This window comes from Camelus dromedarius, unplaced genomic scaffold (genome assembly GCF_036321535.1).
Source record: "Camelus dromedarius isolate mCamDro1 unplaced genomic scaffold, mCamDro1.pat HAP1_SCAFFOLD_140, whole genome shotgun sequence".
NCBI lineage: Eukaryota > Metazoa > Chordata > Mammalia > Artiodactyla > Camelidae > Camelus > Camelus dromedarius.
In genome coordinates this window covers 2,452,581-2,524,669 of record NW_026989773.1, presented here as the reverse complement: position 1 = coordinate 2,524,669, position 72,089 = coordinate 2,452,581, and positions in this window count along the sequence as shown.

Below are 72,089 nucleotides of genomic sequence, written 5' to 3'. Positions count from 1 at the left end.
TGTGTGTGAAAGCCGTCCTTCAAATAGCTTGTTGGGAAAACAAAGTTTCTTTTCACTTGCAACTCCACTCCATACATACATATGGGGAGGTACAAGCTCCAACTCGGTTTTACAGTGAAAACTGCAGGAACTTCAAACCGGCACTAGGAAACAGACTGATAAACCAGAGTAAAATTTCTCCTGCAACCCGTTCCCTTTGTGCTAGATGAACGAACGTCTCTCCACATGCTCAGTTCTGAGAGAGAAGTGTGTGTGAAAGCCGTCCTTCACCTAGTTTCTTGGGAACACAAAGTTTATTTCACTTGCAAACTCCACTTAATATATATATACGGGTGGTACTAGCTCCAACTCGGTTTTACAGTGAAAACTGCAGGAACTTCAAACCGGCACTAGGAAACAGACTGAGAAACCAGAGTAAAAGTTTCCCCTGCAAACCATTCCCTTTGTGCTAGATGAAAGAACGTCTCTCCACATGCTCTGTTCTGAGAGATAAGTGTGTGTGAAAGATTTCATTCACCTAGCTTGTTGGGAACACAAAGTTTCTTTTCAGTTGCAAACTCCACTCCATACATATATATTGGGAGGTACTAGCTCCAACTCTTTTTTACAGTGAAAACTGCAGGAACTTCAAACCGGCACTAGGAAACAGACTGAGAAACCATAGTAAAAGTTTCTCCTGCAACCCGTTACCTTTGTGCTAGATGAGCGAACGTCTCTCCGCATGCTCAGTTCTGAGAGATATGAGTGTGTGAAAGCCGTCCTTCACCTAGCTTGTTGGGAACACAAAGTTTCTTTTAACTTGCAACTACACTCCATACATACATATGGGGAAGTACAAGCTCCAACTCGGTTTTACAGTGAAAACTGCAGGAACTTAAAACCGGCACTAAGAAACAGACTGAGAAAGCAGAGTAAAAGTTGCCCTGAACCCCTTCCCATTGTTCCAGATGAACGAAAGTTTCTCCACATGCTCTGTTCTGAGAGATAAGTGTGTGTGAAAGCCTTCATTCACCTAGCTTGTTGGGAACACAAAGTTTCTTTTCAGTTGCAAACTCCACTCCATACATATATATTGGGAGGTACTAGCTCCAACTCGTTTTTACCGTGAAAACTGCAGGAACTTCAAACCGGCACTAGGAAACAGACTGAGAAACCAGAGTAAAAGTTTCTCCTGCAACCCGTTACCTTTGTGCTAGATGAGCGAACGTCTCTCCGCATGCTCAGTTCTGAGAGATATGAGTGTGTGAAAGCCGTCCTTCACCTAGCTTGTTGGGAACACAAAGTTTCTTTTAACTTGCAACTACACTCCATACATACATATGGGGAAGTACAAGCTCCAACTCGGTTTTACAGTGAAAACTGCAGGAACTTAAAACCGGCACTAAGAAACAGACTGAGAAAGCAGAGTAAAAGTTGCCCTGAACCCCTTCCCATTGTTCTAGATGAACGAAGGTTTCTCCACATGCTCTGTTCTGAGAGATGAGTGTGTGTGAAAGCCTTCATTCACCTAGCTTGTTGGGAACACAAAGTTTCTTTTCAGTTGCAAACTCCACTCCATACATATATATTGGGAGGTACTAGCTCCAACTCGTTTTTACCGTGAAAACTGCAGGAACTTCAAACCGGCACTAGGAAACAGACTGAGAAACCAGAGTAAAAGTTTCTCCTGCAACCCGTTACCTTTGTGCTAGATGAGCGAACGTCTCTCCACATGCTCAGTTCTGAGAGATAAGTGTGTGTGAAAGCCGTCCTTCACCTAGCTTGTTTGGAACACAAAGTTTATTTCTCTTGCAAACTCCACTCCATACATATATATGGGTGGTACTGGCTCCAACTCGGTTTTACAGTGAAAACTGCAGGAACTTCAAACCGGCACTAGGAAACAGACTGAGAAACCAGAGTAAAAGTTTCTCCTGCAAACCGTTCCCATTGTGCTAGATGAACGAACGTCTCTCCACATGCTCAGTTCTCAGAGATAAATGTGTGTGAAAGCTGCACTTCACCTAACTTGTTGGGAACACAAAGTATCTTATAACTTGCAAACTCCACTCCATACATATATATGGGTAGGTACAAGCTCCAACTCTGTTTTACAGTGAAAACTGAAGGAACTTCAAACCGGCACTAGGAAACAGACTGAGAAACCAGAGTAAAAGTTGCCCTGAACCCCTTCCCATTGTTCTAGACGAACGAACATTTCTCCACATGCTCTGTTTTGAGAGATACATGTGTGTGAAAGCCTTAATTCACCTAGCTTGTTGGGAACACAAAGTTTCTTTTCAGTTGCAAACTCCACTCCATACATATATATTGGGAGGTACTAGCTCCAACTCGTTTTTACAGTGAAAAATGCAGGAACTTCAAACCGGCACTAGGAAACAGACTGATAAACCAGAAAAATAGTTCCTCCTGCAACCCGTTCCAATTGTGCTAGATGAAAGAAAGTCTCTCCAAATGCTCAGTTCTGAGAGATAAGTGTGTGTGACAGCCGTCCTTCAAATAGCTTGTGGCGAACACAAAGTTTATTTTCAATTGCAAACTCCACTCCATATATATACATGGGGAGGTACTAGCTCCAACTCGGTTTTACAGTTAAAAATGCAGGAACTTCAAAACGGCACTAGGAAACAGACTGAGAAACCATAGTAAAAGTTTCTCCTGCAACCCGTTACCTTTGTGCTAGATGAGCGAAAGTCTCTCCGCATGCTCAGTTCTGAGAGATATGAGTGTGTGAAAGCCGTCCTTCACCTAGCTTGTTGGGAACACAAAGTTTCTTTTAACTTGCAACTACACTCCATACATACATATGGGGAAGTACAAGCTCCAACTCGGTTTTACAGTGAAAACTGCAGGAACTTAAAACCGGCACTAAGAAACAGACTGAGAAACCAGAGTAAAAGTTGCCATGAACCCCTTCCCATTGTTCTAGATGAACGACGTTTCTCCACATGCTCATTTCTGAGAGATAAGTGTGTGTGAAAGCCGTCCTTCACCTAGCTTGTTGGGAACACAAAGTTTATTTCCACTTGCAAACTCTACTCCATATATACACATGGGGAGGTACTAGCTCCAACTCGATTTTACAGTGAAAACTGCAGGAAATTCAAACCGGCACTAGGAAACAGACTGAGAAACCAGAGTAAAAGTTGCCCTGCCAACCGTTCCCATTGTTCTAGATGAACGAACGTCTCTCCACATGCTCGGTTCTGAGAGATAAGTGTGTGTGAAAGCCGTCCTTCAAATAGCTTGTTGGGAAAACAAAGTTTCTTTTCACTTGCAACTCCACTCCATACATACATATGGGGAGGTACAAGCTCCAACTCGGTTTTACAGTGAAAACTGCAGGAACTTCAAACCGGCACTAGGAAACAGACTGATAAACCAGAGTAAAATTTCTCCTGCAACCCGTTCCCTTTGTGCTAGATGAACGAACGTCTCTCCACATGCTCAGTTCTGAGAGAGAAGTGTGTGTGAAAGCCGTCCTTCACCTAGTTTCTTGGGAACACAAAGTTTATTTCACTTGCAAACTCCACTTAATATATATATATGGGTGGTACTAGCTCCAACTCGGTTTTACAGTGAAAACTGCAGGAACTTCAAACCGGCACTAGGAAACAGACTGAGAAACCAGAGTAAAAGTTTCTCCTGCAAACCATTCCCTTTGTGCTAGATGAAAGAACGTCTCTCCACATGCTCTGTTCTGAGAGATAAGTGTGTGTGAAAGATTTCATTCACCTAGCTTGTTGGGAACACAAAGTTTCTTTTCAGTTGCAAACTCCACTCCATACATATATATTGGGAGGTACTAGCTCCAACTCTTTTTTACAGTGAAAACTGCAGGAACTTCAAACCGGCACTAGGAAACAGACTGAGAAACCATAGTAAAAGTTTCTCCTGCAACCCGTTACCTTTGTGCTAGATGAGCGAACGTCTCTCCGCATGCTCAGTTCTGAGAGATATGAGTGTGTGAAAGCCGTCCTTCACCTAGCTTGTTGGGAACACAAAGTTTCTTTTAACTTGCAACTACACTCCATACATACATATGGGGAAGTACAAGCTCCAACTCGGTTTTACAGTGAAAACTGCAGGAACTTAAAACCGGCACTAAGAAACAGACTGAGAAAGCAGAGTAAAAGTTGCCCTGAACCCCTTCCCATTGTTCTAGATGAACGAACGTTTCTCCACATGCTCTGTTCTGAGAGATAAGTGTGTGTGAAAGCCTTCATTCACCTAGCTTGTTGGGAACACAAAGTTTCTTTTCAGTTGCAAACTCCACTCCATACATATATATTGGGAGGTACTAGCTCCAACTCGTTTTTACCGTGAAAACTGCAGGAACTTCAAACCGGCACTAGGAAACAGACTGAGAAACCAGAGTAAAAGTTTCTCCTGCAACCCGTTACCTTTGTGCTAGATGAGCGAACGTCTCTCCACATGCTCAGTTCTGAGAGATAAGTGTGTGTGAAAGCCGTCCTTCACCTAGCTTGTTTGGAACACAAAGTTTATTTCTCTTGCAAACTCCACTCCATACATATATATGGGTGGTACTGGCTCCAACTCGGTTTTACAGTGAAAACTGCAGGAACTTCATACCGGCACTAGGAAACAGACTGAGAAAGCAGAGTAAAAGTTTCTCCTGCAAACCGTTCCCATTGTGCTAGATGAACGAACGTCTCTCCACATGCTCAGTTCTCAGAGATAAATGTGTGTGGAAGCTGCACTTCACCTAACTTGTTGGGAACACAAAGTATCTTATAACTTGCAAACTCCACTCCATAAATATATATGGGTAGGTACAAGCTCCAACTCTGTTTTACAGTGAAAACTGAAGGAACTTCAAACCGGCACTAGGAATCAGACTGAGAAACCAGAGTAAAAGTTGCCCTGAACCCCTTCCCATTGTTCTACATGAACGAACATTTCTCCACATGCTCTGTTTTGAGAGATAAATGTGTGTGAAAGCCTTCATTCACCTAGCTTGTTGGGAACACAAAGTTTCTTTTCAGTTGCAAACTCCACTCCATACATATATATTGGGAGGTACTAGCTCCAACTCGTTTTTACAGTGAAAACTGCAGGAACTTCAAACCGGCACTAGGAAACAGACTGATAAACCAGATAAATAGTTCCTCCTGCAACCCGTTCCAATTGTGCTAGATGAAAGAAAGTCTCTCCAAATGCTCAGTTCTGAGAGATAAGTGTGTGTGAAAGCCGTCCTTCAAATAGCTTGTGGCGAACACAAAGTTTATTTTCAATTGCAAACTCCACTCCATATATATACATGGGGAGGTACTAGCTCCAACTCGGTTTTACAGTTAAAAATGCAGGAACTTCAAAACGGCACTAGGAAACAGACTGAGAAACCATAGTAAAAGTTTCTCCTGCAACCCGTTACATTTGTGCTAGATGAACGAACGTCTCTCCGCATGCTCAGTTCTGAGAGATATGAGTGTGTGAAAGCCGTCCTTCACCTAGCTTGTTGGGAACACAAAGTTTCTTTTAACTTGCAACTACACTCCATACATACATATGGGGAAGTACAAGCTCCAACTCGGTTTTACAGTGAAAACTGCAGGAACTTAAAACCGGCACTAGGAAACAGACTGAGAAACCAGAGTAAAAGTTGCCATGAACCCCTACCCATTGTTCTAGATGAACGAACGTTTCTCCACATGCTCTGTTCTGAGAGATAAGTGTGTGTGAAAGCCTTCATTCACCTAGCTTGTTGGGAACACAAAGTTTCTTTTCAGTTGCAAACTCCACTCCATACATATATATTGGGAGGTACTAGCTCCAACTCGTTTTTACAGTGAAAACTGCAGGAACTTCAAACCGGCACTAGGAAACAGACTGAGAAACCAGAGTAAAAGTTTCTCCTGCAACCCGTTACCTTTGTGCTAGATGAGCGAACGTCTCTCCACATGCTCAGTTCTGAGAGATAAGTGTGTTGAAAGCCGTCCTTCACCTAGCTTGTTTGGAACACAAAGTTTATTTCTCTTGCAAACTCCACTCCATACATATATATGGGTGGTACTGGCTCCAACTCGGTTTTACAGTGAAAACTGCAGGAACTTCAAACCGGCACTAGGAAACAGACTGAGAAACCAGAGTAAAAGTTTCTCCTGCAAACCGTTCCCATTGTGCTAGATGAACGAACGTCTCTCCACATGCTCAGTTCTCAGAGATAAATGTGTGTGAAAGCCGCACTTCACCTAACTTGTTGGGAACACAAAGTATCTTATAACTTGCAAACTCCACTCCATACATATATATGGGTAGGTACAAGCTCCAACTCTGTTTTACAGTGAAAACTGAAGGAACTTCAAACCGGCACCAGGAAACAGACTGAGAAACCAGAGTAAAAGTTGCCCTGAACCCCTTCCCATTGTTCTAGATGAACGAACATTTCTCCACATGCTCTGTTTTGAGAGATAAATGTGTGTGAAAGCCTTCATTCACCTAGCTTGTTGGGAACACAAAGTTTCTTTTCAGTTGCAAACTCCACTCCATACATATATATTGGGAGGTACTAGCTCCAACTCTTTTTTACAGTGAAAACTGCAGGAACTTCAAACCGGCACTAGGAAACAGACTGATAAACCAGATAAATAGTTCCTCCAGCAACCCGTTCCAATTGTGCTAGATGAAAGAAAGTCTCTCCAAATGCTCAGTTCTGAGAGATAAGTGTGTGTGAAAGCCGTCCTTCAAATAGCTTGTGGCGAACACAAAGTTTATTTTCAATTGCAAACTCCACTCCATATATATACATGGGGAGGTACTAGCTCCAACTCGGTTTTACAGTTAAAAATGCAGGAACTTCAAAACGGCACTAGGAAACAGACTGAGAAACCAGAGTAAATGTTTCTCCTGCAACCCGTTCCCTTCGTGCTAGATGAACGAACGTCTCTCCACATGCTCATTTCTGAGAGATAAGTGTGTGTGAAAGCCGTCCTTCACCTAGCTTGTTGGGAACACAAAGTTTATTTTCACTTGCAAACTCTACTCCATATATATACATGGGGAGGTACTAGCTCCAACTCGATTTTACAGTGAAAACTGCAGGAAATTCAAACCGGCACTAGGAAACAGACTGAGAAACCAGAGTAAAAGTTGCCCTGCCAACCGTTCCCATTTTTCTACATGAACGAACGTCTCTCCACATACTCAGTTCTTTGAGATAAGTGTGTGTGAAAGCCGTCTTTCAAATAGCTTGTTGGGAACACAAAGTTTCTTTTCAGTTGCAAACTCCACTCCATACATATATAAGGGGAGGTAGTAGCTTCAACTCGATTTTACAGTGAAAACTGCAGGAACTTCTACCCGGCACTAGGAAACAGACAGAGAAACCAGAGTAAAAGTTTCTCCTGCAACCCGTTCCCTTTGTGCTAGATGAGCGAACGTCTCTCCACATGCTCAGTTCTGAGAGATAAGTGTGTGTGAAAGCCGTCCTTCACCAAGCTTGTTAGGAATACAAAGTTTCTTTTCACTTGCAACTCCACTCCATACATACATATGGGGATGTACATGCTCCAACTCGGTTTTACAGTGAAAACTGCAGGATCTTCTAACCGGCACTAGGAATCAGACTGAGAAACCAGAGTAAAAGTTTCTACTGCAACCCGTTCCCTTTGTGCTAGATGAACGAACGTCTCTCCACATGCTCAGTTATGAGAGATAAATGTCTGTGAAAGACGTCCTTCACCTAGCTTGTTGTGAACACAAAGTTTCTTTTCACTTGCAATCTCCACTCCATACATATATATGGGGAGGTACTAGCTCCAACTCGGTTTTACAGTGAAAACTGCAGGAACTTCAAACCGGCACTAGGAAACAGACTGAGAAACCAGAGTAAAAGTTTCTCCTGCAACCCGTTCCCTTTGTGCTAGATGAGCGAACGTCTCTCCACATGCTCAGTTCAGAGAGATAATTGTGTGTGAAATCCGTCCTTCACCTAGCTTGTTGGGAACACAAAGTTTCTTTTCAGTTGCAAACTCCACTCCATACATGTATATGGGGGGTCACTAGCTCCAACTCGGTTTTACATTGAAAACTGCAGGAACTTCAAACCGGCACTAGGAAACAGACTGAGAATCCAGAGTAAAAGTTTCTCCTGCAACCCGTTCACTTTGTGCTAGATGAACGAACGTCTCTCCACATGCTCAGTTCTCAGAGATAAGTGTGTGTGAAAGCCGTCCTTCACCTAGCTTGTTGGGAACACAAAGTTTCTTTTCACTTGCTAACTCCACTCCATAAATATATATGGGGAGGTACTAGCTCCAACTCGTTTTTACAGAGAAAACTGCAGGAACATCTAACCGGCACTAGGAAACAGACTGAGAAACCAGAGTAAAAGTTTCTCCTGCAACCCGTTCCATTTGTGCTAGATGAACGAACGTCTCTCCACATGCTCAGTTCAGAGAGATATGTGAGTGTGAAAGCCGTCCTTCACCTAGCTTGTTGGGAACACAAAGTTTCTTTTCACTTGCAAATTCCAATCCATGTATATACACGGGGAGGTACTAGCTCCAACTCGGTTTTACAGTGAAAACTGCAGGAACTTCAAACCGGCACTAGGAAACAGACTGAGAAACCAGAGTAAAAGTTTCTCCGGCAACCCGTTCCCTTTGTGTTAGATGAACGAACGTCTCTCCACATGCTCAGTTCTCAGAGATAAGTGTGTGTGAAAGCCGTCCTTCACCTAGCTTGTTGGGAACACAAAGTTTTTTTCACTTGCAAACTCCACTCGATACATATATATGGGGAGGTACTAGCTCCAACTCGTTTTTACAGAGAAAACTGCAGGAACATCAAACCGGCACTAGGAAACTGACTGAGAAACCAGAGTCAAAGTTTCTCCTGCAACAAGTTACCTTTGTGCTCGATGAATTAACGTCTCTCCACATGCTCATTTCTGAGAGATAATTGTGTGTGAAAGCCGTCCTTCACCTAGCTTGTTGGGAACACAAAGTTTCTTTTCACTTGCAACTTACTCCATACATACATATGGGGAGGTACAAGCTCCAACTCGGTTTTACGGTGAAAAATGCAGGAACTTCAAACCGGCACTAGGAAACAGACTGAGAGACCAGAGTAAAAGTTTCTCCTGCAACCCGTTCCTTTTGTGCTAGATGAACGAACGTCTCTCCACATGCTCAGTTCTGAGAGATAAGTGTGTGTGAAATCCGTCCTTCACCTAGCTTGTTGGGAACACAAAGTTTCTTTTTAGTAGCAAACTCCACTCCATACATATATATGGGGAGTTACTAGCTTCAACTCGGTTTTACATTGAAAACTGCAGGAACTTCAAACAGGCCCTAGGAAACAGACTGAGAAACCAGAGTAAAAGTTTCTCCTGCAACCCTTTCCCTTTGTGCTAGATGAACGAACGTCTCTCCACATGCTCAGTTCTCAGAGATAAGTGTGTGTGAAAGCCGTCCTTCACCTAGCTTGTTGGGAACACAAAGTTTCTTTTCACTTGCAAACTCCACTCCATACATATATATGGGGAGGTACTAGCTCCAACTCGTTTTTACAGAGAAAACTGCAGGAACATCAAACCGGCACTAGGAAACAGACTGAGAAACCAGAGTCAAAGTTTCCCCTGCAACCCGTTACATTTGTGCTAGATGAACGAACGTCTCTCCACATGCTCATTTCTGAGACATAAGTGTGTGTGAAAGCCGTCCTTCAACTAGCTTGTTGGGAACACAAAGTTTCTTTTCACTTGCAACTTACTCCATACATACATATGGGGAGGTACAAGCTCCAACTCGGTTTTACAGTGAAAACTGCAGGAAATTCAAACCGGCACTAGGAAACAGACTGAGAAACCAGAGTAAAAGTTTCTCCTGCAACCCGTTCCCTTTGTGCTAGATGAACGATCGTCTCTCCACATGTTAAGTTATGAGAGATAAGTGTGTGTGAAAGCCGTCCTTCACATAGCTTGTTGGGAAAACAAAGATTCTTTTCAGTTGCAAACTCCACTCCTTACATATATATGGGGAGATACTAGCTCCAACTCCGTTTTACAGTGAAAACTGCAGGAACTTAAAACCGGCACTAGGAAACAGACTGAGAATCCAGAGTAAATGTTTATCCTGCAACCCGTTCCCTTTGTGCTAGATGAACGAACGTCTCTCCACATGCTCAGTTCTGAGAGATAAGTGTGTGTGAAATCCGTCCTTCACCTAGCTTGTTGGGAACACAAAGTTTCTTTTTAGTTGCAAACCCCACTTCATACATATATATGGGGAGTTACTAGCTCCAACTCGGTTTTACATTGAAACTGCAGGAACTTCAATCCGGCACTAGGAAACAGACTGAGAAACCAGAGTAAAAGTTTCTCCTGCAACCCGTTCCCTTTGTGCTAGATGAACGAACGTCTCTCCACATGCTCAGTTCTTAGAGATAAGTGTGTGTGAAAGCCGTCCTTCACCTAGCTTGTTGGGAACACAAAGTTTCTTTTCACTTGCAAACTCCACTCCATACATATATATGGGGAGGTACTAGCTCCAACTCGTTTTTACAGAGAAAACTGCAGGAACATCTAACCGGCACTAGGAAACAGACTGAGAAACCAGAGTCAAAGTTTCTCCTGCAACCCGTTCCCTTTGTGCTAGATGAACGAACGTCTCTCCACATGCTCAGTTCTGAGAGATATGTGTGTGTGAAAGCCGTCCTTCACCTAGCTTGTTGGGTACACAAAGTTACTTTTCACTTGCAAACTCCACTCCATATATATACATGGGGAGGTACTATCTCCAACTCGGTTTTACAGTGAAAACTGCAAGAACTTCAAACCAGCACTAGGAAACAGACTGAGAAACCAGAGTAAAAGTTGCCTTGCAAACCGTTCCCATTGTTCTAGATGAACGAACGTCTCTCCACATGCTCGGTTCTGAGAGATAAGTGTGTTTGAAAGCCGTCCTTCAAATAGCTTGTTGGGAACACAAAGTTTCTTTTCACTTGCAACTCCACTCCATACATACATATGGGGAGGTACAACCTCCAACTCGGTTTTACAGTGAAAACTGCAGGAACTTCAAACCGGCACTAGGAAACAGACTGATAAACCAGAGTAAAATTTCTCCTGCAACCCGTTCCCTTTGTGCTAGATGAACGAACGTCTCTCCACATGCTCAGTTCTGAGAGAGAAGTGTGTGTGAAAGCCGTCCTTCACCTAGCTTGTTGGGAACACAAAGTTTCTTTTCAGTTGCAAACTCCACTCCATACATATATATGGGGAGGTACAAGCTCCAACTCGGTTTTACAGTGAAAACTGCAGGAACTTCAAACCGGCACTAGGAAACAGACTGATAAACCAGAGTAAATGTTTCTCCTGCAACCCGTTCTTTGTGCTAGATGAACGAACGTCTCTCCACATGCTCAGTTCTCAGAGTTAAGTGTGTGTGAAAGCCGTCCTTCACCTAGTTTCTTGGGAACACAAAGTTTATTTCACTTGCAAACTCCAGTCCATATATATATATGGGGAGGTACTAGATCCAACTCGGTTTTACAGGGAAACTGCAGGAAATTCAAACCGGCACTAGGAAACAGACTGAGAAACGAAAGTAAAAGTTTCTACTGAAACCCGTTCCATTTGTGCTAGATGAACGAACGTCTCTCCACATGCTCAGTTCTGAGAGATATGTGTGTGTGAAAGCCGTCCTTCACCTAGCTTGTTGGGAACACAAAGTTTCTTTTCACTTGCAAACTCCAATCCATGTATATACATGGGGATGTAATAGCTCCAACTCGGTTTTACAGTGAAATCTACAGGAAATTCAAACCGGCACTAGGAAACAGACTGAAAATCTTGAGTAAAAGTTTCTACTGCAAACCGTTCAATTTTTGCTAGATGAACGAACGTCTCTCCACATGCTCAGTTCTGAGAGATATGTGTGTGTGAAAGAAGTACTTCACCTAGCTTGTTGGGAACACAAAGTTTCTTTTCAGTTGCAAACTCCACTCCATACATATATATGGGGATGTTCTAGCTCCAACTCGGTTTTACAGTGAAATATGCAGGAAGTTAAACCGGCACTAGGAAACAGACTGAGAAACCAGAGTAAAAGTTTCACCTGCATACCGTTCTCTTTGTGCTAGATGAACGAACGTCTCTCCACATGCTCAGTTCTGAGAGAGAAGTGTGTGTGAAAGCCGTCCTTCACCTAGCTTGTTGGGAACACAAAGTTTCTTTTCAGTTGCAAACTCCTCTCCATACATATATATGGGGAGGTACTAGCTCCAACTCGGTTTTACAGTGAAAACTGCAGGAACTTCAAACCGGCACTAGGAAACAGACTGAAAATCTTGAGTAAAAGTTTCTACTGCAAACCGTTCAATTTTTGCTAGATGAACGAACGTCTCTCCACATGCTCAGTTCTGAGAGATATCTGTGTGTTAAAGCCGTCCTTCACCTAGCTTGTTGGGAACACAAAGTTTCTTTTCAGTTGCAAACTCCACTCCATACATATATTTGGGGAGGTTCTAGCTCCAACTCGGTTTTACAGTGAAAACTGCAGGAAGATAAACCGGCACTAGGAAACAGACTGAGAAACCAGAGTAAAAGTTTCACCTGCACACCGTTCTCTTTGTGCTAGATGAACGAACGTCTCTCCACATGCTCAGTTCTGAGAGAGAAGTGTGTGTGAAAGCCGTCCTTCACCTAGCTTGTTGGGAACACAAAGTTTCTTTTCAGTTGCAAACTCCTCTCCATACATATATATGGGGAGGTACTAGCTCCAACTCGGTTTTACAGTGAAAACTGCAGGAACATCAAACCGGCACTAGGAAACAGACTGAGAAACCAGAGTAAATGTTTCTCCTGCAACCCGTTCCCTTTGTGCTAAATGAACGAACGTCTCTCCACATGCTCATTTCTGAGAGATAAGTGTGTGTGAAAGCCGTCCTTCACCTAGCTTGTTGGGAACACAAAGTTTCTTTTCAGTTGCAAACTCCACTCCATACATATATATGGGGAGATACTAGCTCCAACTCGGTTTTACAGTGAAAACTGCAGGAACTTCAAATCGGCACTAGGAAACAGACTGAGAAACCAGAGTAAAAGTTGCCCTGCAACCCGTTCCCATTGTTCTAGATGAACGAACGTTTCTCCACATGCTCAGTTCTGAGAGATAAGTGTGTGTGAATGCCGTCATTCACCTAGCTTGTTGGGAACAAAAGTTTCTTTTCAGTTGCAATCTCCACTCCATACATATATATGGGGAGGTACTAGCTCCAAATCGGTTTTACAGTGAAAACTGCAGGAACTTCAAACCGGCACTAGGAATCAGACTGAGAAACCAGAGAAAAAGTTTCCCCTGCAACCCGTTCCCTTTGTGCTAGATGAACGAACGTCTCTCCACATGCTCAGTTCTGAGAGATAAGTGTGTGTGAAAGCCGTCCTTCACCTAGCTTGTGGGAACACAAAGTTTCTTTTCACTTGCAACTCCACTCCATACATACATATGGGGTGGTACAAGCTCCAGCTCGGTTTTTAAGTGAAAACTACAGGAACTTCAAACCGGCACTAGGAAACAGACTGAGAAACCAGAGTAAAGTTTTTCCTGCAAACCGTTCCCTTTGTGCTATATGAACGAACGTCTCTCCACATGCTCATTTATGAGAGATAATTGTGTGTGAAAGCCGTACTTCACCTAGCTTCTTGGGAAATCAAAGTTTCTTTTCAGTTGCAAACTCCACTCCATACATATATATGGGGAGGTACTAGCTCCAACACGGTTTTACAGTGAAAACTGCAGGAACTTCAAACCGGCACTAGGAAACAGACTGAAAATCTTGAGTAAAAGTTTCTACTGCAAACCGTTCAATTTTTGCTAGATGAACGAACGTCTCTCCACATGCTCAATTCTGAGAGATATCTGTGTGTTAAAGCCGTCCTTCACCTAGCTTGTTGGGAACACAAAGTTTCTTTTCAGTTGCAAACTCCACTCCATACATATATATGGGGAGGTTCTAGCTCCAACTCGGTTTTACAGTGAAAACTGCAGGAAGATAAACCGGCACTAGGAAACAGACTGAGAAACCAGAGTAAAAGTTTCACCTGCACACCGTTCTCTTTGTGCTAGATGAACGAACGTCTCTCCACATGCTCAGTTCTGAGAGAGAAGTGTGTGTGAAAGCCGTCCTTCACCTAGCTTGTTGGGAACACAAAGTTTCTTTTCAGTTGCAAACTCCTCTCCATACATATATATGGGGAGGTACTATTTCCAACTCGGTTTTACAGTGAAAACTGCAGGAACATCAAACCAGCACTAGGAAACAGACTGAGAAACCAGAGTAAATGTTTCTCCTGCAACCCGTTCCCTTTGTGCAAGATGAACGAACGTCTCTCTACAAGCTCAGTTCTGAGAGATAAGTGTGTGTGAAAGCCGTCCTTCACCTAGCTTGTTGGGAACACAAAGTTCCTTTTCAGTTGCAAACTCCACTCCATACATATATATGGGGAGGAACTAGCTCCAACTCGGTTTTACAGTGAAAACTGCAGGAATTTAAACCGGCACTAGGAAACAGATTGAGAAACCAGAGTAAAAGTTTCGCCTGCAAACCGTTCCCTTTGTGCTAGATGAACGAACGTCTCTCCACATGATCAGTTCTGAGAGATAAGTGTGTGTGAAAGCCGTCCTTCACCTAGCTTGTTGGGAACACAAAGTTTATTTTCTCTTGCAAACTCCACTCCATATATATACATGGGGAGGTACTAGCTCCAACTCGGTTTTACAGTGAAAACTGCAGGAACTTCAAACCGGCACTAGGAAACAGACTGAGAAACCAGAGTAAAAGTTGCCCTGCAAACCGTTCCCATTGTTCTAGATGAACGAACGTCTCTCCACATACTCAGTTCTGAGAGATAAGTGTGTCTGAAAGCCGTCTTTCAAATAGATTGTTGGGAACACAAAGTTTCTTTTCAGTTGCAAACTCCACTCCATACATATATATGGGGAGGTACTAGCTCCAACTCGTTTTTACAGAGAAAACTGCAGGAACATCAAACCGGCACTAGGAAACAGACTGAGAAACCAGAGTCAAAGTTTCTCCTGCAACCCGTTACCTTTGTGCTAGATGAACGAACGTCTCTCCACATGCTCAGTTCTTAGAGATAAGTGTGTGTGAAAGCCGTCCTTCACCTAGCTTGTTGGGAACACAAAGTTTCTTTTCACTTGCAAACTCCACTCCATACATATATATGGGGAGGTACTAGCTCCAACTCGTTTTTACAGAGAAAACTGCAGGAACATCTAACCGGCACTAGGAAACAGACTGAGAAACCAGAGTCAAAGTTTCTCCTGCAACTCATTCCCTTTGTGCTAGATGAACGAACGTCTCTCCACATGCTCATTTCTGAGAGATATGTGTGTGTGAAAGCCGTCCTTCACCTAGCTTGTTGGGTACACAAAGTTACTTTTCACTTGCAAACTCCAATCCATGTATATACATGGGGAGGTACTAGCTCCAACTCGGTTTTACAGTGAAATCTGCAGGAAATTCAAACCGGCACTAGGAAACAGACTGAAAATCTTGAGTAAAAGTTTCTACTGCAAACCGTTCAATTTTTGCTAGATGAACGAACGTCTCTCCACATGCTCAGTTCTGAGAGATATGTGTGTGTGAAAGAAGTACTTCACCTAGCTTGTTGGGAACACAAAGTTTCTTTTCAGTTGCAAACTCCACTCCATACATATATATGGGGATGTTCTAGCTCCAACTCGGTTTTACAGTGAAATATGCAGGAAGTTAAACCGGCACTAGGAAACAGACTGAGAAACCAGAGTAAAAGTTTCACCTGCAAACCGTTCTCTTTGTGCTAGATGAACGAACGTCTCTCCACATGCTCAGTTCTGAGAGAGAAGTGTGTGTGAAAGCCGTCCTTCACCTAGCTTGTTGGGAACACAAAGTTTCTTTTCAGTTGCAAACTCCTCTCCATACATATATATGGGGAGGTACTAGCTCCAACACGGTTTTACAGTGAAAACTGCAGGAACTTCAAACCGGCACTAGGAAACAGACTGAAAATCTTGAGTAAAAGTTTCTACTGCAAACCGTTCAATTTTTGCTAGATGAACGAACGTCTCTCCACATGCTCAATTCTGAGAGATATCTGTGTGTTAAAGCCGTCCTTCACCTAGCTTGTTGGGAACACAAAGTTTCTTTTCAGTTGCAAACTCCACTCCATACATATATATGGGGAGGTTCTAGCTCCAACTCGGTTTTACAGTGAAAACTGCAGGAAGATAAACCGGCACTAGGAAACAGACTGAGAAACCAGAGTAAAAGTTTCACCTGCACACCGTTCTCTTTGTGCTAGATGAACGAACGTCTCTCCACATGCTCAGTTCTGAGAGAGAAGTGTGTGTGAAAGCCGTCCTTCACCTAGCTTGTTGGGAACACAAAGTTTCTTTTCAGTTGCAAACTCCTCTCCATACATATATATGGGGAGGTACTAGTTCCAACTCGGTTTTACAGTGAAAACTGCAGGAACATCAAACCAGCACTAGGAAACAGACTGAGAAACCAGAGTAAATGTTTCTCCTGCAACCCGTTCCCTTTGTGCAAGATGAACGAACGTCTCTCTACAAGCTCAGTTCTGAGAGATAAGTGTGTGTGAAAGCCGTCCTTCACCTAGCTTGTTGGGAACACAAAGTTCCTTTTCAGTTGCAAACTCCACTCCATACATATATATGGGGAGGAACTAGCTCCAACTCGGTTTTACAGTGAAAACTGCAGGAATTTAAACCGGCACTAGGAAACAGATTGAGAAACCAGAGTAAAAGTTTCGCCTGCAAACCGTTCCCTTTGTGCTAGATGAACGAACGTCTCTCCACATGATCAGTTCTGAGAGATAAGTGTGTGTGAAAGCCGTCCTTCACCTAGCTTGTTGGGAACACAAAGTTTATTTTCTCTTGCAAACTCCACTCCATATATATACATGGGGAGGTACTAGCTCCAACTCGGTTTTACAGTGAAAACTGCAGGAACTTCAAACCGGCACTAGGAAACAGACTGAGAAACCAGAGTAAAAGTTGCCCTGCAAACCGTTCCCATTGTTCTAGATGAACGAACGTCTCTCCACATACTCAGTTCTGAGAGATAAGTGTGTCTGAAAGCCGTCTTTCAAATAGATTGTTGGGAACACAAAGTTTCTTTTCAGTTGCAAACTCCACTCCATACATATATATGGGGAGGTACTAGCTCCAACTCGTTTTTACAGAGAAAACTGCAGGAACATCAAACCGGCACTAGGAAACAGACTGAGAAACCAGAGTCAAAGTTTCTCCTGCAACCCGTTACCTTTGTGCTAGATGAACGAACGTCTCTCCACATGCTCAGTTCTTAGAGATAAGTGTGTGTGAAAGCCGTCCTTCACCTAGCTTGTTGGGAACACAAAGTTTCTTTTCACTTGCAAACTCCACTCCATACATATATATGGGGAGGTACTAGCTCCAACTCGTTTTTACAGAGAAAACTGCAGGAACATCTAACCGGCACTAGGAAACAGACTGAGAAACCAGAGTCAAAGTTTCTCCTGCAACTCATTCCCTTTGTGCTAGATGAACGAACGTCTCTCCACATGCTCATTTCTGAGAGATATGTGTGTGTGAAAGCCGTCCTTCACCTAGCTTGTTGGGTACACAAAGTTACTTTTCACTTGCAAACTCCAATCCATGTATATACATGGGGAGGTACTAGCTCCAACTCGGTTTTACAGTGAAATCTGCAGGAAATTCAAACCGGCACTAGGAAACAGACTGAAAATCTTGAGTAAAAGTTTCTACTGCAAACCGTTCAATTTTTGCTAGATGAACGAACGTCTCTCCACATGCTCAGTTCTGAGAGATATGTGTGTGTGAAAGAAGTACTTCACCTAGCTTGTTGGGAACACAAAGTTTCTTTTCAGTTGCAAACTCCACTCCATACATATATATGGGGATGTTCTAGCTCCAACTCGGTTTTACAGTGAAATATGCAGGAAGTTAAACCGGCACTAGGAAACAGACTGAGAAACCAGAGTAAAAGTTTCACCTGCAAACCGTTCTCTTTGTGCTAGATGAACGAACGTCTCTCCACATGCTCAGTTCTGAGAGAGAAGTGTGTGTGAAAGCCGTCCTTCACCTAGCTTGTTGGGAACACAAAGTTTCTTTTCAGTTGCAAACTCCTCTCCATACATATATATGGGGAGGTACTAGCTCCAACACGGTTTTACAGTGAAAACTGCAGGAACTTCAAACCGGCACTAGGAAACAGACTGAAAATCTTGAGTAAAAGTTTCTACTGCAAACCGTTCAATTTTTGCTAGATGAACGAACGTCTCTCCACATGCTCAATTCTGAGAGATATCTGTGTGTTAAAGCCGTCCTTCACCTAGCTTGTTGGGAACACAAAGTTTCTTTTCAGTTGCAAACTCCACTCCATACATATATATGGGGAGGTTCTAGCTCCAACTCGGTTTTACAGTGAAAACTGCAGGAAGATAAACCGGCACTAGGAAACAGACTGAGAAACCAGAGTAAAAGTTTCACCTGCACACCGTTCTCTTTGTGCTAGATGAACGAACGTCTCTCCACATGCTCAGTTCTGAGAGAGAAGTGTGTGTGAAAGCCGTCTTTCACCTAGCTTGTTGGGAACACAAAGTTTCTTTTCAGTTGCAAACTCCTCTCCATACATATATATGGGGAGGTACAAGCTCCAACTCGGTTTTACAGTGAAAACTGCAGGAACATCAAACCGGCACTAGGAAACAGACTGAGAAACCAGAGTAAATGTTTCTCCTGCAACCCGTTCCCTTTGTGCTAAATGAACGAACGTCTCTCCACATGCTCAGTTCTGAGAGAGAAGTGTGTGTGAAAGCCGTCCTTCACCTAGCTTGTTGGGAACACAAAGTTTCTTTTCAGTTGCAAACTCCACTCCATACATATATATGGGGAGATACTAGCTCCAACTCGGTTTTACAGTGAAAACTGCAGGAACTTCAAATCGGCACTAGGAAACAGACTGAGAAACCAGAGTAAATGTTTCTCCTGCAACCCGTTCCCTTTGTGCTAAATGAACGAACGTCTCTCCACATGCTCAGTTCTGAGAGATAAGTGTGTGTGAATGCCGTCCTTCACCTAGCTTGTGGGAACACAAAGTTTCTTTTCACTTGCAACTCCACTCCATACATACATATGGGGAGGTACAAGCTCCAGCTCGGTTTTAAAGTGAAAACTGCAGGAACTTCAAACCGGCACTAGGAAACAGACTGAGAAACCAGAGTAAAAGTTTTTCCTGCAAACCGTTCCCTTTGTGCTATATGAACGAACGTCTCTCCACATGCTCATTTATGAGAGATAATTGTGTGTGAAAGCCGTACTTCACCTAGCTTCTTGGGAAATCAAAGTTTCTTTTCAGTTGCAAACTCCACTCCATACATATATATGGGGAGATACTAGCTCCAACTCGGTTTTACAGTGAAAAATGCAGGAACTTAAAACCGGCAATAGGAAAGAGACTGAGAAACCAGAGTAAAAGTTTCTCCTGCAACCCGTTCCCTTTGTGCTAGATGAACGAACGTCTTTCCACATGCTCAGTTCTGAGGGATAAGTGTGTGTGAAAGCCGTCCTTCACCTATCTTGTTGGGAACACAAAGTTTCTTTTCACTTGCAAACTCCACTCCATACATATATATGGGGTGGTACTAGCTCCAACTCGTTTTTACAGAGAAAACTGCAGGAACATCAAACCGGCACTAGGAAACAGACTGAGAAAACAGAGTCAAAGTTTCCCTGCTACCCGTTCCCTTTGTGCTAGATGGATAAACGTCTCTCCACATGCTCATTTCTGAGAAATAAGTGTGTGTGAAAGCCGTCCTTCACCTAGCTTGTTGGGAACACAAAGTTTCTTTTCAGTTGCAAACTCCACTCCATACATATATATGGGGAGGTACTAGCTCCAACTCGGTATTACAGTGAAAACTGCAGGAAATTCAAACAGGCACTAGGAAACAGACTGAGAAACCAGAGTAAATATTTCTCCTGCAACCCGTTCCCTTTGAGCTAGATGAACGAACGTCTCTCCAAATGCTCAGTTCTGAGAGATAAGTGTGTATGAAAGCCGTCATTCACCTAGCTTGTTGGGAACACAAAGTTTCTTTTCACTTGCAAACTCCCCTCCATATATATACATGGGGAAGTAGTAGCTCCAACTCGGTTTTACAGTGAAAACTGCAGGAACTTCAAACCGGCACTAGGAAACAGACTGAGAATCCAGAGTAAAAGTTTCTCCTGTAAACCGTTCCCTTTGTGCTAGTTGAGCGAACGTCTCTCCACATGCTCATTTCTGAGAAATAAGTGTGTGTGAAAGACGTCATTCACCTAGCTTGTTGGGAACACAAAGTTTCTTTTCACATGCAACTCCACTCCATACATACTTATGGGGAGGTACAAGCTTCAACTCAGTTTTACAGTGAAAACTGCAGGAACTTCTATCCGGCACTAGGAAACAGACTGAGAAACCAGAGTAAAAGTTTCTCCTGAAACCCGTTCCTTTTGTGCAAGATGAACGAACGTCTCTCTACAAGCTCAGTTCTGAGAGAAAAGTGTGTGTGAAAGCCGTCCTTCACCTAGCTTGTTGGGAACACAAAGTTCCTTTTCAGTTGCAAACTCCACTCCATACATATATATGGGGAGGAACTAGCTCCAACTCGGATTTACAGTGAAAACTGCAGGAATTTAAACCGGCACTAGGAAACAGATTGAGAAACCAGAGTAAAAGTTTCTCCTGCAAACCGTTCCCTTTGTGCTAGATGAACGAACGTCTCTCCACATGATCAGTTCTGAGAGATAAGTGTGTGTGAAAGCCGTCCTTCACCTAGCTTGTTGGGAACACAAAGTTTATTTTCTCTTGCAAACTCCACTCCATATATATACATGGGGAGGTACTAGCTCCAACTCGGTTTTACAGTGAAAACTGCAGGAACTTCAAACCGGCACTAGGAAACAGACTGAGAAACCAGAGTAAAAGTTGCCCTGCAAACCGTTCCCATTGTTCTAGATGAACGAACGTCTCTCCACATACTCAGTTCTGAGAGATAAGTGTGTCTGAAAGCCGTCTTTCAAATAGATTGTTGGGAACACAAAGTTTCTTTTCAGTTGCAAACTCCACTCCATACATATATATGGGGAGGTACTAGCTCCAACTCGTTTTTACAGAGAAAACTGCAGGAACATCAAACCGGCACTAGGAAACAGACTGAGAAACCAGAGTCAAAGTTTCTCCTGCAACCCGTTACCTTTGTGCTAGATGAACGAACGTCTCTCCACATGCTCAGTTCTTAGAGATAAGTGTGTGTGAAAGCCGTCCTTCACCTAGCTTGTTGGGAACACAATGTTTCTTTTCACTTGCAAACTCCACTCCATACATATATATGGGGAGGTACTAGCTCCAACTCGTTTTTACAGAGAAAACTGCAGGAACATCTAACCGGCACTAGGAAACAGACTGAGAAACCAGAGTCAAAGTTTCTCCTGCAACCCATTCCCTTTGTGCTAGATGAACGAACGTCTCTCCACATGCTCATTTCTGAGAGATATGTGTGTGTGAAAGCCGTCTTTCACCTAGCTTGTTGGGTACACAAAGTTACTTTTCACTTGCAAACTCCACTCCATATATATACATGGGGAGGTACTATCTCCAACTCGGTTTTACAGTGAAAACTGCAAGAACTTCAAACCAGCACTAGGAAACAGACTGAGAAACCAGAGTAAAAGTTGACTTGCAAACCGTTCCCATTGTTCTAGATGAAAGAACGTCTCTCCACATGCTCGGTTCTGAGAGATAAGTGTGTGTGAAAGCCGTCCTTCAAATAGCTTGTTGGGAACACAAAGTTTCTTTTCACTTGCAACTCCACTCCATACATACATATGGGGAGGTACAAGCTCCAACTCGGTTTTACAGTGAAAACTGCAGGAACTTCAAACCGGCACTAGGAAACAGACTGATTAACCAGAGTAAAATTTCTCCTGCAACCCGTTCCCTTTGTGCTAGATGAACGAACGTCTCTCCACATGCTCAGTTCTGAGAGAGAAGTGTGTGTGAAAGCCGTCCTTCACCTAGCTTGTTGGGAACACAAAGTTTCTTTTCAGTTGCAAACTCCACTCCATACATATATATGGGGAGGTACAAGCTCCAACTCGGTTTTACAGTGAAAACTGCAGGAACTTCAAACCGGCACTAGGAAACAGACTGAGAAACCAGAGTAAATGTTTCTCCTGCAACCCGTTCTTTGTGCTAGATGAACGAACGTCTCTCCACATGCTCAGTTCTCAGAGTTAAGTGTGTGTGAAAGCCGTCCTTCACCTAGCTTGTTGGGAACACAAAGTTTCTTTTCAGTTGCAAACTCCTCTCCATACATATATATGGGGAGGTACTAGCTCCAACTCGGATTTACAGTGAAAACTGCAGGAACTTCAAACCGGCACTAGGAAACAGACTGAAAATCTTGAGTAAAAGTTTCTACTGCAAACCGTTCAATTTTTGCTAGATGAACGAACGTCTCTCCACATGCTCAGTTCTGAGAGATATCTGTGTGTTAAAGCCGTCCTTCACCTAGCTTGTTGGGAACACAAAGTTTCTTTTCAGTTGCAAACTCCACTCCATACATATATATGGGGAGGTTCTAGCTCCAACTCGGTTTTACAGTGAAAACTGCAGGAAGATAAACCGGCACTAGGAAACAGACTGAGAAACCAGAGTAAAAGTTTCACCTGCACACCGTTCTCTTTGTGCTAGATGAACGAACGTCTCTCCACATGCTCAGTTCTGAGAGAGAATTGTGTGTGAAAGCCGTCCTTCACCTAGCTTGTTGGGAACACAAAGTTTCTTTTCAGTTGCAAACTCCTCTCCATACATATATATGGGGAGGTACTAGCTCCAACTCGGTTTTACAGTGAAAACTGCAGGAACTTCAAATCGGCACTAGGAAACAGACTGAGAAACCAGAGTAAAAGTTGCCCTGCAACCCGTTCCCATTGTTCTAGATGAACGAACGTTTCTCCACATGCTCAATTCTGAGAGATAAGTGTGTGTGAATGCCGTCATTCACCTAGCTTGTTGGGAACACAAAGTTTCTTTTCAGTTGCAATCTCCACTCCATACATATATATGGGGAGGTACTAGCTCCAACTCGGTTTTACAGTGAAAACTGCAGGAACTTCAAACCGGCACTAGGAATCAGACTGAGAAACCAGAGAATAAGTTTCTCCTGCAACCCGTTCCCTTTGTGCTAGATTAACGAACGTCTCTCCACATGTTCAGTTCTGAGAGATAAGTGTGTGTGAAAGCCGTCCTTCACCTAGCTTGTGGGAACACAAAGTTTCTTTTCACTTGCAACTCCACTCCATACATACATATGGGGAGGTACAAGCTCCAGCTCGGTTTTAAAGTGAAAACTGCAGGAACTTCAAACCGGCACTAGGAAACAGACTGAGAAACCAGAGTAAAAGATTTTCCTGCAAACCGTTCCCTTTGTGCTATATGAACGAACGTCTCTCCACATGCTCATTTATGAAAGATAAGTGTGTGTGAAAGCCGTCCTTCACCTAGCTTGTTGGGAAATCAAAGTTTCTTTTCAGTTGCAAACTCCACTCCATACATATATATGGGGAGATACTAGCTCCAACTCGGTTTTACAGTGAAAAATGCAGGAACTTAAAACCGGCAATAGGAAAGAGACTGAGAAACCAGAGTAAAAGTTTCTCCTGCAACCCGTTCCCTTTGTGCTAGATGAACGAACGTCTCTCCACATGCTCAGTTCTGAGGGATAAGTGTGTGTGAAAGCCGCCCTTCACCTAGCTTCTTGGGAACACAAAGTTTCTTTTCACTTGCAAACTCCACTCCATACATATATATGGGGAGGTACTAGCTCCAACTCGTTTTTACAGAGAAAACTGCAGGAACATCAAACCAGCACTAGGAAACAGACTGAGAAACCAGAGTCAAAGTTTCCCTGCAACCCGTTCCCTTTGTGCTAGATGGATGAATGTCTCTCCACATGCTCATTTCTGAGAGATAAGTGTGTGTGAAAGCCGTCCTTCACCTAGCTTGTTGGGAACACAAAGTTTCTTTTCAGTTGCAAACTCCACTCCATACATATATATGGGGAGGTACTAGCTCTAACTCGGTATTACAGTGAAAACTGCAGGAAATTCAAACAGGCACTAGGAAACAGACTGAGAAACCAGAGTAAATATTTCTCCTGCAACCCGTTCCCTTTGAGCTAGATGAACGAACGTCTCTCCAAATGCTCAGTTCTGAGAGATAAGTGTGTGTGAAAGCCGTCATTCACCTAGCTTGTTGGGAACACAAAGTTTCTTTTCACTTGCAAACTCCCCTCCATATATATACATGGGGAAGTAGTAGCTCCAACTCGGTTTTACAGTGAAAACTGCAGGAACTTCAAACCGGCACTAGGAAACAGACTGAGAAACCAGAGTAACAGTTGCCCTTCAACCCGTTCCCATTGTTCTAGATGAACCAACGTCTCTCCAAATGCTCAGTTCTGAGAGATAAGTGTGTGTGAAAGCCGTCATTCACCTAGCTTGTTGGGAACACAAAATTTCTTTTCAGTTGCAAACTCCATTCCATACATATATATGGGGAGGTACTAGCTCCAACTCGGTTTTACAGTGAAAACTGCAGGAACTTCAAACCGGCACTAGGAAACAGACTGAGAATCCAGAGTAAAAGTTTCTCCTGTAAACCGTTCCCTTTGTGCTAGTTGAGCGAACGTCTCTCCACATGCTCATTTCTGAGAAATATGTGTGTGTGAAAGCCGTCATTCACCTAGCTTGTTGGGAACACAAAGTTTCTTTTCACATGCAACTCCACTCCATACATACATATGGGGAGGTACAAGCTTCAACTCAGTTTTACAGTGAAAACTGCAGGAACTTCTATCCGGCACTAGGAAACAGACTGAGAAACCAGAGTAAAAGTTTCTCCTGAAACCCGTTCCCTTTGTGCAAGATGAACGAAAGTCTCTCTACAAGCTCAGTTCTGAGAGATAAGTGTGTGTGAAAGCCGTCCTTCACCTAGCTTGTTGGGAACACAAAGTTCCTTTTCAGTTGCAAACTCCACTCCATACATATATATGGGGAGGAACTAGCTCCAACTCGGTTTTACAGTGAAAACTGCAGGAATTTAAACCGGCACTAGGAAACAGATTGAGAACCAGAGTAAAAGTTTCTCCTGCAAACCGTTCCCTTTGTGCTAGATGAACGAACGTCTCTCCACATGATCAGTTCTGAGAGATAAGTGTGTGTGAAAGCCGTCCTTCACCTAGCTTGTTGGGAACACAAAGTTTATTTTCTCTTGCAAACTCCACTCCATATATATACATGGGGAGGTACTATCTCCAACTCGGTTTTACAGTGAAAACTGCAGGAACTTCAAACCGGCACTAGGAAACAGACTGAGAAACCAGAGTAAAAGTTGCCCTGCAAACCGTTCCCATTGTTCTAGATGAACGAACGTCTCTCCAAATACTCAGTTCTGAGAGATAAGTGTGTCTGAAAGCCGTCTTTCAAATAGATTGTTGGGAACACAAAGTTTCTTTTCAGTTGCAAACTCCACTCCATACATATATATGGGGAGGTAATAGCTCCAACTCGATTTTACAGTGAAAACTGCAGGAACTTCAACCCGGCACTAGGAAACAGTCGGAGAAACCAGAGTAAAAGTTTCTCCTGCAACCCGTTCCCTTTGTGCTAGATGAGCGAAAGTCTCTCCACATGCTCAGTTCTGAGAGATAAGTGTGTGTGAAAGCCGTCCTTCACCAAGCTTGTTAGGAATACAAAGTTTCTTTTCACTTGCAACTCCACTCCATACATACATATGGGGATGTACAAGCTCCAACTCGGTTTTACTGTGAAAACTGCAGGATCTTCAAACCGGCACTAGGAATTAGACTGAGAAACCAGAGTAAAAGTTTCTCTTGCAAACCGTTCCCTTTTTTGCTAGATGAACGAACGTCTCTCCACATGCTCAGTTCTGAGAGATAAGTGTGTGTGAAACCGTCCTTCACATAGCTTGTTGGGAACACAAAGTTTCTTTTCAGTTGCAAACCCCACTCCATACATATATATGGGGAGGTACTAGCTCCAACTCTGTTTTACAGTGAAAAATGCAGGAACACCAAACCAGCACTAGGAAACAGACTGAGAAACAAGAGTAAAAGTTGCCCTGCAACCCTTTCCCTTTGTGCTAGATGAACGAACGTCTCTCCACATGCTCAGCTCTCAGAGATAAGTGTGTGTGAAAGCCGCACTTCACCTAACTTGTTGGAACACAAAGTATCTTATAACTTGCAAACTCCACTCCATACATATATATGGGTAGGTACAAGCTCCAACTCGGTTTTACAGTGAAAACTGCAGGAAATTCAAACCGGCACTATGAAACAGACTGAGAAACCAGAGTAAAAGTTGCCCTGAACCCCTTCCCATTGTTTTAAATGAACGAACGTTTCTCCACATTCTCTGTTCTGAGAGATAAGTGTGTGTGAAAGCCTTCATTCAACTAGCTTGTTGGGAACACAAAGTTTCTTTTCAGTTGCAAACTCCACTCCATACATATATACTGGGAGGTACTAGCTCCAACTCGTTTTTACAGTGAAAACTGCAGGAACTTCAAACCGACACTGGGAAACAGACTGAGAAACCGGAGTAAAAGTTTCTCCTGCAACCCGTTACTTTGTGCTAGATGAGCGAACGTCTCTCCACATGCTCAGTTCTGAGAGATATGAGTGTGTGAAAGCCGTCCTTCACCTAGCTTGTTGGGAACACAAAGTTTCTATTAACTTGCAACTACACTCCATAAATACATATGGGGAGGTACAAACACCAACTCGGTTTTACAGTGAAAAGTGCAGGAACTTCAACCCGGCACTAGGAAACAGACTGAGAAACAAGAGTAATAGTTTCTCCTGCAACCCATTCCCTTTGTGCTAGATGAACGAACGTCTCTCCACATGCTCAGTTATGAGAGATAAGTGTGTGTGAAAGCCGTCCTTCACCTAGCTTGTTGGGAAGACAAAGTTTCTTTTCAGTTGCAAACTCCACTCCATACATATATATGGGGAGATACTAGCTCCAACTCGGTTTTACAGTGAAAACTGCAGGAACTTAAAACCGGCACTAGGAAACAGACTGAGAATGCAGAGTAAAATTTTCTCCTGCAACCCGTTCCCTTTGTGCTAGATGAACGAACGTCTCTCCACATGCTCAGTTCTGAGAGATAAGTGTGTGTGAAAGCCGTCCTTCACCAAGCTTGTTGGGAACACAAAGTTTCTTTTCAGTTGCAAACTCCACTCCATACATATATCTGGGGAGTTACTAGCTCCAACTCGGTTTTACATTGAAAACTGCAGGAACTTCAAACCGGCACTAGGGAACAGACTGAGAAACCAGAGAAAAAGTTTCTCCTGCAACCCGTTCCCTTTGTGCTAGATGAACGAATGTCTCTCCACATGCTCATTTCTCAGGAATAAGTGTGTGTAAAAGCCGTCCTTCACCTAGCTTGTTGGGAACACAAAGTTTCTTTTCAGTTGCAAACTCCACTCCATACATATATATTGGGAGGTACTAGCTCCAACTCGGTTTTACAGTGAAAACTGCAGGAAATTTAAACCGGCACTAGGAAACAGACTGAGAAACCAGAGTAAATATTTCTCCTGCAACCCGTTTGATTGTGCTAGATGAACGAACGTCTCTCCACATGCTCAGTTCTGAGAGAGAATTGTGTGTGAAAGCCGTCCTTCACCTAGCTTGTTGGGAACACAAAGTTCCTTTTCAGTTGCAAACTCCACTCCATTCATATATATGGGGAGGTACTAGCTCCAACACGGTTTTACAGTTAAAACTGCAGGAACTTCAAACCGGCACTAGGAAACAGACTGAGAATCCAGAGTAAAAGTTTCTCCTGCAACCCGTTCCCTTTTTGCTAGATTAACGAACGTCTCTCCACATGATCATTTCTGAGAGATAAGTGTGTATGAAAGCCGTCCTTCACCTAGCTTGTTGGGAACACAAAGTTAATTTTCAGTTGCAAACTCCACTCCATATATATACATGGGTAGGTACTAGCTCCAACTCGGTTTTACAGTGAAAACTACAGGAATTTCTAAGCGGCACTAGGAAACAGACTGAGAAACCAGAGTAAAAGTTGCCCTGCAACCCGTTCCCATTGTTCTAGATGAACGAACGTCTCTCCACATGCTCATTTCTGAGATAAGTGTGTGTGAAAGCCGTCATTCACCTAGCTTGTTGGGAACACAAATTTTCTTTTCAGTTGCAAACTTCATTCCATACATATATATGGGGAGGTACTAGCTCCAACTCGGTTTTACAGTGAAAACTGCAGGAACTTCAAACCGGCACTAGGAAACAGACTGAGAAACCAGAGTAAAAGTTTCCCCTGCAACCCGTTAGCTTTGTGCTAGATGAGCGAACGTCTCTCCACATGCTCAGTTCTGAGATATAATTGTGTGTGAAAGCCGTCCTTCACCTAGCTTGTTGGGAATACAAAGTTTCTTTTCACTTGCAACTCCACTCCATACATACATATGGGGAGGTACAAGCTCCAGCTCGGTTTTAAATTGAAAACTGCAGGAACTTCAAACCGGCACTAGGAAACAGACTGAGAATCCAGAGTAAAAGTTTCTCCTGCAAACCGTTCCCTTTGTGCTAGATGAACGGACGTCTCTCCACATGCTCACTTATGAGAGATAAGTGTGTGTGAAATCCGTCCTTCACCTAGCTTGTTGTAAACACAAAGTTTCTTTTCAGTTGCAAACTCCACTCCATACATGTATATGGGGAGTTACTAGCTCCAACTCGGTTTTACATTGAAAACTGCAGGAACTTCAAACCGGCACTAGGAAACAGAATGAGAAAACATAGTAAAAGTTTCTCCTGCAACCCGTTCCTTTTGTGCTAGATGAGCGAACGTCTCTCCACATGCTCAGTTCTGAGAGATAAGTGTGTGTGAAAGCCGTCCTTCAAATAGCTTGTTGGGAACACAAAGTTTCTTTTCACTTGCAACTCCACTCCATACATACATATGGGGAGGTACAAGCTCCAACTCGGTTTTACAGTGAAAACTGCAGGAACTTCAAACCGGCACTAGGAAACAGACTGAGAAACCAGAGTAAAATTTCTCCTGCAACCCGTTCCCTTTGTGCTAGATGAACGAACGTCTCTCCACATGCTCAGTTCTGAGAGATAAGTGTGTGTGAAAGCCGTCCTTCACCTAGCTTGTTGGGAACACAAAGTATCTTTTCAGTTGCAAACTCCTCTCCATACATATATATGGGGAGGTACTAGCTCCAACTCGTTTTTACAGTGAAAACTGCAGGAACTTCAAAGCGGCACTAGGAAACAGACTGAGAAACCAGAGTAAATGTTTCTCCTGCAACCCGTTCCTTTGTGCTAGATGAAAGACCGTCTTTCCACATGCTCAGTTCTCAGAGATAAGTGTGTGTGAAAGCCGTCCTTCACCTAGCTTGTTGGGAACACAAAGTTTCTTTTCACTTGCAAACTCCACTCCATACATATATATGGGGAGGTACTAGTTCCAACTCGTTTTTACAGAGAAAACTTCAGGAACATCTAACCGGCACTAGGAAACAGACTGAGAAACCAGAGTCAAAGTTTCTCCTGCAACCCGTTCCCTTTGTGCTAGATGAACGAACGTCTCTCCACATGCTAAGTTCTGAGAGATAAGTGTGTGTGAAAGCGTCCTTCACCTAGCTTGTTGGGAACACAAAGTTTCTTTTCAGTTGCAAACTCCACTCCATACATATATCTGGGGAGTTACTAGCTCCAACTCGGTTTTACATTGAAAACTGCAGGAACTTCAAACCTGCACTAGGGAACAGACTGAGAAACCAGAGAAAAAGTTTCTCCTGCAAACCGTTCCCTTTGTGCTAGATGAACGAACGTCTCTCCACATGCTCATTTCTCAGAAATAAGTGTGTGTAAAAGCCGTCCTTCACCTAGCTTGTTGGGAACACAAAGTTTCTTTTCAGTTGCAAACTCCACTCCATACATATATATTGGGAGGTACAAGCTCCAACTCGGTTTTACAGTGAAGACTGCAGGAAATTTAAACCGGCACTAGGAAACAGACTGAGAAACCAGAGTAAATATTTCTCCTGCAACCAGTTCGGTTTGTGCTAGATGAACGAACGTCTCTCCACATGCTCAGTTCTGAGAGAGAATTGTGTGTGAAAGCCGTCCTTCACCTAGCTTGTTGGGAACACAATGTTCCTTTTCAGTTGCAAACTCCACTCCATACATATATATGGGGAGGTACTAGCTCCAACACGGTTTTACAGTTAAAACTGCAGGAAATTTAAACCGGCACTAGGAAACAGACTGAGAAACCAGAGTAAAAGTTTCTCCTGCAACCCGTTCCCTTTTGGCTAGATTAACGAACGTCTCTCCACATGATCATTTCTGAGAGATAAGTGTGTGTGAAAGCCGTCCTTCACCTAGCTTGTTGGGAACACAAAGTTAATTTTCACTTGCAAACTCCACTCCATATATATACATGGGTAGGTACTAGCTCCAACTCGGTTTTACAGTGAAAACTACAGGAATTTCTAACCGGCACTAGGAAACAGATTGACAAACCAGAGTTAAAGTTGCCGTGCATCCCGTTCCCATTGTTCTAGATGAACGAACGTCTCTCCACATGCTCATTTCTGAGATAAGTGTGTGTGAAAGCCGTCATTCAACTAGCTTGTTGGGAACACAAAGTTTCTTTTCAGTTGCAAACTTCATTCCATACATATATATGGGGAGGTACTAGATCCAACTCGATTTTACAGTGAAAACTGCAGGAACTTCAAACCGGCACTAGGAAACAGACTGAGAAACCAGAGTAAAAGTTTATCCTGCAACCCGTTCCCTTTGTGCTAGATAAGCGAACGTCTCTCAACATGCTCAGTTCTGAGAGATAAGTGTGTGTGAAAGCCGTCCTTCACCTAGCTTGTTGGGGACACAAAGTTTCTTTTCACTTGCAAACTCCATTCCATACATATATATTTGGAGATACTAGCTCCAACTCGGTTTTACAGTGAAAACTGCAGGAACTTCAAAACGGCACTAGGAAACAGACTGAGAAACCAGAGTAAAAGTTGCCCTGCAACCCGTTCCCATTGTTCTAGATGAACGAAAGTTTCTCCACATGCTCTGTTCTGAGAGATAAGTGTGTGTGATAGCCGTCATTCACCTAGCTTGTTGGGAACACAAAGTTTCTTTTCAGTTGCAATTTCCACTCCTTACATATATATGGGGAGGTACTAGCTCCAACTCGGTTTTACATTGAAAACTGCAGGAACTTCAAACCGGCACTAGGAAACAGACTGAGAAACCAGAGAAAAAGTTTCTCCTGCAACCCGTTCCCTTTGTGCTAGATGAACGAACGTCTCTCCACATGCTCAGTTCTGAGAGATAAGTGTGTGTGAAAGCCGTCCCTCACCTAGCTTGTGGGAACACAAAGTTTCTTTTCACTTGCAACTCCACTCCATACATACATATGGGGAGGTACAAGCTCCAGCTCGGTTTTAAAGTGAAAACTGCAGGAACTTCAAACCGGCACTAGGAAACAGACTGAGAAACCAGAGTAAAAGATTTTCCTGCAAACCGTTCCCTTTGTGCTATATGAACGAACGTCTCTCCACATGCTCATTTATGAAAGATAAGTGTGTGTGAAAGCCGTCCTTCACCTAGCTTGTTGGGAAATCAAAGTTCCTTTTCAGTTGCAAACTCCACTCCATACATATATATGGGGAGATACTAGCTCCAACTCGGTTTTACAGTGAAAAATGCAGGAACTTAAAACCGGCAATAGGAAAGAGACTGAGAAACCAGAGTAAAAGTTTCTCCTGCAACCCGTTCCCTTTGTGCTAGATGAACGAACGTCTCTCCACATGCTCAGTTCTGAGGGATAAGTGTGTGTGAAAGCCGCCCTTCACCTAGCTTGTTGGGAACACAAAGTTTCTTTTCACTTGCAAACTCCACTCCATACATATATATGGGGAGGTACTAGCTCCAACTCGTTTTTACAGAGTAAACTGCAGGAACATCAATCCTGCACTAGGAAACAGACTGAGAAACCAGAGTCAAAGTTTCCCTGCAACCCGTTCCCTTTGTGCTAGATGGATGAACGTCTCTCCACATGCTCATTTCTGAGAGATAAGTGTGTGTGAAAGCCGTCCTTCACCTAGCTTGTTGGGAACACAAAGTTTCTTTTCAGTTGCAAACTCCACTCCATACATATATATGGGGAGGTACTAGCTCCAACTCGGTATTACAGTGAAAACTGCAGGAAATTCAAACAGGCACTAGGAAACAGACTGAGAAACCAGAGTAAATATTTCTCCTGCAACCCGTTCCCTTTGAGCTAGATGAACGAACGTCTCTCCAAATGCTCAGTTCTGAGAGATAAGTGTGTGTGAAAGCCGTCATTCACCTAGCTTGTTGGGAACACAAAGTTTCTTTTCACTTGCAAACTCCCCTCCATATATATACATGGGGAAGTAGTAGCTCCAACTCGGTTTTACAGTGAAAACTGCAGGAACTTCAAACCGGCACTAGGAAACAGACTGAGAAACCAGAGTAACAGTTGCCCTTCAACCCGTTCCCATTGTTCTAGATGAACCAACGTCTCTCCAAATGCTCAGTTCTGAGAGATAAGTGTGTGTGGAAGCCGTCATTCACCTAGCTTGTTGGGAACACAAAGTTTCTTTTCAGTTGCAAACTCCATTCCATACATATATATGGGGAGGTACTAGCTCCAACTCGGTTTTACAGTGAAAACTGCAGGAACTTCAAACCGGCACTAGGAAACAGACTGAGAATCCAGAGTAAAAGTTTCTCCTGTAAACCGTTCCCTTTGTGCTAGTTGAGCGAACGTCTCTCCACATGCTCATTTCTGAGAAATATGTGTGTGTGAAAGCCGTCATTCACCTAGCTTGTTGGGAACACAAAGTTTCTTTTCACATGCAACTCCACTCCATACATACATATGGGGAGGTACAAGCTCCAACTCGGTTTTACAGTGAAAACTGCAGGAACTTCAAACCGGCACTAGGAAACAGACTGAGAAACCAGAGTAAAATTTCTCCTGCAACCCGTTCCCTTTGTGCTAGATGAACGAACGTCTCTCCACATGCTCAGTTCTGAGAGATAAGTGTGTGTGAAAGCCGTCCTTCACCTAGCTTGTTGGGAACACAAAGTATCTTTTCAGTTGCAAACTCCTCTCCATACATATATATGGGGAGGTACTAGCTCCAACTCGTTTTTACAGTGAAAACTGCAGGAACTTCAAAGCGGCACTAGGAAACAGACTGAGAAACCAGAGTAAATGTTTCTCCTGCAACCCGTTCCTTTGTGCTAGATGAAAGACCGTCTTTCCACATGCTCAGTTCTCAGAGATAAGTGTGTGTGAAAGCCGTCCTTCACCTAGCTTGTTGGGAACACAAAGTTTCTTTTCACTTGCAAACTCCACTCCATACATATATATGGGGAGGTACTAGTTCCAACTCGTTTTTACAGAGAAAACTTCAGGAACATCTAACCGGCACTAGGAAACAGACTGAGAAACCAGAGTCAAAGTTTCTCCTGCAACCCGTTCCCTTTGTGCTAGATGAACGAACGTCTCTCCACATGCTAAGTTCTGAGAGATAAGTGTGTGTGAAAGCGTCCTTCACCTAGCTTGTTGGGAACACAAAGTTTCTTTTCAGTTGCAAACTCCACTCCATACATATATCTGGGGAGTTACTAGCTCCAACTCGGTTTTACATTGAAAACTGCAGGAACTTCAAACCTGCACTAGGGAACAGACTGAGAAACCAGAGAAAAAGTTTCTCCTGCAAACCGTTCCCTTTGTGCTAGATGAACGAACGTCTCTCCACATGCTCATTTCTCAGAAATAAGTGTGTGTAAAAGCCGTCCTTCACCTAGCTTGTTGGGAACACAAAGTTTCTTTTCAGTTGCAAACTCCACTCCATACATATATATTGGGAGGTACAAGCTCCAACTCGGTTTTACAGTGAAGACTGCAGGAAATTTAAACCGGCACTAGGAAACAGACTGAGAAACCAGAGTAAATATTTCTCCTGCAACCAGTTCGGTTTGTGCTAGATGAACGAACGTCTCTCCACATGCTCAGTTCTGAGAGAGAATTGTGTGTGAAAGCCGTCCTTCACCTAGCTTGTTGGGAACACAAAGTTCCTTTTCAGTTGCAAACTCCACTCCATACATATATATGGGGAGGTACTAGCTCCAACACGGTTTTACAGTTAAAACTGCAGGAAATTTAAACCGGCACTAGGAAACAGACTGAGAAACCAGAGTAAAAGTTTCTCCTGCAACCCGTTCCCTTTTGGCTAGATTAACGAACGTCTCTCCACATGATCATTTCTGAGAGATAAGTGTGTGTGAAAGCCGTCCTTCACCTAGCTTGTTGGGAACACAAAGTTAATTTTCACTTGCAAACTCCACTCCATATATATACATGGGTAGGTACTAGCTCCAACTCGGTTTTACAGTGAAAACTACAGGAATTTCTAACCGGCACTAGGAAACAGATTGACAAACCAGAGTTAAAGTTGCCGTGCATCCCGTTCCCATTGTTCTAGATGAACGAACGTCTCTCCACATGCTCATTTCAGAGATAAGTGTGTGTGAAAGCCGTCATTCAACTAGCTTGTTGGGAACACAAAGTTTCTTTTCAGTTGCAAACTTCATTCCATACATATATATGGGGAGGTACTAGATCCAACTCGATTTTACAGTGAAAACTGCAGGAACTTCAAACCGGCACTAGGAAACAGACTGAGAAACCAGAGTAAAAGTTTATCCTGCAACCCGTTCCCTTTGTGCTAGATAAGCGAACGTCTCTCAACATGCTCAGTTCTGAGAGATAAGTGTGTGTGAAAGCCGTCCTTCACCTAGCTTGTTGGGGACACAAAGTTTCTTTTCACTTGCAAACTCCATTCCATACATATATATTTGGAGATACTAGCTCCAACTCGGTTTTACAGTGAAAACTGCAGGAACTTCAAAACGGCACTAGGAAACAGACTGAGAAACCAGAGTAAAAGTTGCCCTGCAACCCGTTCCCATTGTTCTAGATGAACGAAAGTTTCTCCACATGCTCTGTTCTGAGAGATAAGTGTGTGTGATAGCCGTCATTCACCTAGCTTGTTGGGAACACAAAGTTTCTTTTCAGTTGCAATTTCCACTCCTTACATATATATGGGGAGGTACTAGCTCCAACTCGGTTTTACATTGAAAACTGCAGGAACTTCAAACCGGCACTAGGAAACAGACTGAGAAACCAGAGAAAAAGTTTCTCCTGCAACCCGTTCCCTTTGTGCTAGATGAACGAACGTCTCTCCACATGCTCAGTTCTGAGAGATAAGTGTGTGTGAAAGCCGTCCCTCACCTAGCTTGTGGGAACACAAAGTTTCTTTTCACTTGCAACTCCACTCCATACATACATATGGGGAGGTACAAGCTCCAGCTCGGTTTTAAAGTGAAAACTGCAGGAACTTCAAACCGGCACTAGGAAACAGACTGAGAAACCAGAGTAAAAGATTTTCCTGCAAACCGTTCCCTTTGTGCTATATGAACGAACGTCTCTCCACATGCTCATTTATGAAAGATAAGTGTGTGTGAAAGCCGTCCTTCACCTAGCTTGTTGGGAAATCAAAGTTCCTTTTCAGTTGCAAACTCCACTCCATACATATATATGGGGAGATACTAGCTCCAACTCGGTTTTACAGTGAAAAATGCAGGAACTTAAAACCGGCAATAGGAAAGAGACTGAGAAACCAGAGTAAAAGTTTCTCCTGCAACCCGTTCCCTTTGTGCTAGATGAACGAACGTCTCTCCACATGCTCAGTTCTGAGGGATAAGTGTGTGTGAAAGCCGCCCTTCACCTAGCTTGTTGGGAACACAAAGTTTCTTTTCACTTGCAAACTCCACTCCATACATATATATGGGGAGGTACTAGCTCCAACTCGTTTTTACAGAGTAAACTGCAGGAACATCAATCCGGCACTAGGAAACAGACTGAGAAACCAGAGTCAAAGTTTCCCTGCAACCCGTTCCCTTTGTGCTAGATGGATGAACGTCTCTCCACATGCTCATTTCTGAGAGATAAGTGTGTGTGAAAGCCGTCCTTCACCTAGCTTGTTGGGAACACAAAGTTTCTTTTCAGTTGCAAACTCCACTCCATACATATATATGGGGAGGTACTAGCTCCAACTCGGTATTACAGTGAAAACTGCAGGAAATTCAAACAGGCACTAGGAAACAGACTGAGAAACCAGAGTAAATATTTCTCCTGCAACCCGTTCCCTTTGAGCTAGATGAACGAACGTCTCTCCAAATGCTCAGTTCTGAGAGATAAGTGTGTGTGAAAGCCGTCATTCACCTAGCTTGTTGGGAACACAAAGTTTCTTTTCACTTGCAAACTCCCCTCCATATATATACATGGGGAAGTAGTAGCTCCAACTCGGTTTTACAGTGAAAACTGCAGGAACTTCAAACCGGCACTAGGAAACAGACTGAGAAACCAGAGTAACAGTTGCCCTTCAACCCGTTCCCATTGTTCTAGATGAACCAACGTCTCTCCAAATGCTCAGTTCTGAGAGATAAGTGTGTGTGGAAGCCGTCATTCACCTAGCTTGTTGGGAACACAAAGTTTCTTTTCAGTTGCAAACTCCATTCCATACATATATATGGGGAGGTACTAGCTCCAACTCGGTTTTACAGTGAAAACTGCAGGAACTTCAAACCGGCACTAGGAAACAGACTGAGAATCCAGAGTAAAAGTTTCTCCTGTAAACCGTTCCCTTTGTGCTAGTTGAGCGAACGTCTCTCCACATGCTCATTTCTGAGAAATATGTGTGTGTGAAAGCCGTCATTCACCTAGCTTGTTGGGAACACAAAGTTTCTTTTCACATGCAACTCCACTCCATACATACATATGGGGAGGTACAAGCTTCAACTCAGTTTTACAGTGAAAACTGCAGGAACTTCTATCCGGCACTAGGAAACAGACTGAGAAACCAGAGTAAAAGTTTCTCCTGAAACCCGTTCCCTTTGTGCAAGATGAACGAACGTCTCTCTACAAGCTCAGTTCTGAGAGATAAGTGTGTGTTAAAGCCGTCCTTCACCTAGCTTGTTGGGAACACAAAGTTCCTTTTCAGTTGCAAACTCCACTCCATAAATATATATGGGGAGGAACTAGCTCCAACTCGGTTTTACAGTGAAAACTGCAGGAATTTAAACCGGCACTAGGAAACATATTGAGAAACCAGAGTAAAAGTTTCTCCTGCAAACCGTTCCCTTTGTGCTAGATGAACGAACGTCTCTCCACATGATCTGTTCTGAGAGATAAGTGTGTGTGAAAGCCGTCCTTCACCTAGCTTGTTGGGAACACAAAGTTTATTTTCTCTTGCAAACTCCACTCCATATATATACATGGGGAGGTACTATCTCCAACTCGGTTTTACAGTGAAAACTGCAGGAACTTCAAACCGGCACTAGGAAACAGACTGAGAAACCAGAGTAAAAGTTGCCCTGCAAACCGTTCCCATTGTTCTAGATGAACGAACGTCTCTCCACATAATCAGTTCTGAGAGATAAGTGTGTCTGAAAGACGTCTTTCAAATAGATTGTTGGGAACACAAAGTTTCTTTTCAGTTGCAAACTCCACTCCATACATATATATGGGGAGGTAATAGCTCCAACTCGATTTTACAGTGAAAACTGCAGGAACTTCAACCCGGCACTAGGAAACAGTCGGAGAAACCAGAGTAAAAGTTTATCCTGCAACCCGTTCCCTTTGTGCTAGATGAGCGAAAGTCTCTCCACATGCTCAGTTCTGAGAGATAAGTGTGTGTGAAAGCCGTCCTTCACCAAGCTTGTTAGGAATACAAAGTTTCTTTTCACTTGCAACTCCACTCCATACATACATATGGGGATGTACAAGCTCCAACTCGGTTTTACTGTGAAAACTGCAGGATCTTCAAACCGGCACTAGGAATTAGACTGAGAAACCAGTGTAAAAGTTTCTCTTGCAAACCGTTCCCTTTTTTGCTAGATGAACGAACGTCTCTCCACATGCTCAGTTCTGAGAGATAAGTGTGTGTGAAACCGTCCTTCACATAGCTTGTTGGGAACGCAAAGTTTCTTTTCAGTTGCAAACCCCACTCCATACATATATATGGGGAGGTACTAGCTCCAACTCGGTTTTACAGTGAAAAATGCAGGAACACAAAACCAGCACTAGGAAACAGACTGAGAAACAAGAGTAAAAGTTGCCCTGCAACCCTTTCCCTTTGTGCTAGATGAACGAACGTCTCTCCACATGCTCAGCTCTCAGAGATAAGTGAGTGTGAAAGCCGCACTTCACCTAACTTGTTGGAACACAAAGTATCTTATAACTTGCAAACTCCACTCCATACATATATATGGGTAGGTACAAGCTCCAACTCGGTTTTACAGTGAAAACTGCAGGAAATTCAAACCGGCACTAGGAAACAGACTGAGAAACAAGAGTAATAGTTTCTCCTGCAACCCGTTCCCTTTGTGCTAGATGAACGAACGTCTCTCCACATGCTCAGTTATGAGAGATAAGTGTGTGTGAAAGCCGTCCTTCACCTAGCTTGTTGGGAAGACAAAGTTTCTTTTCAGTTGCAAACTCCACTCCATACATATATATGGGGAGATACTAGCTCCAACTCGGTTTTACAGTGAAAACTGCAGGAACTTAAAACCGGCACTAGGAAACAGACTGAGAATGCAGAGTAAAATTTTCTCCTGCAACCCGTTCCCTTTGTGCTAGATGAACGAACGTCTCTCCACATGCTCAGTTCTGAGAGATAAGTGTGTGTGAAAGCCGTCCTTCACCAAGCTTGTTGGGAACACAAAGTTTCTTTTCAGTTGCAAACTCCACTCCATACATATATCTGGGGAGTTACTAGCTCCAACTCGGTTTTACATTGAAAACTGCAGGAACTTCAAACCGGCACTAGGGAACAGACTGAGAAACCAGAGAAAAAGTTTCTCCTGCAACCCGTTCCCTTTGTGCTAGATGAACGAACGTCTCTCCACATGCTCATTTCTCAGGAAAAAGTGTGTGTAAAAGCCGTCCTTCACCAAGCTTGTTGGGAACACAAAGTTTCTTTTCAGTTGCAAACTCCACTCCATACATATATATTGGGAGGTACTAGCTCCAACTCGGTTTTACAGTGAAAACTGCAGGAAATTTAAACCGGCACTAGGAAACAGACTGAGAAACCAGAGTAAATATTTCGCCTGCAACCCGTTTGATTTGTGCTAGATGAACGAAAGTCTCTCCACATGCTCAGTTCTGAGAGAGAATTGTGTGTGAAAGCCGTCCTTCACCTAGCTTATTGGGAACACAAAGTTCCTTTTCAGTTGCAAACTCCACTCCATTCATATATATGGGGAGGTACTAGCTCCAACACGGTTTTACAGTTAAAACTGCAGGAACTTCAAACCGGCACTAGGAAACAGACTGAGAATCCAGAGTAAAAGTTTCTCCTGCAACCCGTTCCCTTTTTGCTAGATTAACGAACGTCTCTCCACATGATCATTTCTGAGAGATAAGTGTGTGTGAAAGCCGTCCTTCACCTAGCTTGTTGGGAACACAAAGTTAATTTTCAGTTGCAAACTCCACTCCTTATATATACATGGGTAGGTACTAGCTCCAACTCTGTTTTACAGTGAAAACTACAGGAATTTCTAAGCGGCACTAGGAAACAGACTGAGAAACCAGAGTAAAAGTTGCCCTGCAACCCGTTCCCATTGTTCTAGATGAACGAACGTCTCTCCACATGCTCATTTCTGAGATAAGTGTGTGTGAAAGCCGTCATTCACCTAGCTTGTTGGGAACACAAATTTTCTTTTCAGTTGCAAACTTCATTCCATACATATATATGGGGAGGTACTAGCTCCAACTCGGTTTTACAGTGAAAACTGCAGGAACTTCAAACCGGCACTAGGAAACAGACTGAGAAACCAGAGTAAAAGTTTCTCCTGCAACCCGTTAGCTTTGTGCTAGATGAGCGAACGTCTCTCCACATGCTCAGTTCTGAGATATAATTGTGTGTGAAAGCCGTCCTTCACCTAGCTTGATGGGAATACAAAGTTTCTTTTCACTTGCAACTCCACTCCATACATACATATGGGGAGGTACAAGCTCCAGCTCGGTTTTAAATTGAAAACTGCAGGAACTTCAAACCGGCACTAGGAAAGAGACTGAGAATCCAGAGTAAAAGTTTCTCCTGCAAACCGTTCCCTTTGTGCTAGATGAACGAACGTCTCTCCACATGCTCACTTATGAGAGAAAAGTGTGTGTGAAATCCGTCCTTCACCTAGCTTGTTGGAAACACAAAGTTTCTTTTCAGTTGCAAACTCCACTCCATACATGTATATGGGGAGTTACTAGCTCCAACTCGGTTTTACATTGAAAACTGCAGGAACTTCAAACAGGCACTAGGAAACAGAATGAGAAAACATAGTAAAAGTTTCTCCTGCAACCCGTTCCTTTTGTGCTAGATGAGCGAACGTCTCTCCACATGCTCAGTTCTGAGAGATAAGTGTGTGTGAAAGCCGTCCTTCAAATAGCTTGTTGGGAACACAAAGTTTCTTTTCACTTGCAACTCCGCTCCATACATACATATGGGGAGGTACAAGCTCCAACTCGGTTTTACAGTGAAAACTGCAGGAACTTCAAACCGGCACTAGGAAACAGACTGAGAAACCAGAGTAAAATTTCTCCTGCAACCCGTTCCCTTTGTGCTAGATGAACGAACGTCTCTCCACATGCTCATTTCTGAGAGATAAGTGTGTGTGAAAGCCGTCCTTCACCTAGCTTGTTGGGAACACAAAGTTTCTTTTCAGTTGCAAACTCCTCTCCATACATATATATGGGGAGGTACTAGCTCCAACTCGTTTTTACAGTGAAAACTGCAGGAACTTCAAACCGGCACTAGGAAACAGACTGAGAAACCAAAGAAAATGTTTCTCCTACCACCCGTTCCCTTTGTGCTAGATGAACGAACGTCTCCCGATATGCTCAGTTCTGAGAGAGAAGTGTGTGTGAAAGCCGTCCTTCACCTAGCTTGTTGGGAACACAAAGATTCTTTTCAGTTGCAAACTGCACTCCATACATATATATGGGGAGGTACAAGCTCCAACTCGGTTTTACAGTGAAAACTGCAGGAACTTCAAACCGGCACTAGGAAACAGACTGAGAAACCAGAGTAAATGTTTCTCCTGCAACCCGTTCCTTTGTGCTAGATGAAAGAACGTCTTTCCACATGCTCAGATCTCAGAGATAAGTGTGTGTGAAAGCCGTCCTTCACCTAGCTTGTTGGGAACACAAAGATTCTTTTCCCTTGCAAACTCCACTCCATACATATATATGGGGAGGTACTAGTTCCAACTCGTTTTTACAGAGAAAACTGCAGGAACATCTAACCGGGACTAGGAAACAGACTGAGAAACCAGAGTCAAAATTTCTCCTGCAACCCGTTCCCTTTGTGCTAGATGAACGAACGTCTCTCCACATGCTAAGTTCTGAGAGATAAGTGTGTGAGAAAGCGTCCTTCACCTAGCTTGTTGGGAACACAAAGTTTCTTTTCAGTTGCAAACTCCACTCCATACATATATCTGGGGAGTTACTAGCTCCAACTCGGTTTTACATTGAAAACTGCAGGAACTTCAAACCTGCACTAGGGAACAGACTGAGAAACCAGAGAAAAAGTTTCTCCTGCAACCCGTTCCCTTTGTGCTAGATGAACGAACGTCTCTCCACATGCTCATTTCTCAGAAATAAGTGTGTGTAAAAGCCGTCCTTCACCTAGCTTGTTGGGAACACAAAGTTTCTTTTCAGTTGCAAACTCCACTCCATACATATATATTGGGAGGTACTAGCTCCAACTCGGTTTTACAGTGAAGACTGCAGGAAATTTAAACCGGCACTAGGAAACAGACTGAGAAACCAGAGTAAATATTTCTCCTGCAACCCGTTCGGTTTGTGCTAGATGAACGAACGTCTCTCCACATGCTCAGTTCTGAGAGAGAATTGTGTGTGAAAGCCGTCCTTCACCTAGCTTGTTGGGAACACAAAGTTCCTTTTCAGTTGCAAACTCCACTCCATACATATATATGGGGAGGTACTAGCTCCAACACGGTTTTACAGTTAAAACTGCAGGAACTTTAAACCGGCACTAGGAAACAGACTGAGAAACCAGAGTAAAAGTTTCTCCTGCAACCCGTTCCCTTTTGGCTAGATTAAAGAACGTCTCTCCACATGATCATTTCTGAGAGATAAGTGTGTGTGAAAGCCGTCCTTCACCTAGCTTGTTGGGAACACAAAGTTAATTTTCACTTGCAAACACCACTCCATATATATACATGGGTAGGTACTAGCTCCAACTCGGTTTTACAGTGAAAACTACAGGAATTTCTAACCGGCACTAGGAAACAGATTGAGAAACCAGAGTAAAAGTTGCCGTGCATCCCGTTCCCATTGTTCTAGATGAACGAACGTCTCTCCACATGCTCATTTCTGAGATAAGTGTGTGTGAAAGCCTTCATTCAACTAGCTTGTTGGGAACACAAAGTTTCTTTTCAGTTGCAAACTTCATTCCATACATATATATGGGGAGGTACTAGATCCAACTCGATTTTACAGTGAAAACTGCAGGAACTTCAAACCGGCACTAGGAAACAGACTGAGAAACCAGAGTAAAAGTTTATCCTGCAACCCGTTCCCTTTGTGCTAGATAAGCGAACGTCTCTCAACATGCTCAGTTCTGAGAGATAAGTGTGTGTGAAAGCCGTCCTTCACCTAGCTTGTTGGGGACACAAAGTTTCTTTTCACTTGCAAACTCCATTCCATACATATATATTTGGAGATACTAGCTCCAACTCGGTTTTACAGTGAAAACTGCAGGAACTTCAAAACGGCACTAGGAAACAGACTGAGAAACCAGAGTAAAAGTTGCCCTGCAACCCGTTCCCATTGTTCTAGATGAACGAAAGTTTCTCCACATGCTCAGTTCTGAGAGATAAGTGTGCGTGATAGCCGTCATTCACCTAGCTTGTTGGGAACACAAAGTTTCTTTTCAGTTGCAATTTCCACTCCTTACATATATATGGGGAGGTACTAGCTCCAACTCGGTTTTACATTGAAAACTGCAGGAACTTCAAACCGGCACTAGGAAACAGACTGAGAAACCAGAGTAAAAGTTTCTCCTGCAACCCGTTAGCTTTGTGCTAGATGAGCGAACGTCTCTCCACATGCTCAGTTCTGAGATATAATTGTGTGTGAAAGCCGTCCTTCACCTAGCTTGTTGGGAACACAAAGTTTCTTTTCACTTGCAACTCCACTCCTTACATACATATGGGGAGGTACAAGCTCCAGCTCAGTTTTAAAGTGAAAACTGCAGGAACATCAAACCGGCACTAGGAAACAGACTGAGAATCCAGAGTAAAATTTTCTCCTGCAAACCGTTCCCTTTGTGCTAGATGAACGAACGTCTCTCCACATGCTCACTTATGAGAGATAAGTGTGTGTGAAATCCGTCCTTCACCTAGCTTCTTGGGAACACAAAGTTTCTTTTCAGTTGCAAACTCCACTCCATACATTTATATGGGGAGTTACTAGCTCCAACTCGGTTTTACATTGAAAACTGCAGGAACTTCAAACCGGCACTAGGAAACAGAATGAGAAACCAGAGTAAAAGTTTCTCCTGCAACCCGTTCCTTTTGTGCTAGATGAGCGAACGTCTCTCCACATGCTCAGTTCTGAGAGATAAGTGTGTGTGAAAGCCGTCCTTCAAATAGCTTTTGGGAACACAAAGTTTCTTTTCACTTGCAACTCCACTCCATACATACATAAGGGGAGGTACAAGCTCCAACTCGGTTTTACAGTGAAAACTGCAGGAACTTCAAACCGGCACTAGGAAACAGACTGAAAAACCAGAGTAAAATTTCTCCTGCAACCCGTTCCCTTTGTGCTAGATGAACGAACGTCTCTCCACATGCTCAGTTCTGAGAGATAAGTGTGTGTGAAAGCCGTCCTTCAACTAGCTTGTTGGGAACACAAAGTTACTTTTCAGTTGCAAACTCCTCTCCATACATATATATGGGGAGGTACTAGCTCCAACTCGTTTTTACAGTGAAAACTGCAGGAACTTCAAACCGGCACTAGGAAACAGACTGAGAAACCAGAGAAAATGTTTCTCCTACAACCCGTTCCCTTTGTGCTATATGAACGAACGTCTCTCCACATGCTCAGTTCTGAGAGATATGTGTGTGTGAAAGCCGTCATTAATCTAGCTTGTTGGGAACACAAAGTTTCTTTTCACTTGCAAATTCCAATCCATGTATATACATGGGTAGGTACTAGCTCCAACTCGGTTTTACAGTGAAAACTGCAGGAACTTCAAACCGGCACTAGGAAACAGACTGAGAAACCAGAGTAAAAGTATCTCCGGCAACCCGTTCCGTTTTTGCTAGATGAACGAACGTCTCTCCACATGCTCAGGTCTCAGAGATAAGTGTGTGTTAAAGCCGTCCTTCACCTAGCTGGTTGGGAACACAAAGTTTCTTTTCACATGCAACTCCACTCCATACATACATATGGGGAGGTACAAGCTTCAACTCAGTTTTACAGTGAAAACTGCAGGAACTTCTATCCGGCACTAGGAAACAGACTGAGAAACCAGAGTAAAAGTTTCTCCTGAAACCCGTTCCCTTTGTGCAAGATGAACGAACGTCTCTCTACAAGCTCAGTTCTGAGAGATAAGTGTGTGTTAAAGCCGTCCTTCACCTAGCTTGTTGGGAACACAAAGTTCCTTTTCAGTTGCAAACTCCACTCCATAAATATATATGGGGAGGAACTAGCTCCAACTCGGTTTTACAGTGAAAACTGCAGGAATTTAAACCGGCACTAGGAAACATATTGAGAAACCAGAGTAAAAGTTTCTCCTGCAAACCGTTCCCTTTGTGCTAGATGAACGAACGTCTCTCCACATGATCTGTTCTGAGAGATAAGTGTGTGTGAAAGCCGTCCTTCACCTAGCTTGTTGGGAACACAAAGTTTATTTTCTCTTGCAAACTCCACTCCATATATATACATGGGGAGGTACTATCTCCAACTCGGTTTTACAGTGAAACCTGCAGGAACTTCAAACCGGCACTAGGAAACAGACTGAGAAACCAGAGTAAAAGTTGCCCTGCAAACCGTTCCCATTGTTCTAGATGAACGAACGTCTCTCCACATACTCAGTTCTGAGAGATAAGTGTGTCTGAAAGACGTCTTTCAAATAGATTGTTGGGAACACAAAGTTTCTTTTCAGTTGCAAACTCCACTCCATACATATATATGGGGAGGTAATAGCTCCAACTCGATTTTACAGTGAAAACTGCAGGAACTTCAACCCGGCACTAGGAAACAGTCGGAGAAACCAGAGTAAAAGTTTATCCTGCAACCCGTTCCCTTTGTGCTAGATGAGCGAAAGTCTCTCCACATGCTCAGTTCTGAGAGATAAGTGTGTGTGAAAGCCGTCCTTCACCAAGCTTGTTAGGAATACAAAGTTTCTTTTCACTTGCAACTCCACTCCATACATACATATGGGGATGTACAAGCTCCAACTCGGTTTTACTGTGAAAACTGCAGGATCTTCAAACCGGCACTAGGAATTAGACTGAGAAACCAGTGTAAAAGTTTCTCTTGCAAACCGTTCCCTTTTTTGCTAGATGAACGAACGTCTCTCCACATGCTCAGTTCTGAGAGATAAGTGTGTGTGAAACCGTCCTTCACATAGCTTGTTGGGAACGCAAAGTTTCTTTTCAGTTGCAAACCCCACTCCATACATATATATGGGGAGGTACTAGCTCCAACTCGGTTTTACAGTGAAAAATGCAGGAACACCAAACCAGCACTAGGAAACAGACTGAGAAACAAGAGTAAAAGTTGCCCTGCAACACTTTCCCTTTGTGCTAGATGAACGAACGTCTCTCCACATGCTCAGCTCTCAGAGATAAGTGAGTGTGAAAGCCGCACTTCACCTAACTTGTTGGAACACAAAGTATCTTATAACTTGCAAACTCCACTCCATACATATATATGGGTAGGTACAAGCTCCAACTCGGTTTTACAGTGAAAACTGCAGGAAATTCAAACCGGCACTAGGAAACAGACTGAGAAACAAGAGTAATAGTTTCTCCTGCAACCCGTTCCCTTTGTGCTAGATGAACGAACGTCTCTCCACATGCTCAGTTATGAGAGATAAGTGTGTGTGAAAGCCGTCCTTCACCTAGCTTGTTGGGAAGACAAAGTTTCTTTTCAGTTGCAAACTCCACTCCATACATATATATGGGGAGATACTAGCTCCAACTCGGTTTTACAGTGAAAACTGCAGGAACTTAAAACCGGCACTAGGAAACAGACTGAGAATGCAGAGTAAAATTTTCTCCTGCAACCCGTTCCCTTTGTGCTAGATGAACGAACTTCTCTCCACATGCTCAGTTCTGAGAGATAAGTGTGTGTGAAAGCCGTCCTTCACCAAGCTTGTTGGGAACACAAAGTTTCTTTTCAGTTGCAAACTCCACTCCATACATATATCTGGGGAGTTACTAGCTCCAACTCGGTTTTACATTGAAAACTGCAGGAACTTCAAACCGGCACTAGGGAACAGACTGAGAAACCAGAGAAAAAGTTTCTCCTGCAACCCGTTCCCTTTGTGCTAGATGAACGAACGTCTCTCCACATGCTCATTTCTCAGGAAAAAGTGTGTGTAAAAGCCGTCCTTCACCAAGCTTGTTGGGAACACAAAGTTTCTTTTCAGTTGCAAACTCCACTCCATACATATATATTGGGAGGTACTAGCTCCAACTCGGTTTTACAGTGAAAACTGCAGGAAATTTAAACCGGCACTAGGAAACAGACTGAGAAACCAGAGTAAATATTTCGCCTGCAACCCGTTTGATTTGTGCTAGATGAACGAAAGTCTCTCCACATGCTCAGTTCTGAGAGAGAATTGTGTGTGAAAGCCGTCCTTCACCTAGCTTATTGGGAACACAAAGTTCCTTTTCAGTTGCAAACTCCACTCCATTCATATATATGGGGAGGTACTAGCTCCAACACGGTTTTACAGTTAAAACTGCAGGAACTTCAAACCGGCACTAGGAAACAGACTGAGAATCCAGAGTAAAAGTTTCTCCTGCAACCCGTTCCCTTTTTGCTAGATTAACGAACGTCTCTCCACATGATCATTTCTGAGAGATAAGTGTGTGTGAAAGCCGTCCTTCACCTAGCTTGTTGGGAACACAAAGTTAATTTTCAGTTGCAAACTCCACTCCTTATATATACATGGGTAGGTACTAGCTCCAACTCTGTTTTACAGTGAAAACTACAGGAATTTCTAAGCGGCACTAGGAAACAGACTGAGAAACCAGAGTAAAAGTTGCCCTGCAACCCGTTCCCATTGTTCTAGATGAACGAACGTCTCTCCACATGCTCATTTCTGAGATAAGTGTGTGTGAAAGCCGTCATTCACCTAGCTTGTTGGGAACACAAATTTTCTTTTCAGTTGCAAACTTCATTCCATACATATATATGGGGAGGTACTAGCTCCAACTCGGTTTTACAGTGAAAACTGCAGGAACTTCAAACCGGCACTAGGAAACAGACTGAGAAACCAGAGTAAAAGTTTCTCCTGCAACCCGTTAGCTTTGTGCTAGATGAGCGAACGTCTCTCCACATGCTCAGTTCTGAGATATAATTGTGTGTGAAAGCCGTCCTTCACCTAGCTTGATGGGAATACAAAGTTTCTTTTCACTTGCAACTCCACTCCATACATACATATGGGGAGGTACAAGCTCCAGCTCGGTTTTAAATTGAAAACTGCAGGAACTTCAAACCGGCACTAGGAAAGAGACTGAGAATCCAGAGTAAAAGTTTCTCCTGCAAACCGTTCCCTTTGTGCTAGATGAACGAACGTCTCTCCACATGCTCACTTATGAGAGAAAAGTGTGTGTGAAATCCGTCCTTCACCTAGCTTGTTGGAAACACAAAGTTTCTTTTCAGTTGCAAACTCCACTCCATACATGTATATGGGGAGTTACTAGCTCCAACTCGGTTTTACATTGAAAACTGCAGGAACTTCAAACAGGCACTAGGAAACAGAATGAGAAAACATAGTAAAAGTTTCTCCTGCAACCCGTTCCTTTTGTGCTAGATGAGCGAACGTCTCTCCACATGCTCAGTTCTGAGAGATAAGTGTGTGTGAAAGCCGTCCTTCAAATAGCTTGTTGGGAACACAAAGTTTCTTTTCACTTGCAACTCCGCTCCATACATACATATGGGGAGGTACAAGCTCCAACTCGGTTTTACAGTGAAAACTGCAGGAACTTCAAACCGGCACTAGGAAACAGACTGAGAAACCAGAGTAAAATTCCTCCTGCAACCCGTTCCCTTTGTGCTAGATGAACGAACGTCTCTCCACATGCTCATTTCTGAGAGATAAGTGTGTGTGAAAGCCGTCCTTCACCTAGCTTGTTGGGAACACAAAGTTTCTTTTCAGTTGCAAACTCCTCTCCATACATATATATGGGGAGGTACTAGCTCCAACTCGTTTTTACAGTGAAAACTGCAGGAACTTCAAACCGGCACTAGGAAACAGACTGAGAAACCAGAGTAAATGTTTCTCCTGCAACCCGTTCCTTTGTGCTAGATGAAAGAACGTCTTTCCACATGCTCAGATCTCAGAGATAAGTGTGTGTGAAAGCCGTCCTTCACCTAGCTTGTTGGGAACACAAAGATTCTTTTCACTTGCAAACTCCACTCCATACATATATATGGGGAGGTACTAGTTCCAACTCGTTTTTACAGAGAAAACTGCAGGAACATCTAACCGGGACTAGGAAACAGACTGAGAAACCAGAGTCAAAGTTTCTCCTGCAACCCGTTCCCTTTGTGCTAGATGAACGAACGTCTCTCCACATGCTAAGTTCTGAGAGATAAGTGTGTGTGAAAGCGTCCTTCACCTAGCTTGTTGGGAACACAAAGTTTCTTTTCAGTTGCAAACTCCACTCCATACATATATCTGGGGAGTTACTAGCTCCAACTCGGTTTTACATTGAAAACTGCAGGAACTTCAAACCTGCACTAGGGAACAGACTGAGAAACCAGAGAAAAAGTTTCTCCTGCAACCCGTTCCCTTTGTGCTAGATGAACGAACGTCTCTCCACATGCTCATTTCTCAGAAATAAGTGTGTGTAAAAGCCGTCCTTCACCTAGCTTGTTGGGAACACAAAGTTTCTTTTCAGTTGCAAACTCCACTCCATACATATATATTGGGAGGTACTAGCTCCAACTCGGTTTTACAGTGAAGACTGCAGGAAATTTAAACCGGCACTAGGAAACAGACTGAGAAACCAGAGTAAATATTTCTCCTGCAACCCGTTCGGTTTGTGCTAGATGAACGAACGTCTCTCCACATGCTCAGTTCTGAGAGAGAATTGTGTGTGAAAGCCGTCCTTCACCTAGCTTGTTGGGAACACAAAGTTCCTTTTCAGTTGCAAACTCCACTCCATACATATATATGGGGAGGTACTAGCTCCAACACGGTTTTACAGTTAAAACTGCAGGAACTTTAAACCGGCACTAGGAAACAGACTGAGAAACCAGAGTAAAAGTTTCTCCTGCAACCCGTTCCCTTTTGGCTAGATTAAAGAACGTCTCTCCACATGATCATTTCTGAGAGATAAGTGTGTGTGAAAGCCGTCATTCACCTAGCTTGTTGGGAACACAAAGTTAATTTTCACTTGCAAACACCACTCCATATATATACATGGGTAGGTACTAGCTCCAACTCGGTTTTACAGTGAAAACTACAGGAATTTCTAACCGGCACTAGGAAACAGATTGAGAAACCAGAGTAAAAGTTGCCGTGCATCCCGTTCCCATTGTTCTAGATGAACGAACGTCTCTCCACATGCTCATTTCTGAGATAAGTGTGTGTGAAAGCCTTCATTCAACTAGCTTGTTGGGAACACAAAGTTTCTTTTCAGTTGCAAACTTCATTCCATACATATATATGGGGAGGTACTAGATCCAACTCGATTTTACAGTGAAAACTGCAGGAACTTCAAACCGGCACTAGGAAACAAACTGAGAAACCAGAGTAAAAGTTTATCCTGCAACCCGTTCCCTTTGTGCTAGATAAGCGAACGTCTCTCAACATGCTCAGTTCTGAGAGATAAGTGTGTGTGAAAGCCGTCCTTCACCTAGCTTGTTGGGGACACAAAGTTTCTTTTCACTTGCAAACTCCATTCCATACATATATATTTGGAGATACTAGCTCCAACTCGGTTTTACAGTGAAAACTGCAGGAACTTCAAAACGGCACTAGGAAACAGACTGAGAAACCAGAGTAAAAGTTGCCCTGCAACCCGTTCCCATTGTTCTAGATGAACGAAAGTTTCTCCACATGCTCAGTTCTGAGAGATAAGTGTGCGTGATAGCCGTCATTCACCTAGCTTGTTGGGAACACAAAGTTTCTTTTCAGTTGCAATTTCCACTCCTTACATATATATGGGGAGGTACTAGCTCCAACTCGGTTTTACATTGAAAACTGCAGGAACTTCAAACCGGCACTAGGAAACAGACTGAGAAACCAGAGTAAAAGTTTCTCCTGCAACCCGTTAGCTTTGTGCTAGATGAGCGAACGTCTCTCCACATGCTCAGTTCTGAGATATAATTGTGTGTGAAAGCCGTCCTTCACCTAGCTTGTTGGGAACACAAAGTTTCTTTTCACTTGCAACTCCACTCCTTACATACATATGGGGAGGTACAAGCTCCAGCTCAGTTTTAAAGTGAAAACTGCAGGAACATCAAACCGGCACTAGGAAACAGACTGAGAATCCAGAGTAAAATTTTCTCCTGCAAACCGTTCCCTTTGTGCTAGATGAACGAACGTCTCTCCACATGCTCACTTATGAGAGATAAGTGTGTGTGAAATCCGTCCTTCACCTAGCTTCTTGGGAACACAAAGTTTCTTTTCAGTTGCAAACTCCACTCCATACATTTATATGGGGAGTTACTAGCTCCAACTCGGTTTTACATTGAAAACTGCAGGAACTTCAAACCGGCACTAGGAAACAGAATGAGAAACCAGAGTAAAAGTTTCTCCTGCAACCCGTTCCTTTTGTGCTAGATGAGCGAACGTCTCTCCACATGCTCAGTTCTGAGAGATAAGTGTGTGTGAAAGCCGTCCTTCAAATAGCTTTTGGGAACACAAAGTTTCTTTTCACTTGCAACTCCACTCCATACATACATAAGGGGAGGTACAAGCTCCAACTCGGTTTTACAGTGAAAACTGCAGGAACTTCAAACCGGCACTAGGAAACAGACTGAAAAACCAGAGTAAAATTTCTCCTGCAACCCGTTCCCTTTGTGCTAGATGAACGAACGTCTCTCCACATGCTCAGTTCTGAGAGATAAGTGTGTGTGAAAGCCGTCCTTCAACTAGCTTGTTGGGAACACAAAGTTACTTTTCAGTTGCAAACTCCTCTCCATACATATATATGGGGAGGTACTAGCTCCAACTCGTTTTTACAGTGAAAACTGCAGGAACTTCAAACCGGCACTAGGAAACAGACTGAGAAACCAGAGAAAATGTTTCTCCTACAACCCGTTCCCTTTGTGCTATATGAACGAACGTCTCTCCACATGCTCAGTTCTGAGAGATATGTGTGTGTGAAAGCCGTCATTCATCTAGCTTGTTGGGAACACAAAGTTTCTTTTCACTTGCAAATTCCAATCCATGTATATACATGGGTAGGTACTAGCTCCAACTCGGTTTTACAGTGAAAACTGCAGGAACTTCAAACCGGCACTAGGAAACAGACTGAGAAACCAGAGTAAAAGTATCTCCGGCAACCCGTTCCGTTTTTGCTAGATGAACGAACGTCTCTCCACATGCTCAGGTCTCAGAGATAAGTGTGTGTTAAAGCCGTCCTTCACCTAGCTTGTTGGGAACACAAAGTTAATTTTCACTTGCAAACACCACTCCATATATATACATGGGTAGGTACTAGCTCCAACTCGGTTTTACAGTGAAAACTACAGGAATTTCTAACCGGCACTAGGAAACAGATTGAGAAACCAGAGTAAAAGTTGCCGTGCATCCCGTTCCCATTGTTCTAGATGAACGAACGTCTCTCCACATGCTCATTTCTGAGATAAGTGTGTGTGAAAGCCTTCATTCAACTAGCTTGTTGGGAACACAAAGTTTCTTTTCAGTTGCAAACTTCATTCCATACATATATATGGGGAGGTACTAGATCCAACTCGATTTTACAGTGAAAACTGCAGGAACTTCAAACCGGCACTAGGAAACAGACTGAGAAACCAGAGTAAAAGTTTATCCTGCAACCCGTTCCCTTTGTGCTAGATAAGCGAACGTCTCTCAACATGCTCAGTTCTGAGAGATAAGTGTGTGTGAAAGCCGTCCTTCACCTAGCTTGTTGGGGACACAAAGTTTCTTTTCACTTGCAAACTCCATTCCATACATATATATTTGGAGATACTAGCTCCAACTCGGTTTTACAGTGAAAACTGCAGGAACTTCAAAACGGCACTAGGAAACAGACTGAGAAACCAGAGTAAAAGTTGCCCTGCAACCCGTTCCCATTGTTCTAGATGAACGAAAGTTTCTCCACATGCTCAGTTCTGAGAGATAAGTGTGCGTGATAGCCGTCATTCACCTAGCTTGTTGGGAACACAAAGTTTCTTTTCAGTTGCAATTTCCACTCCTTACATATATATGGGGAGGTACTAGCTCCAACTCGGTTTTACATTGAAAACTGCAGGAACTTCAAACCGGCACTAGGAAACAGACTGAGAAACCAGAGTAAAAGTTTCTCCTGCAACCCGTTAGCTTTGTGCTAGATGAGCGAACGTCTCTCCACATGCTCAGTTCTGAGATATAATTGTGTGTGAAAGCCGTCCTTCACCTAGCTTGTTGGGAACACAAAGTTTCTTTTCACTTGCAACTCCACTCCTTACATACATATGGGGAGGTACAAGCTCCAGCTCAGTTTTAAAGTGAAAACTGCAGGAACATCAAACCGGCACTAGGAAACAGACTGAGAATCCAGAGTAAAATTTTCTCCTGCAAACCGTTCCCTTTGTGCTAGATGAACGAACGTCTCTCCACATGCTCACTTATGAGAGATAAGTGTGTGTGAAATCCGTCCTTCACCTAGCTTCTTGGGAACACAAAGTTTCTTTTCAGTTGCAAACTCCACTCCATACATTTATATGGGGAGTTATTAGCTCCAACTCGGTTTTACATTGAAAACTGCAGGAACTTCAAACCGGCACTAGGAAACAGAATGAGAAACCAGAGTAAAAGTTTCTCCTGCAACCCGTTCCTTTTGTGCTAGATGAGCGAACGTCTCTCCACATGCTCAGTTCTGAGAGATAAGTGTGTGTGAAAGCCGTCCTTCAAATAGCTTTTGGGAACACAAAGTTTCTTTTCACTTGCAACACCACTCCATACATACATAAGGGGAGGTACAAGCTCCAACTCGGTTTTACAGTGAAAACTGCAGGAACTTCAAACCGGCACTAGGAAACAGACTGAGAAACCAGAGTAAAATTTCTCCTGCAACCCGTTCAATTTGTGCTAGATGAACGAACGTCTCTCCACATGCTCAGTTCTGAGAGATAAGTGTGTGTGAAAGCCGTCCTTCAACTAGCTTGTTGGGAACACAAAGTTTCTTTTCAGTTGCAAACTCCACTCCATACATATATATGGGGAGGTACAATCTCCAACGCGGATTTACAGTGAAAACTGCAGGAACTTCAAACCGGCACTAGGAAACAGACTGAGAAACCAGAGTAAATGTTTCTCCTGCAACCCGTTCCTTTGTGCTAGATGAACGAACGTCTCTCCACATGCTCAGTTCTCAGAGTTAAGTGTGTGTGAAAGCCGTCCTTCACCTAGCTTCTTGGGAACACAAAGTTTATTTCACTTGCAAACTCCACTCCATATATATATATGGGGAGGTACTAGATCCAACTCGGTTTTACAGTGAAAACTGCAGGAAATTCAAACCGGCACTAGGAAACAGACTGAGAAACCAGAGTAAAAGTTTCTCCTGAAACCCGTTCAATTTGTGCTAGATGAACGAACGTCTCTCCACATGCTCAGTTCTGAGGGATATGTGTGTGTGAAAGCCGTCCTTCACCTAGCTTGTTGGGAACACAAAGTTTCTTTTCACTTGCAAACTCCAATCCATGTATATACATGGGGAGGTACTAGCTCCAACTCGTTTTTACAGTGAAAACTGCAGGAACTTCAAACCGGCACTAGGAAACAGACTGAGAAACCAGAGTAAAAGTTTCTCCTGCAACCCGTTCCCTTTGTGCTAGATGAGCGAACGTCTCTCAACATGCTCAGTTCTGAGAGATAAGTGTGTGTGAAAGCCGTCCTTCAACAAGCTTGTTGGGAACACAAAGTTTCTTTTCACTTGCAAATCCACTCCATACATACATATGGGGAGGTACAAGCTCCAACTCGGTTTTACAGTGAAAACTGCAGGATCTTCAAAACGGCACCAGGAAACAGACTGAGAAACCAGAGTAAAAGTTTCTCCTGCAACACGTTCCCTTTGGGCTAGATGAACGAACGTCTCTCCACATGCTCAGTTATGAGAGATAAATGTCTGTGAAAGCCGTCCTTCACCTAGCTTGTTGGGAACACAAAGTTTTTTACAGTTGCAAACTCCACTCCATACATATATATGGGGAGGTTCTAGCTCCAACTCGGTTTTACAGTGAAAACTGCAGGAAGTTAAACCGGCACTAGGAAACAGACTGAGAAACCAGAGTAAAAGTTTCACCTGCAAACCGTTCTCTTTGTGCTAGATGAACGAACGTCTCTCCACATGCTCAGTTCTGAGAGAGAATTGTGTGTGAAAGAAGCCCTTCACCTAGCTTGTTGGGAACACAAAAATTCTTTTCACTTGCAACTCCACTCCATACATACATATGGGGAAGTACAAGCTCCAAATCGGTTTTACACTGAAAACTGCAGGATTTTCAAACCGGCACCAGGAAACAGACTGAGAAACCAGAGTAAAAGTTTCTCCTGCAACCCGTTCACTTTGTGCTAGATGAACGAACGTCACTCCACATGCTCAGTTATGAGAGAGAAGTGTGTGTGAAAGCCGTCCTTCACCTAGCTTGTTGGGAACACAAAGTTTCTTTTCAGTTGCAAACTCCACTCCATACTTATATATGGGGAGGTACAAGCTCCAACTCGGTTTTACAGTGAAAACTGCAGGAACTTCAAACCGGCACTAGGAAAAAGATAGAGAAACCAGAGTAAATGTTTCTCCTGCAACCCGTTCCTTTGTGCTAGATGAAAAAACGTCTCTCCACATGCTCAGTTCTCAGAGTTAAGTGTGTGTGAAAGCCGTCCTTCACTTAGGTTCTTGGGAACACAAAGTTTATTTCAATTGCAAACTCCTCTCCATATATATATATGGGGAGGTACTAGATCCAACTCGGTTTTACAGTGAAAACTGCAGGAATTTCAAACCGGCACTAGGAAACAGACTGAGAAACCAGAGTAAAAATTTCTCCTGAAACCCGTTCCATTTGTGCTAGATGAACGAACGTCTCTCCATATGCTCAGTTCTGAGAGATATGTGTGTGTGAAAGCCGTCCTTCACCTAGCTTGTTGGGAACACAAAGCTTCTTTTCACTTGCAACTCCACTCCATACATACATATGGGGAGGTACAAGCTCCAACTCGGTTTTACAGTGAAAACTGCAGGATCTTCAAAACGGCACCAGGAAAGAGACTGAGAAACCAGAGTAAAGTTTCTCCTGCAACCCGTTCCCTTTGTGCTAGATGAACGAACGTCTCTCCACATGCTCAGTTATGAGAGATAAATGTCTGTGAAAGCCGTACTTCACCTAGCTTGTTGGGAACACAAAGTTTCTTTTCAGTTGCAATCTCCACTCCATACATATATATGGGGAGGTTCTAGCTCCAACTCGTTTTTACAGTGAAACCTGCAGGAAGTTAAACCGGCACTAGGAAACAGACTGATAAACCAGAGTAAAAGTTTCACCTGCAAACCGTTCTCTTTGTGCTAGATGAACGAACGTCACTCCACATGCTCAGTTATGAGAGATAAATGTCTGTGAAAGCCGTCCTTCACCTAGCTTGTTGGGAACACAAAGTTTCTTTTCAGTTGCAAACTCCACTCCATACATATATATGTGGAGGTTCTAGCTCAAACTCGGTTTTACAGTGAAAACTGCAGGAACTTAAAAAGGCACTAGAAAACACTGAGAAACCAGAGTAAAAGTTTCACCTGCAAACCGTTCTCTTTGTGCTAGATGAACGAACGTCAATCCACATGCTCAGTTCTGAGAGAGAAGTGTGTGTGAAAGCCGTCCTTCACCTAGCTTGTTGGGAACACAAAGTTCTTTTCAGTTGCAAACTCCTCTCCATACATGTATATGGGGAGGTACTAGCTCCAACTCGGTTTTACATTGAAAACTGCAGGAACTTAAAACCGGCACTAGGAAAAAGACTGAGAAACCAGAGTAAAAGTTTCTCCTGCAACCCGTTCCCTTTGTGCTAGATGAACGAACGTCTCTCCACATGCTCATTTCGAAGACATAAGTGTGTGTGAAAGCCGTCCTTCAACTAGCTTGTTGGGAACACAAAGTTTCTTTTCACTTGCAACTTACTCCATACATACATATGTGGTGGTACAAGCTCCAACTCGGTTTTACAGTGAAAACTGCAGGAACTTCAAACCGGCACTAGGAAACAGACTGAGAAACCAGAGTAAAAGTTTCTCCTGCAACCCGTTCCCTTTGTGCTAGATGAACGAACGTCTCTCCACATGCTCAGTTATGAGAGATAAGTGTGTGTGAAAGCCGTCCTTCAAATAGCTTGTTGGGAAAACAAAGTTTCTTTTCAGTTGCAAACTCCACTCCATACATATATATGGGGAGATACTAGCTCCAACTCGGTTTTACAGTGAAAACTGCAGGAACTTAAAACCGGCACTAGGAAACAGACTGAGAATCCAGAGTAAAAGTTTATCCTGCAACCCGTTCCCTTTGTGCTAGATGAACGAACGTCTCTCCACATGCTCAGTTCTGAGAGATAAGTGTGTGTGAAATCCGTCCTTCACCTAGCTTGTTGGGAACACAAAGTTTCTTTTTAGTTGCAAACTCCACTCCATACATATATATGGGGAGTTACTAGCTCCAACTCGGTTTTACATTGAAAACTGCAGGAACTTCAAACCGGCACTAGGAAACAGACTGAGAAACCAGAGTAAAAGTTTCACCTGCAACCCGTTCCCTTTGTGCTAGATGAACGAAAGTCTCTCCACATGCTCAGTTCTCAGAGATAAGTGTGTGTGAAAGCCGTCCTTCACCTAGCTTCTTGGGAACACAAAGATTCTTTTCACTTGCAAACTCCACTCCATACATATATATGGGGAGGTACTAGCTCCAACTCGTTTTTACAGAGAAAACTGCAGGAACATCTAACCGGCACTAGGAAACAGACTGAGAAACCAGAGTAAAAGTTTCTCCTGCAACCCGTTCCCTTTGTGCTAGATGAACGAACGTCTCTCCACATGCTCAGTTCTGAGAGAAAAGTGTGTGTGAAAGCCGTCGTTCACCTAGCTTGTTGGGAACACAAAGTTTCTTTTCAGTTGCAAACTCCTCTCCATACATGTATATGGGGAGGTACTAGCTCCAACTCGGTTTTACATTGAAAACTGCAGGAACTTAAAACCGGCACTAGGAAACAGACTGAGAAACCAGAGTAAAAGTTTCTCCTGCAACCCGTTCCCTTTGTGCTAGATGAACGAACGTCTCTCCACATGCTCATTTCTCAGAGATAAGTGTGTGTGAAAGCCGTCCTTCACCTAGCTTCTTGGGAACACAAAGATTCTTTTCACTTGCAAACTCCACTCCATACATATATATGGGGAGGTACTAGCTCCAACACTTTTTTACAGAGAAAACTGCAGGAACATCTAACCGGCACTAGGAAACAGACTGAGAAACCAGAGTAAAAGTTTCTCCTGCAACCCGTTCCCTTTGTGCTAGATGAACGAACGTCTCTCCACATGCTCAGTTCTGAGAGATATGTGTGTGTGAAAGCCGTCCTTCACATAGCTTGTTGGGTACACAAAGTTACTTTTCACTTGCAATCTCCACTCCATATATATACATGGGGAGGTACTATCTCCAAATCGGTTTTACAGTGAAAACTGCAAGAACTTCAAACCAGCACTAGGAAACAGACTGAGAAACCAGAGTAAAAGTTGCCTTGCAAACCGTTCCCATTGTTCTAGATGAACGAACGTCTCTCCACATGCTCAGTTCTGAGAGATGAGTGTGTGTGAAAGCCGTCATTCACCTAGCTTGTTGGGAACACAAAGTTTCTTTTCAGCTGCAATATCCTCTCCATACATATATATGGGGAGGTACAAGTTCCAACTCGGTATTACAGTGAAAACTGCAGGAACTTCAAACCGGCACAAGGAAACAGAATGAGAAACCAGAGTAAAAGTTTCTCCTGCAACCCGTTCCCTTTGTGCTAGATGAACGAACGTCTCTCCACATGCTCAGTTCTCAGAGATAAGTGTGTGTGAAAGCCGTTCTTCACCTAGCTTGTTGGGAACACAAAGTTTCTTTTCACTTCCAAACTCCACTCCATACATATATATGGGGAGGTACTAGCTCCAACTCGTTTTTACAGAGAAAACTGCAGGAACATCTAACCGGCACTAGGAAACAGACTGAGAAACCAGAGTCAAAGTTTCCCCTGCCACCCGTTCCCTTTGTGCTAGATGAACGAACGTCTCTCCACATGCTCATTTCTGAGAGATATGTGTGTGTGAAAGCCGTCCTTCACCTAGCTTGTTGGGTACACAAAGTTACTTTTCACTTGCTACTCCACTCCATACATACATATGGGGAGGTACAAGCTCCAACTCGGTTTTACAGTGAAAACTGCAGGAACTTCAACCCGGCACTAGGAAACAGACTGAGAAACCAGAGTAAAATTTCTCCTGCAACCCGTTCCATTTGTGCTAGATGAACGAACGTCTCTCCACATGCTCAGTTCTGAGAAGAAGTGTGTGTGAAAGTCATACTTCACCTAGCTTGTTGGGAACACAAAGTTTCTTTTCAGTTGCAAACTCCACTCCATACATATATATGGGGAGGTACAGTCTCCAACGCGGTTTTACAGTGAAAACTGCAGGAACTTCAAACCGGCACTAGGAATCAGACTGAGAAACCAGAGTAAATGTTTCTCCTGCAACCCGTTCCTTTGTGCTAGATGAACGAACGTCTCTCCACATGCTCAGTTCTCAGAGTTAAGTGTGTGTGAAAGCCGTCCTTCACCTAGCTTCTTGGGAACACAAAGTTTATTTCACTTGCAAACTCCACTCCATATATATATATGGGGAGGTACTAGATCCAACTCGGTTTTACAGTGAAAACTGCAGGAAATTCAAACCGGCACTAGGAAACAGACTGAGAAACCAGAGTAAAAGTTTCTCCTGAAACCCGTTCAATTTGTGCTAGATGAACGAACGTCTCTCCACATGCTCAGTTATGAGAGATAAATGTCTGTGAAAGCCGTCCTTCACCTAGCTTGTTGGGAACACAAAGTTTTTTACAGTTGCAAACTCCACTCAATACATATATATGGGGAGGTTCTAGCTCCAACTCGGTTTTACAGTGAAAACTGCAGGAAGTTAAACCGGCACTAGGAAACAGACTGAGAAACCAGAGTAAAAGTTTCACCTGCAAACCGTTCTCTTTGTGCTAGATGAACGAACGTCTCTCCACATGCTCAGTTCTGAGAGAGAAGTGTGTGTGAAAGAAGCCCTTCACCTAGCTTGTTGGGAACACAAAAATTCTTTTCACTTGCAACTCCACTCCATACATACATATGGGGAGGTACAAGCTCCAACTCGGTTTTACACTGAAAACTGCAGGATTTTCAAACCGGCACCAGGAAACAGACTGAGAAACCAGAGTAAAAATTTCTCCTGAAACCCGTTCCATTTGTGCTAGATGAACGAACGTCTCTCCATATGCTCAGTTCTGAGAGATATGTGTGTGTGAAAGCCGTCCTTCACCTAGCTTGTTGGGAACACAAAGCTTCTTTTCACTTGCAAACTCCAATCCATGTATATACATGGGGAGGTACTAGCTCCAACTCGGTTTTACAGTGAAAACTGCAGGAACTTCAAACCGGCACTAGGAAACAGACTGAGAAACCAGAGTAAAAGTTTCTCCTGCAACCCGTTCCCTTTGTGCTAGATGAGCGAACGTCTCTAAACATGCTCAGTTCTGAGAGATAAGTGTGTGTGAAAGCCGTCCTTCACCAAGCTTGTTGGGAACACAAAGTTTCATTTCACTTGCAACTCCACTCCATACATACATATGGGGAGGTACAAGCTCCAACTCGGTTTTACAGTGAAAACTGCAGGATCTTCAAAACGGCACCAGGAAACAGACTGAGAAACCAGAGTAAAAGTTTCTCCTGCAACCCGTTCCCTTTGTGCTAGATGAACGAACGTCTCTCCACATGCTCAGTTATGAGAGATAAATGTCTGTGAAAGCCGTCCTTCACCTAGCTTGTTGGGAACACAAAGTTTCTTTTCAGTTGCACTCTCCACTCCATACATATATATGGGGAGGTTCTAGCTCCAACTCGTTTTTACAGTGAAACCTGCAGGAAGTTAAACCGGCACTAGGAAACAGACTGATAAACCAGAGTAAAAGTTTCACCTGCAAACCGTTCTCTTTGTGCTACATGAACGAACGTCTCTCCACATGCTCAGTTCTGAGAGAGAAGTGTGTGTGAAAGCCGTCCTTCACCTATCTTGTTGGGAACACAAAGTTTCTTTTCACTTGCAACTCCACTCCATACATACATATGGGGAGGTACAAGCTCCAACTCGGTTTTACAGTGAAAACTGCATGATTTTCAAACCGGCACCAGGAAACAGACAGAGAAACCAGAGTAAAAGTTTCTCCTGCAAACCGTTCCCTTTGTGCTAGATGAACGAACGTCACTCCACATGCTCAGTTATGAGAGATAAATGTCTGTGAAAGCCGTCCTTCACCTAGCTTGTTGGGAACACAAAGTTTCTTTTCAGTTGCAAACTCCACTCCATACATAAATATGTGGAGGTTCTAGCTCAAACTCGGTTTTACAGTGAAAACTGCAGGAACTTAAAAAGGCACTAGAAAACACTGAGAAACCAGAGTAAAAGTTTCACCTGCAAACCGTTCTCTTTGTGCTAGATGAACGAACGTCTATCCACATGCTCAGTTCTGAGAGAGATGTGTGTGTGAAAGCCGTCCTTCACCTAGCTTGTTGGGAACACAAAGTTTCTTTTCAGTTGCAAACTCCTCTCCATACATGTATATGGGGAGGTACTAGCTCCAACTCGGTTTTACATTGAAAACTGCAGGAACTTAAAACCGGCACTAGGAAAAAGACTGAGAAACCAGAGTAAAAGTTTCTCCTGCAACCCGTTCCCTTTGTGCTAGATGAACGAACGTCTCTCCACATGCTCAGTTATGAGAGAAAAGTGTGTGTGAAAGCCGTCCTTCACATAGCTTGTTGGGAAAACAAAGTTTCTTTTCATTTGCAAACTCCAATCCATACATATATATGGGGAGATACTAGCTCCAACTCGGTTTTACAGTGAAAACTGCAGGAACTTAAAACCGGCACTAGGAAACAGACTGAGAATCCAGAGTAAAAGTTTATCCTGCAACCCGTTCCCTTTGTGCTAGATGAACGAACGTCTCTCCACATGCTCAGTTCTGAGAGATAAGTGTGTGTGAAATCCGTCCTTCACCTAGCTTGTTGGGAACACAAAGTTTCTTTTTAGTTGCAAACTCCACTCCATACATATATATGGGGAGTTACTAGCTCCAACTCGGTTTTACATTGAAACCTGCAGGAACTTCAAACCGGCACTAGGAAACAGACTGAGAAACCAGAGTAAAAGTTTCACCTGCAACCCGTTCCCTTTGTGCTAGATGAACGAACGTCTCTCCACATGCTCAGTTCTCAGAGATAAGTGTGTGTGAAAGCCGTCCTTCACCTAGCTTCTTGGGAACACAAAGATTCTTTTCACTTGCAAACTCCACTCCATACATATATATGGGGAGGTACTAGCTCCAACTCGTTTTTACAGAGAAAACTGCAGGAACATCTAACCGGCACTAGGAAACAGACTGAGAAACCAGAGTAAAAGTTTCTCCTGCAACCCGTTCCCTTTGTGCTAGATGAACGAACGTCTCTCCACATGCTCAGTTCTGAGAGAGAAGTGTGTGTGAAAGCCGTCCTTCACCTAGCTTGTTGGGAACACAAAGTTTCTTTTCAGTTGCAAACTCCTCTCCATACATGTATATGGGGAGGTACTAGCTCCAACTCGGTTTTACATTGAAAACTGCAGGAACTTAAAACCGGCACTAGGAAACAGACTGAGAAACCAGAGTAAAAGTTTCTCCTGCAACCCGTTCCCTTTGTGCTAGATGAACGAACGTCTCTCCACATGCTCATTTCTGAGACATAAGTGTGTGTGAAAGCCGTCCTTCAACTAGCTTGTTGGGAACACAAAGTTTCTTTTCACTTGCAACTTACTCCATACATACATATGGGGTGGTACAAGCTCCAACTCGGTTTTACAGTGAAAACTGCAGGAACTTCAAACCGGCACTAGGAAACAGACTGAGAAACCAGAGTAAAAGTTTCCCCTGCAACCCGTTCCCTTTGTGCTAGATGAACGAACGTCTCTCCACATGCTCAGTTATGAGAGATAAGTGTGTGTGAAAGCCGTCCTTCACATAGCTTGTTGGGAAAACAAAGTTTCTTTTCAGTTGCAAACTCCACTCCATACATATATATGGGGAGTTACTAGCTCCAACTCGGTTTTACATTGAAAACTGCAGGAACTTCAAACCGGCACTAGGAAACAGACTGAGAAACCAGAGTAAAAGTTTCACCTGCAACCCGTTCCCTTTGTGCTAGATGAACGAACTTCTCTCCACATGCTCAGTTCTGAGAGATAAGTGTGTGTGAAAGCCGTCCTTCACCTAGCTTGTTGGGAACACAAAGTTTCTTTTCACTTGCAACTCCACTCCATACATACATATGGGGAGGTACAAGCTCCAGCTCGGTTTTAAAGTGAAAACTGCAGGAACTTCAAACCGGCACAAGGAAACAGAATGAGAAACCAGAGTAAAAGTTTCTCCTGCAACCCGTTCCTTTTGTGCTAGATGAGCGAACGTCTCTCCACATGCTCAGTTCTGAGAGATAAGTGTGTGTGAAAGCCGTCCTTCATATAGCTTGTTGGGAACACAAAGTTTCTTTTCACTTGCAACTCCACTCCATACATACATATGGGGAGGTACAAGCTCCAACTCGGTGTTACAGTGAAAACTGCAGGAACTTCAAACCGGCACTAGGAAACAGACTGAGAAACCAGAGTAAAATTTCTCCTGCAACCCGTTCCCTTTGTGCTAGACGAACGAACTTCTCTCCACATGCTCAGTTCTGAGAGAGAAGTGTGTGTGAAAGCCGTCCTTCACCTAGCTTGTTGGGAACACAAAGTTTCTTTTCAGTTGCAAACTCCACTCCATACATATATTTGGGGAGGTACTAGCTCCAACTCGGTTTTACAGTGAAAACTGCCGGAACTTCAAACCGGCACTAGGAAACAGACTGAGAAACCAGAGTAAATGTTTCTCCTGCAACCCGTTCTTTGTGCTAGATGAACGAACGTCTCTCCACATGCTCAGTTCTCAGAGATAAGTGTGTGTGAAAGCCGTCCTTCACCTAGCTTCTTGGGAACACAAAGTTTATTTCACTTGCAAACTCCACTCCATATATATATATGGGGAGGTACTAGATCCAACTCGGTTTTACAGTGAAAACTGCAGGAACTTCAACCCGGCACTAGGAAACAGACTGAGAAACCAAAGTAAAAGTTGCCTTGAACCCCTTCCCATTGTTCTAGATGAACGAAAGTTTCTCCACATGCTCTGTTCTGAGAGATAAGTGTGTGTGAAAGCCTTCATTCACCTAGCTTGTTGGGAACACAAAGTTTCTTTTCAGTTGCAAAATCCACTCCATACATATATATTGGGAGGTACTAGCTCCAACTCGTTTTTACAGTGAAAACTGCAGGAACTTCAAACCGGCACTAGGAAACAGACTGAGAAACCAGAGTAAAAGTTTCTCCTGCAACCCGTTACCTTTGTGCTAGATGAGCGAACGTCTCTCCTCATGCTCAGTTCTGAGAGAGAAGTGTGTGTGAAAGCCGTCCTTCACCTAGCTTGTTGGGAACACAAAGTTTCTTTTCACTTGCAACTCCACTCCATACATACATATGGGGAGGTACAAGCTCCAGCTCGGTTTTAAAGTGAAAACTGCAGGAACTTCAAACCGGCACAAGGAAACAGAATGAGAAACCAGAGTAAAAGTTTCTCCTGCAACCCGTTCCTTTTGTGCTAGATGAGAGAATGTCTCTCCGCATGCTCAGTTCTGAGAGATAAGTGTGTGTGAAAGCCGTCCTTCAAATAGCTTGTTGGGAACACAAAGTTTCTTTTCACTTGCAACTCCACTCCATACATACATATGGGGAGGTACAAGCTCCAACTCGGTGTTACAGTGAAAACTGCAGGAACTTCAAACCGGCTCTAGGAAACAGACTGAGAAACCAGAGTAAATGTTTCTACTGCAACCCGTTCTTTGTGCTAGATGAACGAACGTCTCTCCACATGCTCAGTTCTCATAGTTAAGTGTGTGTGAAAGCCGTCCTTCACCTAGCTTCTTGGGAACACAAAGTTTATTTCACTTGCAAACTCCACCCCATATATATATATGGGGAGGTACTAGATCCAACTCGGTTTTACAGTGAAAACTTCAGGAAATTCAAACCGGCACAAGGAAACAGACTGAAAATCTTGAGTAAAAGTTTCTACTGCAAACCGTTCAATTTTTGCTAGATGAACGAACGTCTCTCCACATGCTCAGTTCTGAGAGATATGTGTGTGTGAAAGAAGTCCTTCACCTAGCTTGTTGGGAACACAAAGTTTCTTTTCAGTTGCAAACTCCACTCCATACATATATATGGGGATGTTCTAGCTCCAACTCGGTTTTACAGTGAAAAATGCAGGAAGTTAAACCGGCACTAGTAAACAGACTGAGAAACCAGAGTAAAAGTTTCACCTGCAAACCGTTCACTTTGTGCTAGATGAACGAACGTCTCTCCACATGCTCAGTTCTGAGAGAGAAGTGTGTGTGAAAGCCGTCCTTCACCTAGCTTGTTGGGAACACAAAGTTTCTATTCAGTTGCAAACTCCTCTCCATACATATATATGGGGAGGTACTAGCTCCAACTCGGTTTTACAGTGATAACTGCAGGAAATTCAAACCGGCACTAGGAAACAGACTGAGAAACCAGAGTAAAAGTTTCTCCTGCAACCCGTTACCTTTGTGCTAGATGAGCGAACGTCTCTCCACATGCTCAGTTCTGAGAGATAAGTGTGTGTGAAAGCCGTCCTTCACCTACCTTGTTGGGAACACAAAGTTTATTTCTCTTGCAAACTCCACTCCATACATATATATGGGTGGTACTAGCTCCAACTCGGTTTTACAGTGAAAACTGCAGGAACTTCAAACCGGCACTAGGAAACAGACTGAGAAACCAGAGTAAAAGTTTCTCCTGCAACCCGTTACCTTTGTGCTAGATGAACGAACGTCTCTCGACATGCTCAGTTCTGAGAGATAAGTGTGTGTGAAATCTCACTTCACCTAACTTGTTGGGAACACAAAGTATCTTATAACTTGCAAACTCCACTCCATACATATATATGGGTAGGTACAAGCTCCAACTCGGTTTTACAGTGAAAACTGCAGGAACTTCAAACCGCCACTAAGAAACAGACTGAGAAACCACAGTAAAAGTTGCCCTGAACCCCTTCCCATTGTTCTAGATGAACGAACGTTTCTCCACATGCTCTGTTCTGAGAGATAAGTGTGTGTGAAAGCCGTCCTTCACCTAGCTTGTTGGGAACACAAAGTTTCTTTTCACTTGCAACTCCACTCCATACATACATATGGGGAGGTACAAGCTCCAGCTCGGTTTTAAAGTGAAAACTGCAGGAACTTCAAACCGGCACAAGGAAACAGAATGAGAAACCAGAGTAAAAGTTTCTCCTGCAACCCGTTCCTTTTGTGCTAGATGAGAGAATGTCTCTCCGCATGCTCAGTTCTGAGAGATAAGTGTGTGTGAAAGCCGTCCTTCAAATAGCTTGTTGGGAACACAAAGTTTCTTTTCACTTGCAACTCCACTCCATACATACATATGGGGAGGTACAAGCTCCAACTCGGTGTTACAGTGAAAACTGCAGGAACTTCAAACCGGCTCTAGGAAACAGACTGAGAAACCAGAGTAAATGTTTCTACTGCAACCCGTTCTTTGTGCTAGATGAACGAACGTCTCTCCACATGCTCAGTTCTCATAGTTAAGTGTGTGTGAAAGCCGTCCTTCACCTAGCTTCTTGGGAACACAAAGTTTATTTCACTTGCAAACTCCACCCCATATATATATATGGGGAGGTACTAGATCCAACTCGGTTTTACAGTGAAAACTTCAGGAAATTCAAACCGGCACAAGGAAACAGACTGAAAATCTTGAGTAAAAGTTTCTACTGCAAACCGTTCAATTTTTGCTAGATGAACGAACGTCTCTCCACATGCTCAGTTCTGAGAGATATGTGTGTGTGAAAGAAGTCCTTCACCTAGCTTGTTGGGAACACAAAGTTTCTTTTCAGTTGCAAACTCCACTCCATACATATATATGGGGATGTTCTAGCTCCAACTCGGTTTTACAGTGAAAAATGCAGGAAGTTAAACCGGCACTAGTAAACAGACTGAGAAACCAGAGTAAAAGTTTCACCTGCAAACCGTTCACTTTGTGCTAGATGAACGAACGTCTCTCCACATGCTCAGTTCTGAGAGAGAAGTGTGTGTGAAAGCCGTCCTTCACCTAGCTTGTTGGGAACACAAAGTTTCTATTCAGTTGCAAACTCCTCTCCATACATATATATGGGGAGGTACTAGCTCCAACTCGGTTTTACAGTGATAACTGCAGGAAATTCAAACCGGCACTAGGAAACAGACTGAGAAACCAGAGTAAAAGTTTCTCCTGCAACCCGTTACCTTTGTGCTAGATGAGCGAACGTCTCTCCACATGCTCAGTTCTGAGAGATAAGTGTGTGTGAAAGCCGTCCTTCACCTACCTTGTTGGGAACACAAAGTTTATTTCTCTTGCAAACTCCACTCCATACATATATATGGGTGGTACTAGCTCCAACTCGGTTTTACAGTGAAAACTGCAGGAACTTCAAACCGGCACTAGGAAACAGACTGAGAAACCAGAGTAAAAGTTTCTCCTGCAACCCGTTACCTTTGTGCTAGATGAACGAACGTCTCTCGACATGCTCAGTTCTGAGAGATAAGTGTGTGTGAAATCTCACTTCACCTAACTTGTTGGGAACACAAAGTATCTTATAACTTGCAAACTCCACTCCATACATATATATGGGTAGGTACAAGCTCCAACTCGGTTTTACAGTGAAAACTGCAGGAACTTCAAACCGCCACTAAGAAACAGACTGAGAAACCAGAGTAAAAGTTGCCCTGAACCCCTTCCCATTGTTCTAGATGAACGAACGTTTCTCCACATGCTCTGTTCTGAGAGATAAGTGTGTGTGAAAGCCTTCATTCACCTAGCTTGTTGGGAACACAAAGTTTCTTTTCAATTGCAAACTCCACTCCATACATATATATTGGGAGGTACTAGGTCCAACTCGTTTTTACAGTGAAAACTGCAGGAACTTCAAACCGGTACTAGGAAACAGACTGAGAAACCAGAGTAAATGTTTCTACTGCAACCCGTTCTTTGTGCTAGATGAACGAACGTCTCTCCACATGCTCAGTTCTCATAGTTAAGTGTGTGTGAAAGCCGTCCTTCACCTAGCTTCTTGGGAACACAAAGTTTATTTCACTTGCAAACTCCACCCCATATATATATATGGGGAAGTACTAGATCCAACTCGGTTTTACAGTGAAAACTTCAGGAAATTCAAACCGACACAAGGAAACAGACTGAAAATCTTGAGTAAAAGTTTCTACAGCAAACCGTTCAATTTTTGCTAGATGAACGAACGTCTCTCCACATGCTCAGTTCTGAGAGATATGTGTGTGTGAAAGAAGTCCTTCACCTAGCTTGTTGGGAACACAAAGTTTCTTTTCAGTTGCAAACTCCACTCCATACATATATATGGGGATGTTCTAGCTCCAACTCGGTTTTACAGTGAAAAATGCAGGAAGTTAAACCGGCACTAGTAAACAGACTGAGAAACCAGAGTAAAAGTTTCACCTGCAAACCGTTCACTTTGTGCTAGATGAAAGAACGTCTCTCCACATGCTCAGTTCTGAGAGAGAAGTGTGTGTGAAAGCCGTCCTTCACCTAGCTTGTTGGGAACACAAAGTTTCTATTCAGTTGCAAACTCCTCTCCATACGTATATATGGGGAGGTACTAGCTCCAACTCGGATTTACAGTGAAAACTGCAGGAAATTCAAACCGGCACTAGGAAACAGACTGAGAAACCAGAGTAAAAGTTTCTCCTGCAACCCGTTACCTTTGTGCTAGATGAGCGAACGTCTCTCCACATGCTCAGTTCTGAGAGATAAGTGTGTGTGAAAGCCGTCCTTCACCTACCTTGTTGGGAACACAAAGTTTATTTCTCTTGCAAATTCCACTCCATACATATATATGGGTGGTACTAGCTCCAACTCGGTTTTACAGTGAAAACTGCAGGAACTTCAAACCGGCACTAGGAAACAGACTGAGAAACCAGAGTAAAAGTTTCTCCTGCAACCCGTTACCTTTGTGCTAGATGAACGAACGTCTCTCGACATGCTCAGTTCTCAGAGATAAGTGTGTGTGAAATCTCACTTCACCTAACTTGTTGGGAACACAAAGTATCTTATAACTTGCAAACTCCACTCCATACATATATATGGGTAGGTACAAGCTCCAACTCGGTTTTACAGTGAAAACTGCAGGAACTTCAAACCGCCACTAAGAAACAGACTGAGAAACCAGAGTAAAAGTTGCCCTGAACCCCTTCCCATTGTTCTAGATGAACGAACGTTTCTCCACATGCTCTGTTCTGAGAGATAAGTGTGTGTGAAAGCCTTCATTCACCTAGCTTGTTGGGAACACAAAGTTTCTTTTCAATTGCAAACTCCACTCCATACATATATATTGGGAGGTACTAGCTCCAACTCGTTTTTACAGTGAAAACTGCAGGAACTTCAAACCGGCACTAGGAAACAGACTGAGAAACAAGAGTAAAAGTTTCTCCTGCAACCCGTTACCTTTGTGCTAGATGAACGAACGTCTCTCGACATGCTCAGTTCTGAGAGATAAGTGTGTGTGAAAGCCGTCCTTCAAATAGCTTGTGGCGAACACAAAGTTTATTTTCACTTGCAAACTCCACTCCATATATATACATGGGGAGGTACTAGCTCCAACTCGGTTTTACAGTGAAAACTGCAGGAACTTCAAACCGGCACTAGGAAACAGACTGAGAATCCAGAGTAAAAGTTTCTCCTGCAACCCGTTAACTTTGTGCTAGATGAACGAACGTCTCTCCACATGCTCAGTTCTCAGAGATAAGTGTGTGTGAAAGCCGTCCTTCACCTAGCTTGTTGGGAACACAAAGTTTCTTTTCAGTAGCAAACTCCACTCCATACATATATATGGGGAGGTACTAGCTCCAACTCGGTTTTACAGTGAAAACTGCAGGAACACCAAACTAGCACTAGGAAACAGACTGAGAAACCAGAGTAAAAGTTGCCCTGCAACCCGTTCCCTTTGTTCTAGATGAACGAACGTCTCTCCACATGATCAGTTCTGAGAGATAAGTGTGTGTGAAAGCCGTCCTTCACCTAGCTTGTTGGGAACACAATGTTTATTTCTCTTGCAAACTCCACTCCATACATATATATGGGTGGTACTAGCTCCAACTCGGTTTTACAGTGAAAACTGCAGGAACATCAAACTGGCACTAGGAAACAGACTGAGAAACCAGAGTAAAAGTTTCTCCTGCAAACCGTTCCCATTGTGCTAGATGAACGAACGTCTCTCCACATGCTCAGTTCTCAGAGAAAAATGTGTGTGAAAGCCGCACTTCACCTAACTAGTTGGGAACACAAAGTATCTTATAATTTGCAAACTCCACTCCATAAATATATATGGGTAGGTACAAGCTCCAACTCGGTTTTAGAGTGAAAACTGCAGGAACTTCAAACCGGCACTAGGAAACAGACTGAGAAACCAGAGTAAAAGTTTCTCCTGCAACCCGTTAACTTTGGGCTAGATGAACGAACGTCTCTCCAGATGCTCAGTTCTCAGAGATAAGTGTGTGTGAAAGCCGTCCTTCACCTAGCTTGTTGGGAACACAAAGTTTCTTTTCAGTTGCAAACTCCACTCCATACATATATATGGGGAGGTACTAGCTCCAACTCGGTTTTACAGTAAAAACTGCAGAATCTTTAAACCGGCACTAGGAAACAGACTGAGAAACCAGAGTAAAAGTTTCTCCTGCAACCCGTTAACTTTGTGCTAGATGAACGAACGTCTCTCCACATGCTCAGTTCTGAGAGAGAATTGTGTGTGAAAGCCGTCCTTCACCTAGCTTGTTGGGAACACAAAGTTCCTTTTCAGTTGCAAACTCCATTCCATACATATATATTGGGAGGTACTAGCTCCAACTCGTTTTTACAGTGAAAACTGCAGGAACTTCAAACCGGCACTAGGAAACAGACTGAGAAATCAGAGTAAAAGTTTCCCCTGCAACCCGTTACTTTTTGCTAGATGAGCGAACGTCTCTCCACATGCTCAGTTCTGAGAGATATGAGTGTGTGAAAGCCGTCCTTCACCTAGCTTGTTGGGAACACAAAGTTTCTTTTAACTTGCAACTACACTCCATACATACATATGGGGAGGTACAAGCTCCAACTTGATTTTACAGTTAAAAATGCAGGAACATCAAACCGGCACTAGGAAACAGACTGAGAAACAAGAGTAAAAGTTTCTCCTGCAACCCGTTCCCTTTGTGCTAGATGAACGAAAGTCTCTATACATGCTCAGTTCTAAGAGATAAGTGTGTGTGAAAGCCGTCCTTCAAATAGCTTGTGGTGAACACAAAGTTTATTTTCACTTGCAAACTCCACTGCATATATATACATGGGGAGGTACTAGCTCCAACTCGGTTTTACAGTGAAAACTGCAGGAACTTCAAACAGGCACTAGGAAAAAGACTGATAAACCAGATAAAATGTTCCTCCTGCAACCCGTTCCAATTGTGGTAGATGAAAGAAAGTCTCTCCACATGCTCAGTTCTGAGAGATAAGTGTGTGTGAAAGCCGCACTTCACATAACTTGTTGGGAACACAAAGTATCTTATAACTTGCAAACTCCACTCCATACATATATATGGGTAGGTACAAGCTCCAACTCTGTTTTACAGTGAAAACTGCAGGAACTTCAAACAGGCACTAGGAAACAGACTGAGAAACCAGAGTAAAAGTTGCCCTGAACCCCTTCCCATTGTTCTAGATGAACGAACGTTTCTCCACATGCTCTGTTCTGAGAGATAAGTGTGTGTGAAAGCCTTCATTCACCTAGCTTGTTGGGAACACAAAGTTTCTTTTCAGTTGCAAACTCCATTCCATACATATATATGGGGAGGTACCAGCTCCAACTCGGTTTTACAGTGAAAACTGCAGGAAATTCAA